At 35.6% G+C, this 72,089-nt stretch overlaps 2 protein-coding genes and 2 long non-coding RNA genes across 9 annotated transcripts; 3 read left to right on the top strand and 1 right to left on the bottom strand.

The window, feature by feature from the left end:
• Positions 1-11,477: 11,477 nt before the first annotated feature.
• Positions 11,478-16,059, bottom strand: LOC113300498. Its single transcript, XR_003335815.1, has 9 exons — positions 15,998-16,059; positions 14,785-14,858; positions 13,582-13,735; positions 13,059-13,118; positions 12,808-12,875; positions 12,549-12,730; positions 12,321-12,456; positions 12,056-12,196; positions 11,478-11,802 (listed from the first exon to the last, which is right to left on the bottom strand). It is a non-coding gene; the product is annotated as an uncharacterized LOC113300498 (long non-coding RNA).
• Positions 16,060-19,254: 3,195 nt separating this feature from the next.
• Positions 19,255-22,190, top strand: LOC113295333. 6 transcript variants are annotated; one of them, XR_003332806.1, is made up of 6 exons: positions 19,255-19,291; positions 19,421-19,699; positions 20,184-20,239; positions 20,358-21,030; positions 21,125-21,186; positions 21,813-22,190. It is a non-coding gene; the product is annotated as an uncharacterized LOC113295333 (long non-coding RNA). The 6 variants fall into 6 exon arrangements; XR_003332805.1 differs by having other exon boundaries at positions 19,421-19,870; positions 19,904-20,239; XR_003332808.1 differs by having other exon boundaries at positions 19,421-20,239; positions 20,358-20,471; positions 20,566-21,030.
• Positions 22,191-25,094: 2,904 nt separating this feature from the next.
• Positions 25,095-30,171, top strand: LOC113294047 (sodium/calcium exchanger NCL1-like). The gene is made up of 9 exons (XM_026542472.1): positions 25,095-25,161; positions 25,207-25,285; positions 27,185-27,525; positions 28,111-28,296; positions 28,455-28,636; positions 28,753-28,892; positions 29,006-29,249; positions 29,338-29,640; positions 29,740-30,171. Exons 1-9 carry the CDS (start codon positions 25,095-25,097, stop codon positions 29,986-29,988), a joined length of 1,791 nt encoding a protein of 596 aa, XP_026398257.1. The 3' UTR covers positions 29,989-30,171.
• Positions 30,172-45,553: 15,382 nt separating this feature from the next.
• Positions 45,554-54,279, top strand: LOC113294045 (F-box/kelch-repeat protein At3g06240-like). The gene is made up of 8 exons (XM_026542471.1): positions 45,554-45,660; positions 46,303-47,271; positions 52,248-52,338; positions 52,382-52,557; positions 53,020-53,154; positions 53,547-53,598; positions 53,954-54,052; positions 54,221-54,279. The coding sequence occupies exons 2-8, from the start codon at positions 46,324-46,326 to the stop codon at positions 54,277-54,279; spliced, it is 1,560 nt and encodes a 519-aa protein (XP_026398256.1). The 5' UTR covers positions 45,554-45,660; positions 46,303-46,323.
• Positions 54,280-72,089: the final 17,810 nt, after the last annotated feature.

Below are 72,089 nucleotides of genomic sequence, written 5' to 3'. Positions count from 1 at the left end.
GGGTTTATGATCAAAAACTCTTGAATGGTTTTATATCAGGAGACAAAACCTTAGAGTTGTATAATCAATCACGAAGATTGATCCAACTCGGCTTTGTGATCCCCAATACAAAGACTTTTATCTCACTCTTGTTCACGAAGAATAGAAGACATGGAAAACAACCTTATGAGCTTACACCAATTTTTCAAAGGGGATGAAAACGTGTAGCACTCACGAACTCCTTATTTATAGTGAAAGGTAGCTTGAAAGCTAAGCATAGTTATTTTCCTAATTTTGGGAGTCTTTGCTAAGTTACAACTCTTGCCAAAATAATTAAATATATAATTAATTAGCAAATATTATACTTATGTGAATAAATCACATTTTAACTTAGGCAGGAATTAAATGTTATCACAAACACTTTAATATGGTAATCAAATATGTTTGGATTAATAGCCATCTTTCCTAGATAAGGAAACATCACAAACTTGACCAAAAATGCCTTTTAGTCATGTAATTGGGCCCAAGTCCGTGAACCGTTACTAACAGTCCATGGATTGTTTCCTACTAACGAACTGTAACAGTTACAGCAACACTTATAAATGTTACTTTAGTAATTCACTCATAACTTGATCGTTATAACTCGGAATTGAGTGTTTCTTGGCTCGTTGAAGTAATATCATTCACTATAACATGAGAACCTTTCCAGGGATAAAGGTTATTGTCACAAAAGTCGTGGCTCGAATAACCTCGAGTACATATACATAAATATACATTTACCGTCATAAGAATTGTTCCATAGAGTGAGCATTTGTTTGGATAGATTAGAAAGGTAGAATTGAACAAGAATCCAAATGAAATAAATTAACTCATCCCTTTGTTTATGAAGTCCTTTTTGATGTCTTCTTGTAATTTTCAGTCTTCATCCTTCAAGAATAGCTCTTCTTAGACCTAATCTAGTCCGAAATTATCTTTAGTATACTAAATCAAGAATGATTTTTGGCAGCTAAAATTGACAACTAACTTGATATACCAATGCTAGTGGGTTCAACCGAGCAATTCTCTAACAGGTATGAATGATTTGGAAATACTAGTAGAATTGTAGTTGTTTACACTGATATGGAAAAATTTGCGGATGGTGTTTAGGAATAAGATCAAATTACTTGAGGAATATTTGAAATTAACATGTTGTTGTTATATGTTGTCAGTTTAACTTCGTTATATACATTACACGAAATGTTTTTTAGGGGCTGAAGTGAAATTTTAGTCTTGAATCTGTATTTGAGAGATTTTTTTTAAAAATTAATTTGTTGTTGTTAGACCATATCATTTTTTCATCATATACATTACCCGGCATGTTCGTAACTTAAACTTAGAGAATCATGAAAGAAGGATATGAGAGATATGTCGAAACATGAAGAAATATTTGGATACCCGTTTTACCAAATATCTCAAATGGTTGAAAATCAAAAAAGGTATCAGTTGCTAACGGTTGACATGAATATGCGTCATTCTGTTTGAATAATCATGTGTCGGTTTATTGGAATTGTACACTTATAATTTGGACTAGAGTCTCAAAATCTCTGTATATGATAATGTAAGGTTCTTTTTTGATTGGTTTGTGTTTTTACATATTCCGCTTACAGTTTCAGATGTCATAGACCACTGATATGTGTACAAATGGCAGGAATCTCAAGAGTTGTTTTACGAATCAGACATCCATTAAAGCATCTCTAAGGCAATGCTATACGTACATTAAGAAGTGAATTAAGGAGTACAGGTTGATGTTCTTGGAGAAGATTTTTAGAGTCAATCAATTGAGGTGAGAAATCTATCCACAACATTGCTCGTGCAGTTTTAGAAACTTTGCTATCTTCCTGGTGTATTTATAATGCTTTGGACTACGACTTTAGTTTTCATTAGTTTTTTGGAACAAATCATCGCTGAGCCTAAGAAGACCCATCCCTTTTTATTCTAGTTCAGTATTTTGGTTTAATAATTCATGTTTTTAAGTTGTTTCGTGCATTTAAACTATGATATGGTATTTATCATATTAAGGGAGAATGTAAATCCTCTATCTTTATGTCAATCTATGGGTGTTTTGATGTTAATATGTTGCAATACTTCAGATGTTTGTTTTTTAAGTTTTCTTATAGGCCGAAAAGAAAGACTTTGGGTTCAATTCATGAATTTACTTCCTTTAAACGAATGTAAAACATTGTTTCCTAGGATGAAATCTTCACCTTATACCCATACATAATCACAATAGTATTCAAACGATTATGATGATGTCTTATATACAAAGTTTAACGGTTAAGCAATAAACCTCGTATTGTATTCCTTAATACTATGTCTAACTAGAGTATAATCATTCATGCTTCGCAGTTATGTTTTCAATATGCATGACTTGAAAGATACGTTAGGGAATGAAACAGTTCAAGTCAAATATCACTAACCTCAAGTGGAAGGATGATGTTGTCGTTGTAGCTCCTTACTTCTTCACTTCTTCAGGTCTTCGTAATACTTATAATGTCTCATATCCTAATACTTTCAAGCTAACCTATGTGAAGTTGACTCTAGTACATAATCAAGCGAATCTTTAAATGAGTTTTGGTTCACTAAAATATGACAACTAAACTTGACATACTAACGCTTGGTGGGTTCAACCGAGCTATTCTATAATAATCTCCCCCTTTGTCAATTTTAGTGAAAAACTCTTACATCATATGGATAAACAAATTACAAGAGTTCATTACACATACGCTTGATTCTCGAATTCAACATCACAATAACTTGTATACATTCAATCCATAAATGTCGTTGTTGACATTATAATAACAAAGCTAATACTCCCCTTAAAGGTAAGATAAGTAGATTTTATCAATCCGCACGTCATTGTTATTCCTTTGTAGTCCGTATAACTACAAGTTTCATATGATATGCTACTCCCCTTTAGTCCATGCTTTACTCTTCGTTAGATAAACGTTTAAGCACCAATGTCCTTTCCCTTAGTGATACCAATCAATATAAATCAACACCAGTATCACTTTTTTACTCCATGTATTTCTCCCCCTTTTTGTCACAAAATGACAAAGGTATGTGCAAATAAAGGACAAACCGAAAGGATCTTACAAATCTCACAAGATTTGCAACCTATAGAGTTACGCAAGAGGGTTCCCCACACACCATCTTTGATAACCACTATCTAAACCGAAACTACAGAGTAATTTTGTTTTGATAAGTTACCAAGGAAACAATTGCCCGAAGCAATTTTTCCTAATAGTTTAGCAAACCAAAAATCGACTAAGCACCTTAGTTCCTTTGCTAAACCGATTGTACAAATACAATCACTTGATCGATAAGACTAAAATAAAAATAACTCTATTTTTATCATCAGGTTGTAATTATCCATACAACTTAGACCTTTTACTTTTAAACAAGGCAAGTACTAGGTTAGTTAACTAGCATTCCTTGTTAAGGCATTCGATTAGACTTCAATAACCGAAACCTTTACTTTGATAAGTCTAACTAAGATCAGAATTAACTTAGTTTCTCTTATCCAGAATCGAATTGGACTAAAAAATTCATCCCGTAAACCTTTTCTTTCTTTAATCCGTAAACAATTCATACAAACCAAATAAATCAACTTTCATAATTATTTACCTCATCTGGAAGCGATTGAAACAATATGGACATTAAAGCACCGCAATTGCACCGAAATTTTGTAAGCCTAAACAATTGATTCCAAACAATAAAGCAAGATAACGGCAGTTTTTTTTAACCGAAAACAATTGAGTCACACACACATCCATACACACATAATGGAATAAAACATCAATTGTACCGAAATTTTATTAAGCAAAAGCAATAAATATACGCAGTAAACTCAGGCTTTTCTTAAACAGGAAAACTATTAACTAACAAAGTCGTTACCTCAAATTTCGCATCCTCTTCTCCATATTCTTCCAGGGAGAATTGATATTGAAATATCATTATGTTGTCATCCTTATGCAAAAAAAAAAGAATAACAACAACCAACCTTTACCAGAGAAAGTTTGAAAACCGGTTTTTAACTATTGCAAGCAAAAGTTGAAAACCCCGAAACACATATGCTTTTATGTTAAACCAACAGATTCAACATATTGTGAATTTTTCACATATTGTTTCAATCAGAACCCCTCATGATCCTTTGATAAATCCTACCAACATGGGCTAGAATTTAATCCTGCTAAACCAAAAAGTCACCCAAACCATCAGTGTTCACAACATATGAGATCGGATATTAAGGTCAGAAAACCGAAATCAAACATCCCATACACATACATAGCAATAAGATAAAGCATTCAAGCACGGGCTATGTAATCATAAATTATCACAAGAAAAATTATAAATCAAATAATTTTATTCAGAATAGACATAATACAATCATTGAAAGAAATCAAAAATTGATGTCTATTAATCAGCATATTTTTCAAATAACATCTTCAATTTTCTAAAAATTTTCAGGATCTTCATCACAGCATCTCGACTGATATCTTGGATTCTGCACACAGTACCTTGATTATGTTCACAGGCTAAAGCATTAACCTTTCGATTAATATTTCGAGCATACTCCTTGTTACCGATTCCAAGTTTAATCATCTTTCTTGAAGGTATCACCAAGATGAACAGTTTCCTTAGAAGTCATTACACTCAAGGCTTTCAGAAGTTTTTCTTGAGATCTGGTTTGAGAATACATCCTTTAGTATAAGTTCTCAAACATTTTGAGTACATATACTTGAAATACCTTTAACACATACCAAACATATATATCAATGTTTTGAAGAGATATATAAGATTTCTCTTGCATCTTTTAGTATAATTGTTTAAAGCTGGTGTTTTGAAGTAATGATATCCACATTGCTTTCTTAGGCATGGCACTGGGGCACCACCCAAACATGATTCACCCATTACCCCCATCCCCTTTTTTTTAAAAGTGATTAATTGATATTTTTGTTTTTAGACTCTTGTATTATTGTGATTAATTAGCTTTTTTGTGTGTAAACTGTTGTTTTTTATATCCAGGTTGAATTGGCAGAGTGCTTAGAAAGGGATTGATTTTTAGGTATTTGATTTGGTTTAGTCAAACGGTATGCTTCTAGGTACCCGTAGGTCCCATGTTTGATTTCAGTAAGCTATGAACGCACTATTCAGTGCTTGAATTCCAAATTGTTTTTAGATTAGTGTGTGTAGTTTTGATTCCCCCTTAAATCTATCTTTTTATTTTTAAAGGTAGGTTGAGCAGGATTGTAAGCAGCGAAGACCTTCTCAGTTCCTCAAGTATGTCATTATTCCTATATGACTGTATATCTTTTGTAAATGTAGTCATAAATGATAAACATAGTTGTTTCCTTCCCTTTCTTTTAAGATGTCTTTAATGTTTAAACATGTATCATTGAACATATCAATATTAATAGTGAATAATTTGATTGATTGGATGAATCACAAGGTATTGGGTTTATTGGGTAGTTGCAGGATAAAATAAAAATGTGGTGAATTTTTTTGACTAGGTCATTTTTTTTGTTTGTTACAAAATATTAGCAACTGCTTATTTCTGTTGCTAATTTTTTACTGCTACTTTTTAGGTCAGTCCCCATTGACCCAGTCAAGATTTAGCAACTAACAGTAAAAATTTAGCAACTGCTAGCTCGTTGTTGCGAATTTTATTTTCGCAACAGATGAATGCAGTTGTGAAAGCAATTGCAAACCGAAATTCGCAACAGCTACATTTCCGTTGCAAAAATTCGAGTCGCCCCCCTTCGCAACAGCTGGCTGCAGTTGAGACCCCGATTTGCAACGGAGGAGTACAGTTGCAAAACTAGAGGTGGCAACGGGTCGGGTTATGGTCAACCCGTGGCGGGTTAGTCGGGTTACGGGTTGATAGTACTGAGCCCTAACCCTATAAATTTATAGAACGGGTCTAAAAAGCTCAACCCTAACCCTAGGCGGGTTGGCTCTGTCTGGTTGGCGGGTTGGCTCTGGGTTTTATGATATAGCTGAACTTCTCATGTAATACTACTAAATTACAATAAGTTTACAAATTACAATAGTTTTACAATAACAGGCATAACAAAAGAGCTCCATGATCATTGGGCAGACTCTAGCATCGAAGTATTCAAGTCCAGTCCAAGTGTTCAAGTTTAACAAAGAAAACTAAACCTCCAAAAAAAAAGATTGGAATATCATTCATCAGTGACGAGGACACCATAATAAGATAATAACCATTTCCTGCACAAAATATATCACATTGGTTAATAACTACTAAGGTTATGATTCGTAAGGAAGTAATCTTCCAACTCCAAGTGACCAAGTTCAAGTTAATGTTGATTTCTTTCATATACAAAAAAGTGAATTGTATGAAGTTACTGAACTAGTCTAAACTAGCGAACTTGGTCTTGATTCTTGAATCATAACCTAAGACTCCCTATATATATATATATATATATATATATATATATATATATATGTATATATATGTACTAGTATATATTTCTCCATCCATATCTACACAAAAATTGGAGAGACCGATAAGTTCAGATTCGTCCGAATCTTCTTTAGTGTCCAAAAAACATTCTGTTTTCCATGTCTCTTTGTGATTTAGCAGTTTATGATCACTTTAGGATTCTCCAACTATCCAATATGAATCTGTAATTTCCAGCAAAAGTGAGTTAAACAAAAGAATGAATTCAAGTCAACTACATAGAATTGCATAATTACCCGTTCTGTATTGAAGAAGTACGCATACTAATTAGATGCATAAGAACTTACTGCCTCATTGGATGAATCATATCCCATTATATCTTCATCGCACATCCCATCATCATTCGCATCATCCACATCTTCAGCTCCTACACAAAAATAAAAATAAACAACAAAGAATTTTGTTTATGATGTTGATTAAACTTGCAACATACACGACTTCTGCCACTTACTAACTCCATAGTCCCAGTCACGAGTTGTTATCAATGCCTCAGCAGTTTTGGGCGATCAGGAACTGCGAAATCGGTCAATTACCCTTCCCCCAATGCTAAATGCAGATTCTGAAGCAATGGTTGAAATAGGAACTGGATACCGCTGTTCCTGTGATTGCCAATAGCTTAAGATGTCAATCTCTTGCGACGGTGGGAGTGTTGATCACTTAAATACTGATCCAATTCTGACTTGTCAGATTGCAGACCACCACTTTCTTGTGCTGTAGCAAATTCCTGCACAAACATTGATAAATATCATCAAATAATGTAATGCTAATTGTTTTCCGAAATTATTACTAGAAAACTTGTCAAGCAAATGTTACCTGCATATGCATGGTTCTTAAATGGCTGAATTCTCACTATTTAGAGTACCTGCATCCCGAGTTCCATTGGATGTGGAAGCTCTTGAATTTGATGATTTAAAGTACTCTTTATAAAGTGTTGTCATTCTACTACGGACAAGATCAACTTCCTTCTTCAATTCACTCTCATCAGGATACAACTTTTGGTAAGTAAATTTGACAAATGCAAGTTTTAGTCGAGGATCTAAAACTACTGCCATGGACAAAAATGGACTCAACTTTTTCCAATACTTGTCAAACTTTTCTCGCATTTCTTTTACCATATTTCTAATAAACTGAATTTCATTGGTGCTCTCTTTTTCCAATAAGACTTGAATTTGACAAACTCCTTCGAAGTATAAATTAGAAGTAGGATACTTACTTCCAGAAAATAGAGTTGTCAGATCGTAAAAAGCCTTGAGAAATTTTGTAACCACCTTGATTTGAAACTATTCTTCTTCGGTAGGAGATTCCTCATAGTCTTTATCCATCAACTTCAGATGAGTAAAAACATCTTCATATGCTATGCAACTCTGCTGCATAAGATACGTAGAATTCCATCTTGTCTTAACGTCTCGGTGAAGACCCATCCTTACTGAAACTCCTAAGGTCTCAACAGTTTCAAGGAAATTATGTTTTCTTATTTGGGATGCTTTAATGTACTTAACCAACTTCCTTACCTTAATTACTGCTGGATCAATCTTTGTCAGTCCATATTTCACAATAAGAGCCAATATGTGAGCAAAACAACGTACATGAAAGTATTTTCCCTTGTTAAAAACAATCTTCTTAGCCACAAGTCGACTCTTCATAACTTTAATACACATGCCGTTTGATGCAGCATTATCAAGAATGATGTTGCATACCTTTTCTTCAATTCCCCAATATTCCAACATAACAAATAGCTTAGCAGCAAGGTCTTCACCTGAATAAAAATGTAACACCCATTAATAAATCAACTAATCAGATTAGAAGATGTTACACCCATTGATAAAAAAATAACCATTCATCTTTTAACATTAATTCAGATATACATTACGTAGTATGTAACTGTAACAAGACTTCAGAATCTACTTTTGATTTCAAATGACAGTTAGAGTTGCCTCATGACTCATACATAAATAACATATAATTTCAAGAGTTATAAATTAAAGATATATCCCAAACAAGCAACATCAGAAAGGGCTTTACCTGAATGGGGCGGTGGAAGTGGAGAAAAATTTAGAAGCAACTTCCGTAATTTCCAGTATTGATCAATGAAGTGCATAGTTAAACTTATATACCCCGTAGTGGTAACCGAGGTCCACATGTATGATGTTAGAGATATTCTACCTGGAACACATTTCAATCTCTTGCGAATAGCTTTTTTCGCATCCCATGAGCTTTAAGAATGTCGGCTTTCGAAGTATTTCTTGACAAGGTTTTAACATCATCATTTAGATAAGCACACAAGTCCCTAAATTCTGGCCATTCCACTGAACTTAATGGAAGATTTCTTGCAATGATTAATTTGGAAACAAATTCCCGGAACTTTGTCTGATCTATTTTGCGTGTTCGAGTAGACACTTGTTTTCCATTCTTTGCAGATAACAACATTTGCCCCACATTTTGCATTTGACGCCTAAGGCACTTATGCCTTTGAATAGTTGATGTACCACATTTCTTACCACCATAAACATATTTTTGGACACAATCATTGCACACCGCCTTTTCTGTACCATCATCTTGTTCTACCAATGTAAAGTCAAGCCAAACACTTGATGAAAGATTTCGTTTCCTTGTTTTTGGAACCACTGATTTAGAATTAATAGTCACACATTCGTTCACCGAATCTACTATATCAACATCCTCTTCACTCATAACATCGTCATCATTTTGTACACCGACCATTTTTTTAAGCTATAAGAAAATTGAAAGAGTTAAAATCATATTTAATTTTATCGAATGGAGACAATGGTACATAATTTATATCTTGAAAACTAGCAGCATGTTATAGCCATTACTATTAGCACAAGATACATGAGTGTAGTCATCACATCCATATAAATATTAAACCAAACTAGTTGAGTCCAATATCATAAATATTAAACCAAACTATAATTTTCACTCAGACAAAAAAACAAACGCTTTAACTACAAAAGAAATTGAAGACAAGATATATGTTTCTACTGAACTTGTACTAGTATCGATTGATTAACAACAAAATAACAACACCATTATCAGTCTAACTCCAATAGGTGTAGATATGCACACGATTATCAAGATTAACCACTAACATCATGAGTTTAAACTTCTTCGAATATATCAAAAACATTTTCCATATATTCATGAGATTAGGGTACGGCCCAAAATTACAGAAATTAACTAAGACTTACCCTTTAGCAAACCCGATGATCGAATCTCCTTTTCAACTTTTTCAATGAGAAAACACCTAAACATCAAATCAGATCAAAATATATCAAAACCAGTAACAAATTACATTAACCCCTGAAAGAAAAATGAGATGGTAAACAAATTTTAATTCTTTACCTCCTTAACATAAACCAAATCCATAACACAATAAAGCTCTGGACTCTGGAGGAATTTTATAGTTAATTTCTGTTGAATCAGCTATCAGGATTTGGTTTAGGGTAAGTTTCTGTAGAAGGAGAGGAAACTGGTTAGAAACTTGGAGTTGGACTTCTGAAGATGAGCAGGCTGAAGATAAGTCTTAGAAATACACTATGTATGACTGGTTACCTAGGTAACATGTCAAAAGTCACCCGTAACTCAGGTAAGAGGTAAAAAAATATCTCTGATTTTTATATTAATTTACTATTAACGGGTTGGCGGGTTAACTCGCGGGTTAGACGGGTTCAACCCGTTTACCAGCGGGTCCTGAAAACATTGACCCTAACCCGGCTTGTTTAATGAGCGGGCTGGAGCGGGTCGGGTTTACGCGGGTCGAGTTAGGGCTGACCCGCGGGTTTGGACCCTAATTGTCAGGTCTATGCAAAACGCTCAATATGGTGTAGTGCGGAGTAATTACACATATCAATTCCCATATGAGGAGTGTAATTCTTTGTTCCTACACATTCATGGCCTTGCGTAATATCCCAATTTCATGAATACTTTAGAGACGGTCTAATCTCATAGAAAGCGTCCTCACTTTCTTACTCATATAGGTGAGTTCTTAGAACTCCATGTTATGACAGCACCACCCAATGTGAATATCCAACATGTGTTGGATTTTGAGTTAGATTCAATGTTGTTCCAACTTGCATCACTATAACCTTCAAGTACACTGAATTCCACTTGGTAACATAAACCATAATTCATTGTCCCCTTCAAGTATCTAAGAACCCTTGAAACTGCATTCCAATGTTCTCTACCTGGATTACTAGTGAAACGACATAATAATCCTATTGCATATGCTATGTCAGGTCTTGTGCAATGCATGGCATACATTAGACTCCCAATTATACTAGCATATTTTAACTGGTCATATCCTCTACCAGTATTTCTCATCAATTTAATACTAGGATCTACGGGTGTGTTAGCAATATTACAATCTAAGTAATTGTATTTTCTTAAGATATTTTCAATATAGTGAGATTGTGTCAATGAAATTGACCCCTCTTTTCTCACTATCTTTATTCCTAATATCATATTTGCTTCACCCAGATCCTTCATATCAAATTGGATTTAAGAAACCTTTTTGTTTCTGTCACACATTCTATATTCGGTCCAAAAATTAACATATCATCTACATATAAGCAAATGAGAATACACATCCCATTCTTGTATGTAGAATAGATACATTTATCTGCTTCATTCACTTTGAACCCATTAGATAACATCACACTACGTCAAAAACATACATGGATCATTCTTAAAAGTGTGATCTAAGTACTGGCTGTCTGTGATCTTTGCCAGTATAATTTAAAGGGTGATCTATAGATAACTACTCTCCTGCAATTAAAAGTGTGATCTAACCCTATGCAAAGAACATAAAGTTTTGATAAGTTGAGATCTAAAGGCAAGGTTTTAGAAGTTGTGATCTTTCCTCCAAGTTTTCAACCCAATTTACCCTATTCAAATAGTATATTCCATTCCATTTCTGCACCTATAATTCAAATTCAAAACTGACAGACAAAATCGAAAAGGCTAATAGAAAAACTATATTCCATTGCCGTCTGAATCAAATTCATTTCTGAACAAGAAAATGAAAAAATTACACATTTCTGCAGAGTCTACTTGTTTAACTCAAATCAAGGGTACCAAAACACAGATCCTTAACATCAAAACAAGATCATTTAGACTATTCCCTGAAGCACTACAAGTAAGATGAAGCAAATAATGTCAACCACTAACACTGGAGAATGATGTTAAATCTGAAAAGTCAAAGACTTGCACAATCCATGACAACCTCGAGACTAATGGAGAGTATTTTGTACGCCTTCTTCTGCAGCAAGCCTTCACAACCCTGCAAGCTAAATAATAATCCTGGTTACCAAGAAAACAAGTTTGTACAAGTGACCGCATTCAGAATAAAATTGATAAAGACAGTAGGGACATACACGAACATCTAACGCTGGACGTATTGATGAACTGAGACAGAGAAAGACAGGCAAGTACCCTAAGCAGAATTGGCCTTTTTTTGTTTCTCGTTCTGATGGTAGATTTAAGTGTATCTAGCAACCAAGAAACAAGTATCATCTATCCGAAGGAAAATGACTAACTTACTTGGGAACAATTTCCTTCTTAGGGTCATGTCCTCTCCCAGGGATTGAGTACGTAAACATGCCCTGTACCTTGAAATCAAGGGCCAACTTCCAGAACTAATAACCTGGTACTTGTTCAATAGCTAGCATAGAATTCTGACCCCTAAACTATGCAGACAAACCAAATACACGTAAAAACAAGAATATACCATATTGACCATAAAAAGAGTGAAGAGAAGAAAAACAAGAAGCATAATAAAAATTAAAGCACAGGAGCGATGGTTTACCTTGGTCAAGGTTAAACCACTCTGTGCGGTATGGAAACTAGAACGGAACCTTCGAACTTCAGTAATGCCTCCACCAACGGAAACAAAGATCCTTGCTTCACCAAGATATAAAGATTGTCTAATTAGAAGACAGCCCCTACAATCAAAAGACACAGAAGGAAGAAACTCGAGCTCAATACAACACGAGAAAAATGTCACAAGATATCATACCATCAAAAATTGACACACCTCTCAGGAGCTTGCTGCTTAAGTATAATATCGAGCACTCCCAGAGTATCTAGACCACCTTTTTAGAGTATCTTTCAGAGCTAAAACGCTTTTATGGGATAATTATTTCCTTGTCAACCTGCTTTTAAAAGATCTTCATAGATCAGATTTCTCTTGTTCTGGGGCTATAGAACGATTTTCCCCTGAAATACACAATTAAACATAAGATACAAAAATCCCTAAATCTTATAGTAGATTGTAAACAAAATATTCCATCTACCTCTAAGCAACAACCAGAACTTCAGATGGGCCAGCAGGCATGTCAATTGAAACCATCGCTTCACTGTTCTGCATCGAGGAAAATAAGAATGTGAGAGGCACCTCTAAGCTTCAACAGGTAATAATAAGAATTGGACATGGATACAGAACATATAAAACATGAGGACAAAAAGTTTGGTATAAGAATAAAAAGCAGAACTAGAAACGGTAATGGAAGTTCTCAGTGCTTAATAGAGGAGATGACAAGAATACCTGAAAAAACATTTTTGCAGCTGTGACTTACTGATTTCCAGGTCCAAAAAATTTATCCACCTTCAAAACAAATAAGAAAGTGACGATACCGATTAGACTATTATAGAGAAACGCCACATCAAACTTTTCACTAAGAACTTGTTTGTTTGCAGCTGACTCGGCATCTGAATCTGAGTCAACCCCTGACTCGGACCGAGTCAGCAGTCAGACCGTTTGTTTTCCATTTTGAGTCAGATCTGACTCGACCTCTGACTCAGACATAACCCCTGATTCGGACTCATTTGTGTCAGGTAACAAAATACCCCTGACTCATGGGACCAAACCACTGACTCACTTATTTCCGAGTCAGATGAGTCAGATCTGACTCAAAACAAACATATCGACTCAGATCCAGATGAATCAGGTGATTTCACTCAGATCCAGATGATTCAGATCCAGACGACTCAGATGAGTCAGGAGTAAACAAACATGGTGTAAGCTAAACTCCTATAAAACAGATGAAAGTATTGAAGAACATTAGAACCTAAGGGAAAGATGAAGTCCCCCACGCCATGGCTGAAATGGCCTGTATTCATGGAAAAGCACCTCCTAAAGAGAGAGAGAACATTAAAAACCTTGCAGATGCTGCCATCTTTTCCTGGGGGAGTAGCCAGAACAACACTTTTGCATCCTGCAATCTGTGCAGGCAGGTACAGAACAAACAAAATGTTAACCCATCTGGTAACCCAAAATTCAAATTCATCACACATCATATAGGTCACCGAATATGGAATTTCTCTGTTAACGTAAACTAGGAAAATTACCAAGGCAAGCATGAGTGCTGTTGAAGGTAAAACTGCAGTTGGAATATGCCCAACATCTTCCCCATGCCAAACCCACTTAGAATATCCAAGATCAAATCGAGTATGAAATAAATGGGATCTTACTTCAGCAATGGTCAGACCCGGGGGAACATTATCACAATCAAAATATGAATCTTATAAGAATATGTTTTTTCCTACGTTTATGTGAATGCTTTTCATTGTGTTTTTCTTCGTTACGAACATCAAATCTAAGGAACTGCTCAACTCCGTTGTTATATGCATCAGATGTCCTACCTTCTATTATCCAGGACTTATCCATTACTGCGAATGAACTTGATAATCAACCATACTTGAAGAAAAAAAAAAGATAAACATATTTGGGTAGCCAGATGGCATAGAGACTGAATAAGCCTAAGGAGAATACAGGGTTCTAGTATATCATACTTTTATACAAGCAAGTCCAGGTGACTTTCCCAACAGTTGTTTCAAGCACCAACCTAGTTCATATTGCATCCTCCAATTACGGCAAGAAATGTAACTAACCTAGTAAGGGCGCTAACCATGAACAAATGATGACCCTATTCTCTGCATCATAATCATGATAATTTTCAGCATCATACAAAAAGGAAAAAGAGGAAAGTCAGCAGCATTTTCACAGTAGTTCACATGGAATCTAAAAGAGAATACAGGGGTCTAGTTATTAGTTACTCTACCTCTCTTTGAATTCTTCCAGGCATGTAATCAACCACTCAAATTCTACCTTAACCGCAGAACAAACCAAGCCGCAATTGCATAAAATATAGCTAACGGACCATAAGATTCATAGCAGCGCAATAAAAAAACAAAATAACAGAACAGCGTTGTAACATTTAAACAAGCAACACCATGGTAATTACTAACTTATACCAGATTAGCGAACCAACCTTTCGCAGTTCCACAGGTTCCGCACCAAGACTAACCTCTGTCACAGCGTTCCTAATATTGTCCTTCCCCCCAGCTTCATAAAGGAAACAAAAGGAAATTCATTTAATTGAAACTAGAAAGTAGAAAGGTACATATCATATTTAATTTCTAATCTAGTTGAAAGCTAAAAATTGTTTACAAGAAGGACAAAGAAAAAGATTAATTAACAGAAGAGACAGATTAATTAACAAAGAGTATCCAGATTATATCTGGTTAAAAACGAGGTTGTGGTTACCAGATTACATCACATGCTTTAGTAACAGGTATACACGTCTATTGACTACTGCAGTGCAGATATAAGATTACTAGTACTACCACATAGTTATAAACATCTAGACGGTCAATACATAATAATTTAAGAAAAAGAAAAGCCAAACAAGGAATCTCAATTCAAGTGCTCTTTCCCCATACACGAACCTTTGATGCCGTTTAACTTCACAAGATGAGTCAGTAGCTGATGCACATACAATGTATATTGGCACTATTTGAACAAAATGATTCTAATACGGAGTATGTATGGACCTACTTTTACTAGAACTAACCTTTCTTTTCATCTATATAGGTCCAACTGTATGCAATCTTAAATAATTAATAATAAAAGTATTTAAAATATTGGAAATCAAACACAAGCTTGCAGCTTATAAAAAGCTGTACATGATGTGAACCTGGAGGGCAGTCCCGTTAAACAGAAAGAAAATCTTTTCGTTAAGACAATGTAAAAAGAGGTATTCTGGAAGCACCTTGGCAATAATACCCAATCTGAAGGTCTAATGACGTTTTTTGTGTCATATCATATGCTCTCAAGAGCCCAACTAAACAAACTCATCCAATTGATCAAATGTAGGTCTCTTTTTTTCTTTTCATTGACGAGAGAAGTACTATTTACATATACACAAACTTTTTGTAAGCATCCAAAATAGGTTTTGACTGATAGATCTTTAAACAACATATATACAGAATCCAACCAACAGTTATGCATTCAACGCACACAAATTGAATTGATCGAAATTTTTCTCCAAACATCAAATCGATCTCTATAAACTAACCAATCTACTAATTAAATGTAAAAAAATAACTAATCTAAATCAAAACCAAACATGCAAGCAAAAATTTTACATCTAAGCAAACCTATATCAATCAGTAAACTAAAATTCAGAGTTTCAAATGTAATACCAAATCAAACTTCGCCGATCTTCCAAACAAAATCTCACTCCAGTTTTAGATCGCATACGCCTGCAGAAAAAAAAACATTGAAATCAAAAATCAAAACAACTAAAAATCAACCCTAATTTCAAATCTCAGCTTAAAATTTCGAATCAGACTCCATATATAATCCAAACAATAGAGGAACCAGTTAAATCTTACCTCTATCCAAATGAAATTAACGATTTCGATGAAAAATCGAGATCGTCACTTATTCTCTACAAATCGAAGAAAAATCGAGAGCAGCTGGAGGGAGAGAGACGGAGAGAGTTTCTGAGTACGAAAATGAGAAAAGAGAGACTGAGAAATCGAGGAGTAGGAATTTGGTTTTACTATTGGACACCCAAAAATTATGTGGGATGTCTTTTTTTTCCTCAAATGGACCTGAGGGTCACAGGTTCGAGCCACACTCACTGCAATTGTTTTCTTAAAATTTATCAAAAAGCTTAATGGACAGAGTTTTGATCACAAAATAATGTTTCAAAGTGGTCAAATGATGGTTGTAAGATCACACTTTCTAAAATGTATGAGATGTATAGGAAGGTCTCCATGTCTAAGATCACAAACACTATAATATCAATGGTCTTTTAAGTTAGAGGCCTAAAAAGACCACAAGTGTTCATAAATTGTGAACTTTAGTGTATGATCTATAACACTTTTTGTTGTAGTGATCATTTTGTTAAATTTTTCATGTCATTGCATAGGTGCTTGTTTTAATCCGTAAAGAGATTTGACAAGTTTACAATCTTTCTTCTCTTGTCTCGCTAAAACAAAACCTTCAGGTTGTTGCATATACACCTCCTCTTCTAAGTCACCATTTAGAAACGTTGTTTTTACATCCATTTGATGAACAACTAAATTGTGAATTGAAGCAAGAGACAATAACACGTGTATTGAGGACATTCTTGCTACATGAGCGTATGTATCAAAATAATCGATACCATGACATTGTGTATATCCTTTTGCGACCAACCTTGCTTTGTATTTGTTTATAGAACCATCAGCATTTAATTTTATTTTGAAAATCCACTTGCTACCTGTTGGTTTAGAACCCGGAGGTAAATCAACCAATATCCAAGTCTGATTAGACATAATTGATTTCATTTCATCGTTGATGGCTTCTTTCCAAAAGATAGCATCACGTGAAGTTATAGCATCCTTATAAGTTAAAGGATCACCATCATCACAAAGATTTATACTTGCTTTGTGTGTAATATCGTTCATATTACCTTCAACCAAATATGTTATAAAATCAGAACCAAAAGTTTTCTCAACTCTTTGTCTTTTACTTTAACGAGGTTCTACAATCAAATCTCGTTTATCTGATTCTTCATGTGTTCTTTTAGAAGTATCAGGGGCATAAACATTCTCTTTATGAGAAGATTTGTTCATATGTTCAAAGAATTCAACATCCATTGATTCAATGATATCATATGAATCTAATTTCAAAAATCTATAATCAGTACTATTCTTAGCATAACCAATAAATACACATTTATAAGACTTATTTCCTAATTTCGTCATTTCTGGATTTGTTTTTTTTACATAAGTAAGACATCCCCACACCTTCAACCGTTTAAGATTAGGTTCTCGATTGAATCACAGTTCGTATGGAGTTTTGTCAATCCTTTTAATGGGGACCCTATTAAGGATATAACATGCACTAAGAAGTGCGTCACCCCACCAACAATCGGGCAATCCAGAACTTATCAACATACAATTAACCATATTTACTAAAGTTCTATTTTTCCTTTCTGCAACACCATTTGATTCTGGTGAATATTCATGGATTATTCCATTTGACTCACAAAATTTCTCTAATTCCTATCTTTATATTCCCCCTCTATTGAAACGTAGAACTTTAATTTTACGCTTTAATTCATTTTCAACTTCTGCCTTGAATATTCGAAACTTTCTTACTGCTTCATCTTTACTTTTCATTAAGTATATATACATAAGCATATTTTGAATAATCATCGATGAATGTTACAAAGTATTTGTTTCCTCCACGTGAAACTTTACTATGTAAGTAATCTACGTCTGAATGTACAAGACCAAGAAGTTCTCCTGATGATTTGGTTATTGACTTATGTGACTTACAAGTGATCTTCCCATGAACACATATTTCACATTTGAAACTGTGTTCAATATTGCATTTAGGAATAAGACCTAATTTAAGCATAGTTTTAATAGACTTATAATTCACATGTCCTAATCTACCATGCCATAAAGGAAATGACTCAACAATATAAGCAGAAACTAATTTTATTAAATTCATCTTAAACATACCATTACATGAGTATCCCTTGCCAATAAAAACATTATTCTTGGACATTATAACATTGTCCGACTTAATACTAATCTCAACTCCACCTTTATTAAGACGGTCTCCAAAAATTAAATTTAAGGACATGTCTGGAACATGTAAGACATTAGTCAAAATTAAAAAATTTCCTGAAGTAAATTTCAGATCAACCGTTCAATATCCAGTACTTTAGAACGATTATTATTTCCCATCCTGACTTCTCTGTTGTTGCACTCTTTATAAGTCTGAAATTGAGACTTATCTTGCAAATATGAATCATGGCTCCAGTATCATACCACCATCCAGAGTCGTCGTCAATTCATATAAAATTAACTTCCTCAATAGTACAAATTATCTTTGATGAATTTTCAGATTCAATAGCAACAATATTAACTTGACTCTTCTTGTCTTTCTCGTCTTTAATACAAATCCTACAATCACTAGCATAATGACCAGGTTTTTTTACAATAAAAGCAATCACCCTTAGGCTTCTTAGAAATTTCAGTCTTATTTTCTTTGAAATTAGACTTTCTTTTCTTTTTGTTCTTGGATGATTGTCCTTGAACCATGTTAACCTTTTCAATTTCCTGGTCATCTTTCTTATCTCTCTTACGAGATTCTTCCTCAATCCGTATGTGACGAATAAAAGATTCCATAGTGTAGGTTTTTTCTTCATGCTTCAATTTCTTCTTGTAGCCATTCCAACTTGGTGGTAATTTCCACTACAACAACAGGTCTTATTTGTGAGGGTTTTATAAAGAGGGGCGTCACAAATAAGGGTTATTTGTGAGGGTTTATGACCAACCTCCACAAATACTTAAGTTAGTCAAAGTCAAAGTACAATTCTGTCGGTTCCAAGGGTCCGACAAAAATTTTCAGCCTTTTATTTCTCTTCTTATCTTCTTACGGAACAGATCTGGTTTCCTCTTCTCTTACCTCCTGTTCTTCTTCACTGAGAGGTTTGCTTCTCTTACCTTCTCTCCATCTCTTCTGTAACCATCACTACTCTTGAGCTTATTCTCATCTATTAATGGTTTTTTTTCTTTTGCTTAATATTACTTTTAATTATTTGTTTCTTTGTTTTGCAGGATTTTAAGGAGTCAATCGAAGATGATTTTCCCCCTCTTTTTCTTTTGTATCAGTTTTAATTTTCGTTTCTTTGTTTAAGAGATGGTGGAGGTGTTGTTGCTGTTTGAGTTAAGAGGAAGAAGAATCGAGAAGCCAGTGAGTTAGGGTTTTCTCCAGTTGGTTTGTTCTCTGAGTTTTGGTAGAACGAGGATGGTATCGAGTTGTAACCACTGAAGATTAAGAGGGTTGTTGATAAATTGATGAGATGAAGCAGTTCTGGTGAAGAATCACAAAATCAGGTAAATTAGGGTTCCTCAATTTGAATTTGTTTCTTGTATATTGGATTATAATTGGTGAAATCTGAGATGGGTATTGTTTGAATTGAAATTGTATTGATTAGGAAGAGTTTAAATTTATTTTCTTTGAGAATTATGGTTTTTCCCTGTTCTTCCCCAAATCAGTAAATTAAGGTTGGTTGAAAAGGTACCGAGTAAAAAAAAAAGGTTGGTTGAAAAGGGAAATGGTTCTGTGGTGAAGGAATTTGAAAATCAGGAAGGGGGTTGTTAGATTTAAGTTCTGTAGTTTAGGGTTTTGGTTGGATAGTGACATAGAAGATGGTTCTAACGGAAATTGGAAAAGATGTGGTTGTTTTTAGGTTGACTTAGAGTAGAAGTTTATGGTTAAAGAGATGGATTATCTGTAGTCATGTCTGGTTGGTTGTGTGTGATGAAGTAGAAAAAGGTACAGGTCTTGTGATATTCTCAGAAAATCTTGTGGTTGCAGAAGCGAGATTTCATTATTTGGAGGAATTGCATGAAACGAGATTTCACAATTAATGGGTAGTTACTATTTGACCTTTTCTATTTGAAGATTAGCACAGTTATTTGTGTCTTGAGTAGTTTTCGTCTAAATTGGTTCATTCTGGATATGGTTTCTGAATGCCACCGTTTTGTTCAGGTTGATGCTTGATCCATATGCAAATGTTGTCTATGACTATGTTGGAGGCATGAAAGATTCTAATGAAGCTAAAGAGTGCTTGCGTCTCTTTTGGTTTCTTCTCCCTTGAACTAGGTCGGATGTAGTTGTTTGTGCTTTTCTCATCTTAGTTATTTTGCTCTATAGGTTTCGACCGTGATACCTACAGAGTACATATGTTTCTTTTCAGGGGGATTGTGGTAACTATTGTATTCTCCTTCTTGTATTGTTCATTAACAGTGGGTTTGATGTATTTATAACCCCTGTCTCTGTTACACCATGTTTACACATCTGCCGAATGATTAGCACCTAATGACAGTATGTTGATTTCCAAAGCTTGCATTCTATAGGTAATCAGAATTGTAGCTCTCTTAGGGGTCCATCTTATGAAGGAAACATTATTTTTTTTTGAAAAAATTGTATTGCTCCATACTGAGACTTGAAAAAGTTTTCAGGACACTTTACTACCATGCTTATCCTCAAGTTTGGCTTTAGCAATGCCACACTAGGCACCTCATGGAAATGAATTACACGCTGGCGTATGGATATGCAGAAAAGCCTCTGTTAGGCTACTTTGGAAGGTTTGGCTCCTGGAGATGCTTCCTTATTTTAACACTGGGTCCATGGGTCATTTGTTAACTCAAGAGTACATAGGGTAATGTTTGATTTATTTTTTATCTGCAGTCATTATTTGCTAAGCTTTGGGCATATAATTGATATAACTGTTTGATTTATTTTTTTATCTGCAGTCATTATTTGCTAAGCTGGATTAATTTTTGGCGCCTAATAGGCCATGCCTTCAGAGCTTATGGTGAGTAATTTGACCGCTTAATTTGCACTTTCTGTACCTATATCATAGTTTCTCATGATATTTTTAAGGTTGTGGTACATACATATTTTTTGTATTTGGTAGGCTGTTAAAGTCTGTCTCTCTGATTGCTCATATAGGATTGCAATTTTAGTTTTCCACAAAGTATTAGCGGACAATCTTAAGGATCCTCTGGTAGTTGCCACGTTTACACTTGCAGTTCACAATGGTGGAAATAGCCAGAAGCAATTGGCATATCAAGGTCGATAACTAGACCGACAGTAATGTGAGTGAACTAGACTAGATACACAGGTTTGGATCCGAAGTTGCAGGCTAAAGGATTGCAGGGAAGGAGCTATATAAGATTAGAAACAAGCAGCAAACTGATTAATCCTTCATTAGCATCAGGTCTCCTGCCAAATATACTTCCAAGTCTTCTTCACTTCCAAGTCTCCTGCCAAATATACTGATATTTCTCTCCTTCCATAAAAGATAAAACCCTGCGGATAACATGTGTGCATGCATCCTTGGTTTCGTATTGATAAACTTCTGTCTGTTCTTTTTCATTAGATTTAGATGACAAGAAGATAATTTAATAGGTGCTAACATGCTACTTTTTTGCATTGCAGCCTGCTATAACAAGTATCTGGAACAGGTCCTGATGAGGAAGGGAGAAGCAAAGTCGCAAGATGATAAATGTCATCATGGAACTTAAACAAGAACCACTAGCTCCACAGATGACCCATCTTTTGTTCTTTTTTTTCTTGTTTTCATGCCATCAGGTGTGTTCTTATCATGTCTCAAACTTTCCACAGGCATTTTGGATGTTGATAATCTTAGTTACCAGGTTTTTTAACTATCTGGGTGCTGTTCTGTTGCCCAGATTTATGATTTTTAAACAGTTAAACATCTTACTGCCGGATATGTAAGTTTTTATGGTGTAACAATGTAAAAATTTGTTATGAATGGTATAAGTTTTTGGTTCAGTGGGAATAAAAGCTTCTTAATTTGTGTGTGAATGGCTTAAGATTTTTGAAAATTTCGTAATTCTGAGAATCTAAAATCCGGCACCGGAGAAAGTAACCGTTGACCGGCGGCAACTAAACGATTTATGACGGCTTGACAAGACGTCGCAAATAGAATAAGTATTCGTGACGGTTGGCTAAACGTCACGAATGATCTCAAACCGTCACAAAGGTTTTTGTGACCCCAGTAATAAAGACGGATTCTCGCCAGTCCCAAATGTGTTTTTGTGACGGTCTTTGCTTCTTGTGACGGTTTAAAAACCGTCACTAAAGACCCTCTGTTTTGTCGTGTTCCCAGTTATAACACCAACTTGAAATGCTTCAGGAAGTACAATTGTAGCATCTTTGAGTTTAATGACTAGGTCAATCCCATGTGCAGAATAGAAGATGAATCATTCATTTTAAAGTCAATATAATTGCTAATTAAGAATATTTGGTTACTTGCCTCTTCTTGGCGATACTTTTTGTCCAGAGCATCCCACAAAGCTTTTGCGCCTTCAACGGTACGATGAGCACTATAAACAACATCTGAAAGTGCATTCAGAAAATATGTCCTCGACTGACAAAATCTTCGTTTTTGCGCTTTTGCCTCAATTCCTTCAATTCCTTCTTGCGAGCCTCGTTATCACCTTCCTTGTCTTCTTCCTTTGCAGCATTCACACTTGTTTGCCGCCTATAAAGAAAACTCTAGATTAAAAACGGATATTGCTCTCTCATCAAACCCCAAATGGACATGGGCATTTGGGCCATAAATCCAACACTCTTTGCTTGGTTGGTTTTGATCCTGAGGTTGGTGCCGATGTGTGGCAGATGAAGCAAAATGGAGCTGAAAAATCATGGACCAAGCTATTCACCATTGACTTGCAAAAACATTTTGGTGGGCTGGTTACGGATTTTATGCCGTTATGGTCTTTGAAGGATGGAAATATTATGTTAGGATTGGACATGGAATCCAGGTTCCATATTGTTCTGTACATCTAAAACGCGATAGAAGTAGAATTCTTATCAAACTTAATGTCCAAAATTTAAGGGCTGGCTCTTTTCAAACTTCTGTCTTTGGGGAAAACCAAGTTTCACTCAATACCCAAACTTACCTAGGGGAAGTATACTTGGAAAAATCAGATGCAGAAGATGACGTTGACGTCAATGACTATGATTATGATTATATGGCCTCATTCATCACGATGGTGCTAGTGATGCAGAAGGTAATGAAGAAGAAGATCTCCAGTATAATAAGAAGAAAAGCAAGAAAATGTGAGAGTCTTAAACATACTTACTGTCCTGGTGAATAAAGTCGGTTGATAATTATCAAACCATCTTCTGGACTGGGTTGTTTTCCCAGTGAAAAAAAATATGTCAGTTGGCGCTTTTCTTAATTCTTAGTTATTTGTTTTGGTACTGTGGAATAATTCTATACTGTACGGTTAGAATGTGAACATTTTGATGTGTATGGTATGTGCTTCCGCACATATCAACAACTCTTGTCAACCATGTCCATAAACATCATTGCTAGAAGTAGTTCTTCATTCTCGTGTATCTTTTAGAGCAGGCTATGTTACTTTATTTGCTTTCTTATTTTTCCCTCTTGATCATCTGTTTTGTATTTTCTTAACATTAGTTTAGATGTCTCGTGTCTGGGTGTGAAGCAGGAGAATCTTGTTTCTCTCTTTTACTATGATGCATGGCATATTTATTCATCTTTTGAAAAGGGGGGGTTAGGATGCATGGCAGTTTAGGAAAATGATAAACATGCTGCTGGTTATGTTGAACTATTGTTTTATCTGGGAAGGTGGGTGTGGGTTGGTATTGTCGCGAATATTCAGGTGCACCTGAAGCTATATTGCCGTTAAAAATTGTTATGCTCGTGTTCTTTCTTTTCTTTTTTTTTGTAATTGTGCTTCTGCTCTCTGAACAAACATTTATGCTCAAATCCACTAAAAATTACAGGAACAAAAAAAAGAATATCATAAAACAGAGTACGTGGATATTCCATACAACAATTGGAAAGAAAAAAAGAGTAATATGCAATCTCAGCAAAAAACATAGTAATCTCCTTCAACGTGTAGTCGTGTACGTGAATAAAAACAGTTCAAATCCACCATTGCAATCTCAGCTCAAATCACCACCATTGCATGCCTGTAAAACCCTTAATTTCACATCTTCTTAGCAACATCAGACCCCCGAGCTTAAATTTTCTCAACCAAACACCAATTCAAACCAAACCCAATAAATCCATGAACATATTCTCCTCCAACAACCATTATCAACCTCAAACATAAATATGAAATATAAACAAATTTGGTATAGGATGAAATCAGTTGCATCCTAGTTTAAAATGGGTGAAAGCAAATACAACCCAATTTAGTATAGGATGAAACCAATTGCATCCTAGTTTAAAATGGGTGAAACCAAATTCAACCCAATTTAGTATATGATGAAACTGGTTTCATCCTTCTTTAAAATGAGTGATACCTAATTCAAAAATCATCGATTCATCCTACCTATAGATGAAACCGGTTTCATCCTAGTTTAAAATGGGTGAAAGCAAATTCAACCCAATTTAGTATAGGATGAAACCAATTGCATCCTAGTTTAAAATGGGTGAAACCAAATTCAACCCGATTTAGTATAGGATGAAACCAGTTTCTCCATGTCTGTTCAACTCAATCTAGCACAGGATAAAACTGGTTTCATCTAATTAAGATGAACAAATTTGAAATCAATTGCAATCAAAACACGATTAAGGTTAAGAAATTTACCAATTTGAGCATAGTCTTCATTTCTTATCTTCTGAAATCGAATTAACATAAAACCCTAATTTGAGAAATTTAATTAAATTACACACACAGAAAACCCATTTTGATGGTGGTGTTGCTGGTACCTATGATGGTGTTGTTCGATAAAGTTGATGATGTCGATGGTGGTGTTGGTGATTGTGGAGGAGATAGAGATGGTAGAGCAATATGATGTTACTGGTTTGATATTGGAAACGGTGCAGAAAGAAGACGAAGAAGATGGTACTTGCTGTTAAGTAATGGAGAAGATGAGGTGCAGAAGCTGATGGAAAACGAGAGATTGTAATGTTTTTTTTAGACTCTGTGGAGGCGACGGAGAAGACGGGAAGAAATTTTGAGAAATGATATTAAGTAGCGTGATAGAAAGGGTAGTTCAGTCTCTTTAAAATAAAAAAGAGTACTGTCCATTTGACCCAAATAGAATGTTTACCCGTCCATATGACCGTGGAAAAATACCCTTTTGACTAAATAGCCCATTTTCTGTTTAGTTTTCCGACTCTTTTCTGAGTTTGCATTCGTATTATATATATATATATGTATATATATATATATATATATCCTAAAAGACGATTTCATTTTCTGAGTTAGTTGTATGTGGTTTAGGATTCATGTTGCTTATCAAAGTTTGGAAATGCTTAGCTGATTCTTCTTCTTCTTTATTCATACAAATTAGTTCAGGCTTGGTGCTTCAAATTATTGGCTCTAAAATGAAGAAGCAGATTAGCCTTCATTTTCAAGTTCTTGTTAGGTCCCAGTTCTTGTACTCAAATGTGACAGTAGTTGTCAATTTCTTGTATGATTATCATAACGTGGTTTACTGAATTCTTCTTTGCATGGAACTACTTCAAGGCGACTGGTAGTACTGTATATGCTGCTACGAAATCCTCTTCCAATTCTCCATTAGAGCATACTTGGGACGGCTGACAAGTACTTAGATTTGCTCTTCTTCTTAGTCTTAATAATAGTGCCGTGGCGATGAGACTACTCTTTGACTTGAGATAGAAAGGGAGACCAGTTACTCATATATAGGAGTCGATAAGCAACTTAGGATTTATTTTGGAAGATAAACGCCAAAGCTAAACCTACACATTGAACAACTGAAAATGTCATAAGACCCTCTCGAAAAACCTACTAATAATTAACCAAAAATTCTAGATGAACCATCCAAATGGTAAACAGTACTTCTAGACGAACCGTCCAAATGGTTTCATCTAAAAGAACCGTCCAAATGATTACCACGATGAGTAGCTGTGCCTATTACAACCGGTTCTCTCAGCTTTTCTAGATAAAGCTAATGGTTGATGGCATTCATAAAGGACCCATCCCTCCAAATCTAGTGGTGGAGGTCATTAGCCAGCATTTGGGTACTAGTCCACCCCAAGGAGGGTTGAATTTAGATTCAGTTGTTCTACAGCACATCACCGTGGTGTTGATTCAATCTTTGAACGCTAATAAATAAAGATATCCTAGTATATGATCAGAATCTTCTCCTAACTACAAATCTTCTTTTCATTCGTATTCAACTCAAAATAAATATGTAATGACCATTTCCTTTTATTTTTTATTATTTTTTGAAGCAATCGTGTGGGAATCCTTCCTTATTCCTGGTGAGTTAGCAGAGCGTCAGCATACTATGCTGGCACCAAAGACGTGGTAAGAATCCGTTTTCTAGTTTGCTTATTCCTTGCTCGACCTTGTTTTTCTTTGATGGATGAAGAAAAATATAATGTTAATATGCTAATGTTCTCCATATTGTTCCGATTTTATTCAGATAATATTCTCCCAGGGAGTCATAAGTGTCAATATGCTTATCTTAAAAGGTAATCGAGAACCGGTGTGGAGGATAATAGCTGGTAAAAAATGATAACAGAAACTTTCAAGCTTCAACTGAGTAAACTGTAACCACCTTTCACAATAATATATTTTTGTTCGCCGGCCCTTTTACAAATCGAGGTATCACGACGTATACTACTATTATTCAAAGTCGGACACTTTCAAGTTTGAATTCCTTTGTTATTGACTGTTAAGATATCATATTCTCTGAAATCTCTTTGATATCATATTCCTTTCTTCAATAGCTTCTCTATCCTCTCAAAGTAGCTAGATAGGTGAAGCAATTATGAAGAAAATATTTACGAGTTTGCTCTTGTTTCTAGCACTAATCATTTATGTTGAGAGCAGATTCATTACGTTACATGGTTCAGATCATACTGATGATAATCTGATTTCAGATGGAATCAGTAGTATTGATAATGTTGAGAAATCAACAACAGCATCATTTCTACGACAATCTTATTACTTACCTGAAGGAGTTTGTGAAGAAACTTATGGATTTTTACCATGTACAAAAACGGCGTTTGGAAATCTATTTCTGATCATCATCTATGGAGGACTTATGCTTGTTGCTGCTAGATTGTTGTCTACAGGTAGTGAACTTCTTTTAGAGATCCTTGGTCCCGGCATTGTTGGTGGTCTTTTTCTCCCTATGCTTGGTGCTCTTCCCGATGCTTTACTCATTCTTGGTATCTATTCTCTTTTCTCTTCCTATAATTTAATATTTGTTCCCTATATATTTCTTCTTTTGGATTTTTCATTGTTCCAACTTTCTTGTAAAATTGGTTTATTTGGTGTCAGTGAGTCTAGAGTCTAGACTGATCGCAAAAAAAGAAACTCCTCAAAAGCAGATTTCAAAAACTACAAACTAATTGGGGAACGGTGAACCATTTTTTTCACTTTTTTAGATTTCATTATAGATTTACTGTTTTCTTGGCATTATTTTTTCCTTCTCTTATGCATAGCCATAGACCAAGTTATGAGTGTAATACATTCTTACGTGTAAAAATACATTAAGGGCAAAAAAAACATTGGTCAAGACTACACATACTCAAGTAAAACTAAGCAAGGTTTTGATTTTGTAAATAATAGGGTTCTCAGATATCTTAGTGCATTTTGTCTAATAGTATTACTCGTTCCGTCCCATTTTACACCATTTTGACTATTAGGAGTCCCTCGCAATGAGCTGATTTATTCACAGCCCCTCGCAAATATGTTGGTTACTACTTACTGTTATTCACGGTCTTACATGTTGCATTACATGTTTTGTACAGTATCTGGAATATCCGGAACTAAAGAAGTTGCTCAAGAACAGGTCCTAGTTGGAATGGGTTTGCTAGCTGGATCCACAGTCATGCTTTTGACTCTACTATGGGGATCTTGTATTGTTCTCGGAAAGTGCGATATTGAGGATTCAACTGCAGTAGATTTAAAAGATACCAAGAGATTAAGCTTATTGGGTATGCTCTTCTATATGTCCCATTTCTCCAACATTCCAAGTTCATATCAGTCAGTAGTGGCACGTCCACGCTGACCGAGCCATTAAACAAACATCTCACTTAATAAGAAATTTAGTTGTTTACATAACATATGATCCACAATGCTTTCCTTTGTGAAGGTTCTGGTGTGACCGTGGATATTTGGACTAAATATGCTTCATGGATAATGATCATATCTGTTGTTCCGTTTATTATTGTTCAACTACCACAAATACTCCACATAAATTCCGGAAGGCACTTAGTAGTTTTGATTTCACTCATCCTTTCAGTTACATTATTGATCGCTTATTGTCTCTATCAGGTATGCTGTTTGTGAAATGAATTTCGTAGTTATTACTTATGAATGTGCTTGATATATATTTAATACTGAACTCTGACACGCGTCTGTTTTGTTTTTTGTTTTTTTTTTTGTTGCAGGTGTTTCAACCTTGGATTCAAAGGAGAAAGCTTGCATATGCTAAGCATAGTCATATAATGTCGGGAGTTTTAAGACATCTGGACCTTGTTGATAGGCTCATGACAGATGATGATTCTCCAAATATAGCTGCAATTAAAAAGTGAATCTTTGTTATTGTTATGCTTCTAGTTCTTGTCATTATTTTCATTATGGTTGTTATTATATCTCTAACACGCACGTCTTATTCATTATCTCTATTTCTGATAATAACAGGATATTTAGATCGTTGGATTTAAATGATGATGAAACTTTATCAATTCATGAGTTACGAGCATTAGTTATAGGAATTCACTTTGCTGAGGAAGTGGCACTTGATAAGGATGAAGATGTGCATAAAATGCTTTTAGATTTTGATACATCTCGTGATGGTTGTGTTGATGAGACCGAGTTTGTCAAAGGAATCTCAATATGGCTTAATAAGGCGAGGCCGCACAAAAAGATTCATAAATTTTACCAGGTATGTTATCTAATGGGTGTGAAGTCTCTTGCATTTCCTGTTATGTTTTGCATCATTTGACGTGACATCTTCATATAAATATGTATAGCACACAAGGAAAGAACATGATCAACTGCTGGATAAGAGTGATGAGGTCGTAGAGAGTGTTGAGAATCCCAAATGGATTTCCGTTAAAGCTGGATTACTATTATTGCTGGGAGCCGGTATTGCAGCTGCATTCGCAGATCCTCTAGTGGATACTGTAAACAATTTCTCTGATGCCACGAGTATACCGCCTTTCTTCATCTCATTCATTGTTCTGCCTTTGGCAACTAATTCCAGTGAAGCAGTTTCAGCACTCATTTTTGCTAGCCGGAAGAAGAAAAGAACCGCTTCTTTGACATATTCTGAGGTCTGTCTGTTTTTCTGTCTCTCATAAGCAACTCATAAAAGTAAATGATATATTCGAAAACTAAACCTTTGACGGATGAGTACGTAATTGTTTGTGCAGATTTATGGAGCAGTGACTATGAACAACATCCTTTGCCTTTCTGTGTTCTTAGCTCTAGTTTATGTGAGGGGGCTGTCCTGGGACTTCTCAGCTGAAGTACTAGTTATACTTATCGTGTGCGTTGTTATGGGTCTCTTCACAAGCTTCCACACTACTTTTCCTCTTTGGACATGTTCGGTTTCATATGTGCTGTACCCTTTCTCGCTCTTGCTGGTTTACGTTCTGGACTATAAGTTAGGATGGACTTAGACTTTGTTCAGTCCACCATAACTAAGATGAGAAAAGGTCAAGTGATCAGACTTAACCTTCGATCGTGTATTTGTATTACTAATTGTGAGCTTTTGGGTGAACATTGTCTTGCTATTAAACAAGAACTTGTGTAGGGTAAATGCTCATGAAAGATAGACTTTTGTGGCAGAGCCCTTTTAAGTGGTGGAAACTAAGATTTAATATTGAGTGAGGCTAAACGATTCTTTTGTATAAACATGTGTATTTTTATTTTATGAAATTTATTTGTGAATTAAACGATCTTTTGATATGGTTCTCAGACTTTTACAATATTTGGGCCAAAAATAATATTCGGATTTTTAAAAAGTACAAATTTAAAAAGTATAAATTTAAAAAGTTTAGTTGAAATTATTTTGAAACGTGTCAGACAATAGAAAATTTTAGCTTTTATTTCCGGGTCCGGATCCTGGGACTCATAAATTTGACGCATAGGTTAGACAAAAGTATCCAGCCGTCCACTAACTTTCATCTAATGGCTATCCAGTTTGATGAGGTGGCATATCTTTTAGCCTAAATCCTTTTTTACGGCTCCATCCAAGCCAAAATGCAATCCAATTTTAAGGGAAGCAAAATAGATCTTATTCCGCATACTGTTCTTCGGTTTTGATAAAAAGAAAAATTTCTTCATCTTCTTTGTAAAAGAAAATTTCTTCAGAGTTTGCAACTTCTTCCATTTTGCACAATCTATTTGGGAGTAGTATCTTCTTTTCTCCTTGGCATAAAGCTTCTACGTCCAAAATTATACTTAATTTCGTCTGTTATATAAATATCAACAACAAATGCTGCCTGAAAAGTCAGAAACACTTAGAATTACGTTCCATATTTACGTTGTCAAAATGCTAGAGTAATCACTTAGTTTGTTGATCGGATTCCCTTCGCTTCTTCACCAGTATCAAATTGCATTCCATTGTATGGTGTATGTATATCGTAAGAATTTCTCTTTGAAGGAGGATTATCATTGGCATCATTCTCTTTCTTCCGGAAGGGCATTCACATCATCGGTTCCACCATTCAACGCTTGATTTTCTGTAATTCAGTATCTTATTCCCTTGTCAAACACTATCCATGGTTAACTAATCCTAGATCCAAATCAACAAATTAAGTTAGTATGTATAACTTCCCCAAAAACGAAAGATACTATCAAAAAATAAATTTATACTCCGGATGATAATCGATTAACAATAAATCTATATGATATACTCCCTCCGTTCCTAATTAGACGAGCTATTTGGTTTTTAGTTTTGTCCAACAATAGATGAGCTATTTCACTAATCAAGGGGTGTTTGTAAAACTATCCTTTTAATTGATTATTGTTACTATATCAAATATGTATAATTTGATAGTCATGTTTATATTCGTTGCGTAGGTGTTTTAAAATGCTTTTCAACGATATAAAGTTTATAAAACCCATGGTATAGTTTAAGAGATAAATCGTTTCTAAATTTTACTAATTATTGTCCATAAGGATATAATTGTAAAAAATACTTAAATATACTCCATTTTCTTCCTTGCCTTAAAATTTGTGCAAACTACAAATAGCTCATCTAATTAGGGACGGAGGAAGTAATTAATTAACGCATCATAGTATAAGCCTTCTTAGCAAATAACTAACACGATGTAGCTTTGAATGCAGTTTGGCGAAAACGGTGATGGGGAAGTGGGAAGATGACAAATATTCATCCAGAAAACGTGGTTGATATACTCGGAATAAATTTTTTTCCTATATTGGTGTCGGCTCGGCTTTGACTGGAGCCATATAATTTATATAGGCTAAATTTATGCCACCTCATCAAACTGGATAACCATTAGATGAAATGAAGTGGACGGCTAAATAATTTTGTTTAATTCATGCGTCAAACCTATGAGTCCCGTGATCCGGACCCTTTATTTCTTATTGAAACACTGTATTATGTTTCAAGTTAAGACTATAAACCCTTTATTTCCTATTGAAACTTTGGTTTAGTTTGTTTTGTCTTGTAAGCCAAGTTAAGACTAAATTCCCGTAACAAGCCAGTCATGTAACTCACGCATATATAAAAACATATTTTTACCTTTAGTTTTCTCATTTTGAGAAACCTATCAAAACTTAAAGTCTATCTTGGTATCAGACAGGTTGATTCCTACACGACATGTTTAGCATTTTTTAGTTTTACCATCTTCTCAACCTTCTTAATTTTCATCTCTTTGACATGGATACCTCATCGTCTCAATCTTCTCAAACTTCTTCAATTTCTTCGAATACTTCGTTTATGTCTACCTTCTCTGCTACATCTTCTATCTCTGTAGATCGGCACCCTTTGAACGTGTTCATGGTGCTATTTCAGAAAAGTTAACATGTCATAACTATTTTTTATGGAAAGCTCAGTTCACTCCTTATTACCAAGACTATGATTTGGAAAAATATGTTGATGGTTCTCTTGAAACTCCACCTGTTCTTTTCAATGGACTCCCTAATCCATTATTTTTTGTCTTGGAGGCGTACTGATAAACTTCTTCTAGGTTGGATTATGTCTTCACTTACTTTTCCGGTGTTAGCCAAGGTTAAAGCATGCGATTCTTCTTTTGCGATATGGTCCAAACTTGAATCCGTGTTTGCTTCTAAAACCGATGCTCATCTCATCCACCTTAAAGAGTCACTTTAATTAATCAAAAAAGGAAACTCAACTTTGTCTGATTATATTCCATCAGTTAAGAATATGGTGGATTCTCTTCATGCTAGTGGTGTTGAAGTTTCTGATAAAGAGTTCCGTCATTATGTTGTAAAGGGTCTTGATTCATAATATGAATCAATATATTGTTAGCTCTTTAATCACTACCATGGGTGTTATTACTGCTGATGATTTTGAATCCATGTTGCTGTCTTATGATCTTCGTGTCACTACGCAGAATCAGGTTTCTCATGCTCACCCACTTGCTAATATTGCCTCTATGACTAGACCTGCGAATAATCCTGCAGATGTTCCTCTTACAAGAGATGGTAAACCCGTTGTTTTTTGTAAGATATACTTTAAACCTTTTCACAATGCTAGGGATTGTCGCAAAAGATTAGATACTATGACCTATCCTCCTTGTGACAAACGTTCACCATATATGCGTAATTCTACTAGAGGAAGAAGACCTTCTTCTAATGTCCCTGCTTGATATACTGCCTGTCACAACAATGTTTATGCATATGAATGGCTTCCTGATAGTGGTGCGATAAATCACATGACTAATGGTCTTAGCAATTTACACTCTCATCGTGAATATACAACAGACCTGATCATATTCAAACTGTCGGAGGTTCATCCTTGCCGATTTTTAATACTGGTGATGGTATTCTTTCTACTCCTGCTCGTAAGTTTCTTTTTCCCAATGTTCTGCATGTTCTACATATTTCTACGAATCTATTATCTTTCTCTAAATTGTGCCTTGATAATAATGTCTTTTTTGAATTCTATGATTCTTTTTTCCTTGTGAAGGGTTGTCAAACTGGAGAGATAGTACTTCGAGGAATGCTTAATAAGGAGGGTCTTTGCACTCTATCTCCCGTTTCACCTGTATCTTCTCTTGTTGGTGAGCGTACTTCTTTACAAACATGGTACTCTCGTTTAGGGAATCCAATGCTAAAAACTGTTAAAGCCATTGTCTCGAAGTATAGCATACCTGTTTCTGCTTTCAAATTTTTTATGTTTCAATCTTGTCTAGCAATTAAAAGTCATAAACTTAGTTTTGCAGCTAGTTCTACAGTTTATGAACATCCTTTGGATCTTATTGTTTCAGATGTTTGGGGCCTGCTCCACTTTTATCTAATGAAAGTTTCCGGTACTATATTATTTTTGTTGATGCTTTCAGTCGTTTTACTTGGATTTACCCAATGCATACAAAATTTGATGTTATTGGCATCTTTGATGTATTTTATCACCAAGTACAAACTTTCTTTGGTCGTAAAATTGAAATATTTCAGACTGATAATGATACAGAATATAAGAAACTTAATAAAATTTTGCTACAAAATGGTACCCAACATCGCCTTACTCGTCCTCATACATCTGCTCAAAATGGTCTTGTTGAAAGACGACATCGTCATATAGGTGAAACTTGATTAACACTCATGTCCATGGCTTCTATTCCGCCTAGTTTTTGGTATGATGCTTTTTCTACAACCATTTATCTTATGAATCGTGTTCCCTCAGTTCCCACGGGTGTTAAATCTCCGTATGAACTGCTGTTTCATAAAGTCCCATATTTTCAATAACTTCGGAATTGTGGGTGCTTATGCTTTCCTCACCTTCAAGATTACCGGTCTACTGAACTCGAATCGCGGTCATCTCCATGTGTTTTTCTTGGATATTGTTCTACTCGTAAGGGTTATAAGTGTTTACACATTCCATCCGGTCAGATTTATTGGTTGCGTCATGTTGTTTTAGACGAATTATCTTTTCCTTTTGCAGATTCTCCAGCCTCGGTACTACCATCTCCCCTGGATCCATCACAGGTAACTCCTCATTCCTCTCAATTTCCAAGTTCTGCTGCCATGTCCTTCCCTCTTATTTTCGCTGCTTCTTTGGTCCCTTCTGCCAATATCTCCAGCTCATATTTTTGTGTTTGTAGTTCTAACAATGCTTCGCAGTTTATTCCTGCTGTTAGTTTTCCAGAATATTGTATTCTGTTTATAATTTTGGTTTAGTTTGTTTTGTCTTGTAATCCAAGTTAAGACTATATACCCGTAACAAACCAATCATGTACCTCACACATATATAAAAACATATTTTTACCTTTGGTTTTCTCACTTTGAAAAACCTATCAAAACTTAAAGTCTGTCTAAGCACGACTTTATAATGATTATAAAATTTTATTCAAAATCAACTTAAGAGTAAGTTGTCCTTTGTATTTAGCCATGTCTCTACAATACGGAGGAACGCAATCATCACGATGTCAAATTTCTCTACATTCCAGTAGACATGGAAGCCTTGACAGGAAGATTATCCAGTCTAGATATTAATCGCCTAAATAATATTTTCGTCCTATTTGTTGGGTTTAGAAGTCAATTAATTCTGAAAGCCATAAACAATGATAGATTTGCTTCACAATTTTATTTTTTTTTTTATGTTAGAAGTACATCTCAAATTTTGTTACCAACCTAACTTACCTAAATCTAAATATTTAGTTGCCTCCGCTCAACATTTTTTTTAGCCTTCCAACAACAACTGTGAATTGTGTCTTGCGGGTTATATTGCAAGACACAACCCCTGGGCACCTCTTGTGGGTTTGTAGGGATGGATTTTGAGAGGATGTCTGATGCGGAACCAACTCAACGTAGGATTGGAGTTTTCGACGTTGCGGCGTCAGTTTAACCCGATTAGGTAAATAAAGAAGTTTAGCCAAGAAAAATGGAGTGAACCACATGTATACACGTGTAAAGTTTTGGTCAAAGTGTCTCATCCACGTGTCCACCATCTTTTCGCTTTTGGGTTCTCAATCCTCCCCACTTCCCACTGCTCTGCCCCCACGACGCACATTCTTAAATCTAATCTCAGAGTTCCGTAAAACCCTAAGCAGTTTTTCCTCCACCTTTCCAGAACTCGATTGTAGAGAGTCCAGAAATCAGGGATTCGTACCTCCCAACACCTCCATTTTCCTCTGGTACTATCTCTCACTAGCATCTTCCAATGTGCTTTATCTTAATTGTTTTGCTGTTCTTCTTTTTTAATCGGTTGTTTTGCTCTTTTTTCGTTATTTAAAACAGCTATGAACTGATAAACCATGTTCTGATCTTCGTTTCGGTTGAAATCAAAGAAGCATAACTTATAAATCATGGGTTCTTTCAGTTTCTCATGATTTCTCACTGTATTGTAAGATTATTGTTTGTTTCATGATCATGCATCAATTACTTGTAAGATTGACAAGAACGTATCTATGTATTGTTGTTGTTTTTCTATGTTTTCTTTATATATGGTAATATTAGCTGAGTATGTTTGTTTGTTAGATCATCCCCACTCCCCAGTAAGTACTATTAATAAGAGATATTTTGTAAATGATCATATATTTTTTTTGGGTCATATTAGGTCCGGATTGTAAAACATGCCGTTGATGTAATAGAGTCGTGGACTTAACCGAAGACCGTTAAATAAATCGTTAATTGACTTTTCTATTTCGCTAAACACCTTGACCATGGATGACTAACATTGACGGTTAAAATTCTGTCAAAATATTTTACCTTACGGTCCTTTTCCATCTCCTTCCATCCGGTTTAAAAGTTTGTTCCTACCAGTTTTGTTTTTGCGGTTCAGGCAATTTTACGAACATTTCATGAGCACATCCTGATGGTGTTGCTGTGCATTAAGAAATCCTTTTCTCTAGATGTTTAATTCCTGCAGATCACATTCATACACAACCCATCTATCTGTCCATTAGGAACTCAAAAACATTCAGAATCTCTTCAAATTATGCCGACCTTTTATCATGTTTGTATCTTTTGATTATTTTAGCTTACTCCACTTGCTTACATGACAGGGATCCAAATTAAGCATACTAAGATTCTCTAGTGGAGATACTTAGCAAAGTGATGGAGGTCGGAACAAACTAAACAATACGTAAGTGTTTAGTCTATGACCAACGTACAAACTTGACAAATGCAGGTCCCGGAATTGGGTTCTGGTAAAATCACCCTTTTGTTAACTATATCATTCACTAATGCAGTCCTCTTCCTGTGTGTAAAACTGTTTAAATTTTACTATGATTACCAAGAATCTGCGAAGCATCAATTCTTCCCTGTCTTCTTGAACTGCATTCTCCAGTTAAGTATTTATGCGGATAGATAAGGGTATTTTAGTGAACATAACAAACGGTCGAAGCTAGTTGTAGGACCATCACGGACCGCCGCACCCTCTCCAGACACGGCCACATAGCATCGATATTGTCCCCACTTGACCACCATGAGGTTAGAGGTGTGGTTTTCATCCAAAGGCCTCAAGCTCCAACAATCTCCACCTTCGCGAGAATACACACCACCTCGCCACCTCCGTCAGCTACCAATCGGACAATGATTACTGCCACCGCCACCCCACGCCCTTGGAACACTACTCAACACCTGAGCTTCCCGGCTCCACCTGCGCCCTTAACCGAGTGACATTCCATAACCACTCTTCATCCCAACTACCGGGAGCTCCACCTTGTTCTGATACCATTTTGTAGGACCATCCACGGACCGCCGCACCTTCTCCGGGCACGTCCACATAGCACCGATACTGTCCCACTTGACCACCTTGAGGTTAGGTGTGGGGTTTTCATCCAAAAGGCCTCGGTGTTATGTAGGGAGATTGCCTTGCTTATATATCACCATATGGAACATGTTTTCCTCCATGTGGGACTATCCTTAAGCTACCCCATGTGTGACTCACATGTGTGTATTGAGCCACACAACTCCAACAGTAATCTACGATCCTATTGCATCAACGGCATGTTCTACGACCCGTAACCTAATATGGCAAAAAACATACGACCCTTTTACAAAATATATCTATTAATAATACTGTTTACACTGTATACCAGCCCTTGAATTCTGAAGTTACAGTGATATTTTATATGCTATTCTTATGATTTAGGTGCTCGAACAAGCAACTGAAATGGATGAAAATATTGGTCTCATGATTCATAATCACAATGATGTTTATACCTTAAGTTACGACCCATCCTCGTCTACATGTACTGACATTGGCCATGTGAAGCACCCCGTTAAATCTTTCCATTATGGAATTGAGTTTTTTGGATGTTGTAATGGTTTGGTTTTCTTAAGGCATGTTGATGAGTGTCACTCGAATGTTCTTATCCTTTGGAATCCAACTACTAACGAGGGTAAGAAAGTACCATTTCCAAAATTTGAAGAAACAGAACAATGTTTGGAATCTGTAGAGTATGGAATTGGTTATAGTTCTTGGGCGAAAGATTTTAATGTGGTAGCTATTGGGGATTTTGAAGGTACTTACGAGGTTAAGGTGTATTCAGTAAAAAAGAACAAGTGGAAAGGAGTTGAGGAACTCTGTATTGATAATCTTGTTCATAGAAAAATACCTGATATGGCTCGGCTGCCCGTCAACGAGCTCTTCATTGGATAGCAGATATCGAATCTAGGACTCTACCACCTGAAGACTCGGAAGTTATTCTTCGTTTTGATATCGAGACAGAGAAATTCGATGAGATGCCATTGCCTGACCTGTTTGGTGAGAATTCTGAAACAAGTTTGTGTGTCTTAGGAAGATCTCTTTGCTTGCTAGGTTTTGATCCTAAGGTTGGTGCTGATGTGTGGGAGATGAAGCGGGGATGGAGCTGAGAAGTCATGGACCGAGCTATTCACCATTGACCTGCAAAAACATTTTGGTGGGTTGGTTAAGAATTTGATGCTGTTGCAGTCTTTAAAGGATGAAAATTTTCTGTTAGGATTAGACATGGATACTGGTTTTCAAATTGTTTCTTACGACTCAAAACACGATACGACTACAATTGTTAAGGTCCGTGAAGGTTTAAAGAATGGCTGTTTACATATTTCTGTGTTTGGGGAAAGCCAGGTTTCATTCGATACTGGTACTTATCTCGGAAAAGAACGCTTTGCAAACTCAAATAAACGACGACGTCAATGATGATTACCACTATGGCTGCAGCGACTATGATGACGACGTCGATGGTGCTATTGATGGTCATGAAGAAGAAGATTTCCAACGTATTAAGAAGTAAAACTGGTAAATTTAAGTCTTACATATATGCACTTTGTTTTACGGTATATTTGTTTATGTCTCAGTGAATAGTCAGTAGATGACCATGAAAACTATCAACTGGAGTGTTCTTCCAGTGGATTTGTTTTTACAATTCTTAGCTTATTTAATTTTTTTGATAGTTTGGAAGAGTTTAATTGAGTGGCATATGGTTGGAAGGTGAACATCGTAACGTTTACTTTATGTGCTTGCTTCCGTGTAAGTCATATAAACTCTTGACAACTATGTGCATGAACATCCGTATTTTAGATCCCTAAGTTGATGAATTGTCCTTTCAACTATGTGGCTTATACTCCCTCCGTTCCATTTTAAGTGATGGTTTATGTTTCTTATAGTAGAACATTATTATTAGACAACAATATTGCTTGTTTGGTTGGCTTAAATATAACATGGAAGATAGCTCTGGTTGGTATTGCCACGGATGCTGTGGTTGATATTGTGGTGAATTTTCAAGTGCACTTATTGCGCGGCAGCTATATCGCTGTTATATATTGCTACTGTCATTCTTTTGCAGGTTACTGCTTAGCTTTCCGACTGTTTTTCTAAGCTTTCCATTCATGTCATCCTAAAACACCATATGATTTTGTGTATTAGTTGTATATAATCTAGGATTCATGTCCCCAATTGGTATTGTTGGCAAATGCTTTGTTGATTCTTCTTCTGTTTTATCCGTTTGATTCGGTTCACGCCCGATGCCTTAAGTCAATGGCTCTATACAGAGATGCAGTATATGACAAAGGGCAGTCAATTTCTTGTGAGATTATAATAACATGGTTTACTTACTTTTCGGTCCATGGTGAATCTATAACATGTTAAAACCGCTGTTAAGTAATTTCCGGCCGGCCACACCACGATGGATAAGAACACCTGCAAAAAGTCGGTTGCAATGCTATTGCTGCTTGAAATTAATACACAAATTGCAGAGGACACCCTAGTGGCTATCGTGTGGCGTCGTCATGTGTTTTTGACACTTTCTTTGCTCAGCAATATGCATCTAGCCAGAATTTACCCAACTGGGTTTTTCACTCAAGGTGTCCACATTTTGCATTGCACCAAAATAAAGCTTAGCTTTTTTTTTTTTGGCACACATGCTTAGTTGATAAATTTATTTCCTTTTTCTGTTTACTTTTTGAAGATATAATTCTTCTTCTTTCAGAATCATTTGATTTAGTTCATGCTTGGCTCTATTATAATGATGTTTGAAGCAGCAAATTAGCCTTTCATTTTGAAGCTCTATTACTCAACTGTGACCAAGGAATGCCAATTTCTTATGAGATTAACATGGTTTCTGACTACCGTTCTTAGATTTTCGATAACAGTTGACAAGACAATACAGGGAGTCTTGCACGCCATTGTTTAATAAGCACACGACAAGCACATATGTGACATTTGTTTGACTACTAGTGAAACTATGAGACCTAGCTAGCTACTATTTGCAGTTTGACAAGACAAGTGAGGTAGTGGCTCTGTGCTTGCTAGTTATAAGACAAAGCAAGAGCATAAGGATTACTCCTTGAACCTTCAAGGGCAAAACAATTAGTCCTTGGAACATTTAAAATTTTCTAGTTTATGATCTTCGGGGATTTAAAAAAAAATACTTTCATATTCAACAACTTTTTTTTTATCGATCATGTTCAACAATTAAGATGTTCTAGTAATCATTCTTAGTGCTGTTTCTGTTCTTTTATCTATCTTGAACACGTTTAATCTCTTACGCTCAGGTGTTTGACTGAAGAAGAAGAAAAGTAATGTCTTACCTCTTACCATATATACTTTGCTTCTGTCGTAATTTGTATTTTTATTTAGCTTTGAAGGTTTCGTATTTTGTTTCTCTTAGTTTTTTCTAAGTTAATGGTTGATTTGGATCAGGGAGAAGAGAATACAGACAGGTGCTTTTAGTTGGAGTCATAATGGTTGATTTGGATCTGGTAGAAGAGAATACAAATGGGTGCTTTTATATGGAGTTTTAATGGTTTGTATGGGACTCCGGTGGAGGAATGAAGGAACTCTCGTAAATCTTTCAATAGCATTATGGTATTTCCTCCCTCACGAAATACAAACTCCATCTCAGGGGTAGTCTCTCCGAACCTTCTCCATAACTGGAATCCATTGCAAACCCTTCTTTCAGGCACATCCCGACTCCCCATCATTTATGGTATAATTATAATGTTCATTGTAGAAGTAATTCCATCTGCATCGTAGTGAGCAGGATCAACTCCTGAAGACTTTTAGCAGAAATAATTTTTCATTCATTTCAAAATCAAGTATTTCGCGTAGAATTGGACGATTAAAGCTATCTAAACGCATGGAGAAATTTGAAGAGCTCATCCATCAGCATTGGGACCATCTGCGTTTTCTTGCCTATTCAGTTTTTTTTTTCTGTTTTCTTGCCTCGATCTATCATTTCTGCCTTAATTTCTACTACTGGAAATATACTAATTAATTAATTAATGATATGAAAGCTTGAGAGACAAATCAAGAAAATCATGATCAGTAATAGATTGGATAAGGTTCTGATGAGCCTTTATAGTACTAATCTATTCATTTTTCTTTTTTTTTTTTGTTCTACGAAACACATATTTCTCACTCTCGATACATGGGTTTAGATACGCTTTCTTTTTGGGTGTTTTTTTATAAACCCCTTAAAAACACTATTGATACCCCTTGTTAGTTGAAAAATTAGTTAAATTTGGGTTAGTAAAATATTTAATAAAAATATTGAATTTCTTTATTCATCTACCCCCTCCTAGACTACCGTGAGAATACAACTCTTTCTTAGTTTCTTTTCGTTTGTTCTTTTAGTGTTTCATGATCATCTTCTACGTTTTGGTTCATTTAAAACTAAAACAAATAAAGACCCATTTCTGCAATTGCTCTTCCATACCTTCAATTGTTACAAAACTTGCAAAACTCATGCTTAAAAAAAGTGCAAAACCCCTTTATCTCTAAGAAAAAGAAAAACAGGAATTTTAAACTTCTACGGATTAAAATCTATTGAATTAGATTGCAAACTGGTTTGTGGTTGATTGATTGGCTAGGTTTTAATAGATTGGATATTTATTCAAAAGTCTTGAAGTTCTTCTTAGCAAGAAGAATAAGAAGATGTTTCCTTTTGTTGTGATCCGGACTTCCAAAGGGAGACGGAGACAAGCGGAAGAAGAGAAGGAGAGAGACGACGGGTTTGTGTAGTTCGATTTTGGATAGAAGAAGAAGATAATGGATAAATCAAAATGGAATAAGTATATTATGGGTAAATCAAAATGGAAAGTAGAAGCTAGGGTTTATGGGATAACACAGGAGTTTGAAAAATTAACTAGGGTTTTTTAGTTTCTGAGATTTTCAGTCCAGATCTGTGAAGAGAGGACAGAAGAAGAAGATAACATTTTTTTTTCGCTCTTTCATAAATTTTTGTTTCTCTTTTTCCATATGCGGGGGTATACAGTTTTGATGGGTAGGTAGATAAGTTTGATGGGTACGTAGATAAAGGGTACCATTACTATTTCTAGGGGTATATAAAAATAACCTATTTTCTTTTTGTTCCACGAAGAGTGTCATTATGCTAGGAAAGATCTAGCCAGTCATTTCTATCAACTAATGTCTTTAATTTCCTACACCTACGGCCTCTCTAATACCAATACTGCACTGTTATCAATTTCTTGAGTAAATGACAAGGAAAGAGATTGAGTATTTATTTTCCTGGTAAAATTAGGGCCTATACCACTTAATTGTTGTTTATCAAATTTTACTTCCCACACCACCAAATTACTATAGGCACCCAAACTTTTAAAAACACTAGTTTACCCCCACATTAATTCCTAAAACTCTCTCATATAAATTCTAATCTTTTTATTTTCAGTAAATCCAAAAACAAAAAAAACCTAAACCTAATTTTTTTTTCTATTTCCATCCTAATCTTTCCAAATTCTCAAAATCCTAATTTTCATTTTCTTCTCCGACGAATCTTCGATGCACACAAGAAAAAGATAAATCTCCAATAACCCAATCTATGATTCTTCATATCTTGTTGATTTACATGTTTAAATCTTCAATTTTGGAAAATCAAAATTCTGATTACAACCAGAATCGGTTTTTATTGACCTATCGAATAAACCGATTCTGGGTTTTGTTTTCGTCCATGAAGAGCATGCACAGTAATCGATTTACATGATGATTAGCATAACTGGATTCTGGGGTAGAAATGAAATATGAAAATACATCACCAGAATCGGTTTATACATGTAATATGTATAATCCGATTACTATAGTCTTTTCGTTTTCCTTTCCACAATGGGGTTTTATACATGTACCACATAATCCGATTGTTGTAGTCTCTTCAGAATCGGATTACTTACGTTTCTATATGTACCGATTCTTACTTGATCTTTTGTTTTTTGTGTAGAATGGACTTCACACACCTAGAATTTTACAATCGAGAGGTAACCTTGGAGGATGTTCTGAGGAAACCACAAAGAGTGCCAGAGAGAAGACTATATAAATTTACTTTCGGAGATGAGACTCATCTTGAACAAGCCCTCGCATTGATTAATATGCTTGCACTGGAAAAGCTTGTTGAGGTCATGCGGTTCGTTAAGATGAGGAGAAACATTATTTCAGCTGAGAGGGATCGCCATGGACGATGCAGAAGTTGCTGCTCTTGATGATGTTGCTGCTTGTGGTGCTGCAGCTGCTCCTGATGCTTGTGCTGCTGGTGGTGGTGCTGCTCCTGATGCTGTTGCTGCTGCAAATGCTCCTGGTGCTCCTTAAGTTTTTAAGTTTAACTTTTAAACATTAAAACTTTAATTTTATAAGACTTGTGGTTGTTTTAAGTCTTTTGGGATGGTTGATGTTTATATTTTGGATGATCTTTGTGTGGTTGATATTTGTATTTTGGATGATCTTTGTGTTGAACTTAATACACTTAATGTTCAAATTGATTCTAGCCTCACATGCCAACAATCGGTCTACTCGATATGTCAAAATAAACCGATTGTGCAAGCAAATTTCCTGGATGTTTTTCAAGATAGCTAGAATCGGATCACATGTGAAAATATATGAACCGATTGGTGTCGGTGAAAATTCAAATTTAACATGTCTTTAATCGTTTTACGTTGGTCGCAGGAACAACCAATTGCTTGTGGCATATCACCACAATCGGGTTTTACAGATCTTTTAAAAGACCGATAATAACAAATTATTTCACGTTTTTCAAAAAAAATAGTCGCTAGGGTCTTTCTCTATAAATAGAGACCTCACCCCTGGACCCCATTTGTCCCAAAATTGATCATTTTATTCCCCCTCACTCCATATACTCCACAACTACTGGTTTCATACATATACATACAAGAAATGACATCGTTTGACTCCGTGGAAGATTTGGCAATCACCAAAGCATGATATGCGGAAAATCGACTTAGACGTCAATCCTCCGAAAGGGAGGATTCCACAACCTTTTGGGCTAGGGTACACAACACATTTAGGCAAGAGTATGGGAATCCTAATGCAAGAAGTGTCCAACAAGTCCATGATACGCACCTAGTCATCGAAAATGCGATACTTGCTTTTTTAGCTCTCCAACCTCGAATTTTTAACACTTGTCCCTTCACCTTGTCCATTGCAGAATTTGTAAGTAATTTTGTGTTTTTTACGTAACCCATGTTGTTTTATCTTCCAATAAAACACCACTAACAAATGTAAGTGTTTTTTGTTTTTTTGTAGCACAAAGTCGTGAAAGCGCGCTATTTGGGGGAAAAGGGAGAACCAATCGCATTCGATGCAAGCTATCACTTCTTGGCAGAAAGAATCCCGGAGGATAACCCGGACTACTTGGATGTTGTATCGTCTTCAGAGGAGGAAGATTGATGGCTTTAGAAGTTTTTGTATAGGTTTTGTGGGTAGACCTCTATGTAAACCCTCACGAGACTATAACCCGTCCACTAGGGTCGCCTAGGGGTTTAAAGACTTGATGCATGTGCTAAATGCATCCTACAATAATAATAGAATGAATGAAAATTGGTAATGAAAGGAAACAATCGATTTATATGTGTCATAAGTAAAACCCGATTTCCAAAATCGGATTATAGACATGTCAAACCGATTATAGATGTCCTCTGTTAATTTAAAAACACCAATCCTTAGTCGGTTTACAAGTGAATGAACGTAAACCGATTCTGAGTACTGTTTACGATAAAAATCAAAATGTTTGATGTTTGAACTCTCTAACATCAGTTAATCTCACATCCAAAACAGAATTAACCCCTAATACGATTAATTAGTACTAATTATTCAGGGGTAAAATAAGTAGTTAGGTAATTATTTTGATAAGGGGTGATGTGTAGGTGATTTTTAATGATTTTTTTTATCATCTAGCTATAGACACCAATTAATTGGTATAGGCCCTAATTTAACTAGATTTATTATGGGTTAGTAACTTTAGTTCATAAAAAAATACTCTCACCTTGTAATTCTGTGTACAGTCCAATTTAAATTTTTTAATTTTATTCGATACCCACGCTAAAACAAGCAATACGGTGCTCAAACTTCAAATTTGACCATGTCTACGGGATGCAGAGAAAATGTAACTTCTGTGCCTTCCAGTTTCCCTGCCTTGGCTATCCTACTTTGCTCTATCAAGGTTAACCCCCGTAAAATGCAACCACATGTATACGCGTGTAAAGTTTAGTCAAAGTCTTTCAACAGAGTCTCATCCACGAGTCCACCACCTTTAACTTCTCAATCCTCTCCACTTGCCCACTTCTCTGCCCCCCACGACACACGCTCTCAATGTTTCATAAAACCCTAAAGCAGGTTTTTGTCCACCATTCCAAACTCTTCTCCAGAATCCAGATATCAGGGATTCATACTCTGAACACCTCCATTCTTGCGGGTACTATCTCTCACTAGCCTCTTCCAATGTGCTTTATCTTTGTTTTGATTTTTCTTTTCCTTTTTGATAACAAAAAAATTAATTTTCTTATATGATCTTCTTTTTGATTTTATTGATTGCAATCAAAGCAAACCAACATAATAAATCATGGGTTCTTTTTATTTATCTCAGTGTATTGTAAGATTAGCTCAATTTGATGTTCGATTGTCAAAAATGAGCAGTATAATACTGCTTACAATTGTGTATAGTGACATTTCATTTGGTATTTTTCATGATTGAGGTGTGTGAACAAGTGAACTAAGAACTGAAAAACCATGTGGTAGTTTTCATTTATGATCGTCATTTTGATTGAAATCAAAGAAACCTAACTTATAAATCATGGGTTCTTTTTGTTTCTCCTGTTTTCTTAATGTATTGCAAGGTTCGCTCAATTTGTTTTGTTTTGATTGTCAATAATTAGTAGAAAGATTGACAAGGATGAATCAATGTATTGTTCATGGTTCTTATGTTTCCTCTATGTATTGTAAGATTAGCTCAGTATGTTTGCTTCTTTGATCAAGCCCAATGAGTGATAATCCTGTTTACATTGTGTAATTGTACAGTGTATGTCAAAGATTGTGATATTTTATTTGATTTTTGTAGGTTGTTGAACAAGTGTCTAAAATGGATGAAAATATTGGTCTCGTGCTTCATAATCGCAATGATGTTTATACCTTAAGTTATGATCTATCCTCATCTACATGTACTGATGTTCGCCGTGTGAAACACCCTGTTAAATCTTACCATATGTACCATGATGGAATTGAGTTTTTTGGTTGCTGTAATGGTTTGGTTCTCTTGAGGCATGTTGATGAATTTTACTCTCATGTTCTTATCCTTTGGAATCCAACAACTAACGAGGGTAAGAAAGTACCATTTCCAAAATTTGAAGAAACGGAACAATGTTTGGACTATGTAGAGTATGGAATTGGTTATAATTCTCGGGCGAAAGATTTTAGAGTGGTAGCTATTGGGAATTTTGAAGGTGAATTTGAGGTTATGGTGTATTCATTAAAAAAGAACAGATGGAAAGCAGCTGAGGAACTCCATCTGGATAATCTTGCTCATAGGAAGATACCTGATATGGCTCGGATGCCTGTTAACGGAGCTCTTCATTGGATAGCAGATATGGAGTCTATGACTTTACCATCTGAAGACTCGGAAGTTATTCTTTCTTTTGATATCGAGAGTGAGCAGTTTGACCATCTGAAACTGCCTGACCTGTTCAATGAAAATGCTGAAACAAGTTTGTGTGTATTAGGAGGATCTCTTTGCTTGCTTGGTTTTGATCCTAAGGTTGGTGCGGATGTGTGGGAGATGAACCAGGATGGATCTGAAAAATCATGGACCAAGCTATTCAACATTGACCTGCAAAAACATTTTGGTGGGTTGGTTAAGAATTTGATGCCGTTGCAGTGTGTGAAGGATGGAAATTTTCTGTTAGGATTAGACATGGATACTGGTTTTCATATTATTTTGTACGATCCAAAACACGATACAACTAGTATTGTCAAGGTCCATGAAGGTTTGAAGAATGGCTGTTTACACATTTCTGTCTTTGGGGAAAGTCAGGTTTCACTCAATACTCAAACTTATCTCGGAAAAGAACGCTTTGCAAACTCAAACAAACGACGACGTCAATGATGATTACCATTATTGCTTCAGCAACTATGATGACGACGTCGATGGTGCTAGTGCAGGTGATGGTGATGAAGAAGAAGATCTCCATTATTAAGAAGTAAAGTAAGAAAATGTAAGTCTTATGTATATGCACTTTGTTTTTATGGTATATTTGTTTGTGTCCTAGTGGATAGTCTGTCATTAGATGATAATCAAACTATCAACTGGAGGGTTCTTTTAGTTAGAATATGTTTGTTGCATTTTTTTTTCTTTTCTATTCTTAGTTATTTCATTTGGTACATTAGAAAAGGTTGATTGAGTAGCAAATGGTTGGAATGTGAACATGGTGACGTTTATGTTATGAACATCAGTATTGTAGATCTCAAAGTTAATTTTTGTTGAACTATGTTTCATTAGACTGTAATATTGCTTGTTTGGTTGGTTAAATGTATCATGGAAGATGGCTGTGAATACCAATGGGTGCTATGGTCTATGTTGTAAAAGGCGCCCAAGGCGCAAAAATAAAGCCTACTTCTGAATTTTCTAAATCTTAGGCGCTAGGCGCTGGGCGAGGCGACTTTTACAACATAGGCTATGGTTGGTATTGTTGCGAATATTCAGGAGCAGCTATTGAGCTTGAGCGGCAGCTATATTGCTGTTAAAAATTGTTACTCTTGTTCTTTTGCAGGTTTCTGTGATTCTGTCCGACTGTTTTTTACTTTCGTTGTAAGCTTTCCATTCATATCATCCTAAGACCCCATATCATTGTATATGGTCTAGGATTCATGTCGCCTATTGGTATGTTTGGACAATGCTTAGTTGATTCTTTTCTGTTTAGTTCATGCCTGATGCTTTGAATTACTGGCTCTATACAGAGATACAGTAGATGAGCCTTCATTTTCATGCTTTTGTACTCAGATATGACCAACCGCAGTCAATTTCTTATGAGATTAGAATAGTATGGTTTAGCAGCTTCTATTGTTTCAAGTGATCATTAACCATGGCCTTTTACAAAGTTACTGCAATGCCTTGAATTGATGCATGCTCAAATATGCATCAGTTTGTAGTTATTATTTATCCACGAAGTTCTATGGTAGTATTTGTTTCATAAACTGGGCGTTGAGTAGTCCATGGTTGGAATGTGAATATGGTCATATGCCTTCACACCAATCTTATAAACTCTCGCCAACCTCCTGTACTCGAATGTAGCCAAGGGATGTCAATTTTTTTTGACATTATATATGATGAAATTGCTAAATAAGTTTTTGCCTGCAAGGCAATATTAAGATGGATAAAAGTTTTCTAAGAAAAAAGAAATTTCATGATCTAAGAATTACGAAAATCAAATAAAAGGATGGATATGGATGTTTCTTAAGAAGTGAAAAGGGGAAATTAGGGGGACACCCAAAAAAAAAATATTCTCATTCTCAGGTCCATAATTAATTTTAGGTACCGTGACACCCATAATTATATGAAATTATTAAAAATGTATGCATTACGGATTATGCATCCGCATGACGGGTTATGCATCAGGGGTATAATTGGCAACGCAACTTGGATATAACATATCTAAAAATCCGCGCCTTGGAATTTTACAAATTTTATATCGTTGGAAATCTTTTTAAGAGAGCTACCCAACGAGTACAAATAACAATATTAAATTTTTGTTTTTCACGAAAAAATCGGAGGTGATCATCATTTTAGACAAAATTTCGAAAACTGACTACATAACTATTATGCAGCCACCAAAAAAGATGCATAACACATTCTGCAGACGCATAACGAATTATGCAACCATTTTCTCGACTGCATAACAAATTATGCATCTGCATAACAAAGTTATGCATCTATAACAAGTTATGTAGCCATTGTTTTGGTTGATTTTAGTGCGTACATAAAAAATTGATGCATAATGCATTATGCAAACATATTTTCGGATGCATAACAGGTTACGCATCTATTTTCTCGATGCATAAAAGATTGTGCAACAAATTTCTCGATGCATAATGCATTATGCAGCCATATTTTCGGATGCATAACAGGTTATGCATCAATTTTCAGGACTGCATAACATGTTATGAAGATATTATTGTAGGTGCATGACAAGTTGTGCAGTCTTTGTTTTTGTTGGTTTCAATAGTGACGAAAAAGTTGATGCATAACGTGCTATGCAACCGTTTTCTGGACTGCATAACAAGTTATGCAACAAATTTTGTAGATGGATAACAGGTTATGCATCCATTTCCATAACTGCATAACAACTGAAAACAACACCCAACAGACTATAAACCAAATCTGATCTTGACATATTATGCAGTCATAACAAACTCTATCCGATGCTGAAACAAATTGGTACCCAAGTTAGCTCACCCTACTGGCTTCTAATTAACGCCACATCCGCTGCAAACAACCCTTGTACTCATCCCACAAAACGCACATCAAACTAGCAAGGAAACGGTGCGGTCAAGCAGCTGCAACTGGTTATGTTCTTGTTGTTTAGCCTTGACCAAATCTTCCACAGCACTAACCAAATTTGCGAATCACTCTGCACCCTTTTCTTCCTTCTTTTCTCGCTGCCAGAACTGTACCAAACCCTCACCATAGACAACATGTATCCTTCGATATCTTTCTGGTTTCAAACCCACGGCAACAACACACAACACCCACACAAGCATCTGCAACAGCATTTATTTCTTCTCCTCGTCTTGCACGACCCAGATAATCAACAATGCCCATAGCAGCAACCATTGTAACAGCTGCGAACTAGGTGGTAATAAGATAGTGGTTCAGCTTTTCTGTCGAACAGTTGATATACGCTACCTGATGGTGTTGTTGTATGTTGAGAAACCATCTCCTTCAGCTCTCCAATTCCTGTAATTTCACATTCAACACAGCCCAATAACTCCACTTCTTCCAGGAATTATAAACTAGACTCATTCATCATCAATTACTGTCACAATCAACCACAACAACAACATCTCTTGGACAGAGAAAAGAGGGGATGTAAGAAATTCTTCTTTCCTGGCTCTCTTGAGTTAAAATACAACCCAAACTTCTACATCATCTCGAGCTCCCGATTCTTCGAACACAACCACCAAAACCCTTTTAATCAATTAGTCCCAGATCCCCATTTCTTTGTTGATTTCATTTTTGCAACTTCACCAAATTCCTTATCTGATCTTCTAAAACTTCATTCATAATCAATTACATCAACAGATCAAACCCTAACTTCTTCCTCTCAAACATTACCTCAACTGTAGATGATTCGAATCACAAACGAACCCTTGAATACACCCAATCCAGTTGACAAACGGACCCAACTTGGTTGCTGCAATTTCTAATCTCAATCGAGATTTTGGACTCCGTCGATAGATAGGAAAGAAAGTTGTAGGGAGATACGAATCTGAGAAGAAGAAGAATAAGAAGAAGAAGAACAAAAAAAAAGACCGAAACATAATTTCAGAAATTATGGGTTTGAGAATAATATTCTTCCAGAAAATGGGTGCGCGCCTGTGTTTTTCTGAGCGTGGGTTTCATAGTAGAAAAGTTTGGGAGAATGGGTCTCTCTATAGTTTTCACAAGTGAAAATACTAGAACAACCCTACTATATGGGTTCAACATATAGAATACCCATTAAATGGATCATACATTGTCAACTCCATACTTTCAGAAAATGATATTGGTAGGCCCAAAATATCAAATTTTCTTGTGATCTGGCCCATAATTAATTATTACGAATTTTAATAATGACAACACTACCCTATAGTATATATATACAAGAGGAATATCAAAGTATATTTTCATTTTTATATTTTCTTTCTCTCTCTTATCTTTATCTCTCTCTGCTATAGAAAAATAGTTTCTAGGGTTTCTGAGATTCATTTTTCGTCGTTTTCATCGAAATCTTCAACTGCAACAACAAAGACAGATTACATCTTCTCCTTCTATTCCTCTGTAATTTCAGTTTCATTTTATTTTTCATTTTTAATTTCACTTTCTCTCTCTGCTAGTGAAACACACAGAGAAATACAGTTTCTAATGGAATTTTTTTGCGGAAAGATTATCTCAAAACGTAGTTCTGAGATCTACGAAACAAAGATCGGTTGATCTGAAGATCTCAAAACCTAATTTTAACATCAACGTCACTTGTTATTGAAGATTCAATGGAAAAAATGGAAAAGGTCGAGAATCAGCAAATAAATCTAAAGATTCACCTCGAAAGTTTAATTGAACAGATAAGTTTCATCATCTTTAATATTTCAATTCAATAAGTAAATTTAATTCTTCGATTTGAATTTTTACATTTGAAAGTTTGATTTCGGTTCGAGTCTCTTATTTGAACTCATAATCATTGGATCTGTTATAATCTCACTCTAATTCGTGTATCGTTGAAGATTTCTGGAGATTTGATGGAAAGAGTTGATGAGAATCATCATCGATTAATGAATCTGAAGAATTTGTAATGAAATGGAACTGAAAGATAAGTCTAACCTCTCTTTTTTGCTTTAATTCGATCACAGTTGTTAACTTCTCTTACTCAATTTTAGATTTCTGAAAAATGGAATCGATTTATAAAACCTAAAATTGTTATTCAGTTCAAAATTATGATCCGATTTGCAATCAGAGTTCAGATTTGGGTTCATCTAATCTTTATCCCTGTTTTGAACTCAAAATTTAGGATAAATTCTACCAAATATATGTAAGATCTTTTTTCTGAAATCTGAACCGAGAATCTCTCTACCTTTAATCTCAATTAGAAATCTAAGTTCGGATTTGAAATTTGTGTACCTAAATATGCATTACCTTTCAACTCGTTTGCAATTTGATCAACTTTTATTTTCTGGCCTAACTTGAACTGATGTGAACTTGTATTTTTGTTCTTGTAGAATCCATTAAATGATAACTAAATTGCATCTATTTCTTTTTAGTATGTTTCAGTTCTTAAGGATTCTCAAGTTGTTGTTTATTACATTAAGCCTGGAAATCTTACATTTAATGATTGCAGTGAGGATGCTACAGGTTAATGATTTTTTCATGTCTAACGTTTCAAAAATTTCTATAGTAGAAGAGCGACTGTGGAGCATAGTCACGTCCAACTCATCAGACTTCAATGCTTTGGATGCACTAATTGAAGATACGAAGAAGGTGGCATGTTTATTATTAAGTCAGACTCTAGAAATTAGCATGTGTAACTCTGAGTTACACAATTTAGATGCATGTGTAGCTGCAAGTTACACGGTATGGATGTGTAGCTTCAAGTTACAAATGCTAAATGAATGTGTAGCTCATAGTTACACATTCTAATTTACACATGATACACTAATTGAAATCAAGTAAATTAGCTATTAATATTGATTAGAATTAGTATTTGCTAATTACACAAGGGGAAAAGAAAAATTATCTCTTAGTTTTGTGGGTTCACTTTGTTTTGTGGGTTTAGGTAGGAAACTATCTCTTAGTTTTGTGGAATATCAAATTTAGGTAGGAAATTATCTCTTAGTTTTGTGGAATATATTTGTTTTGTGGGTTTATTTTTCCTTATTTTGGATAAGACAAGACTATTTATCTCTTAGTTTCATTAAATCTTATAGATGTTTCCTAATAGACATTCTGATGTATCCAGAAGGTCATTTTTCAACAAGTTTATCAATTTTTCCAGTAGTTATATATATCCAGTCATTATACATTGTCGTTTAACAGGGGAAAAGAAAAATTATCGGTAGTCAGAAATCTTTCTATGAAGGAAAGCTGAGAAATGAAAATTGTGTTGATTCTGACCAGGGGAAGAAAGTTGAGATTGTCGGTGATGAGATGAAAAGTTTACATGATTCAAATGTCAGTAATGCTGGTGATATGGCCGTTGGGTAATGGATTACTGTCTAAATTATTTGGTTTTCTGTATATTTTGGTAAAATGTGTATCATACATGTCGGAGAGTTCCATAGTTTGAAGATTAAGTTTCATGGACCTATAATTTTTAGAATTTGATAGTTTCCTACCTAAAGATTTTATCTAGTGCCACATGGAACTTGTCTGGAAGGAACTAGTTCGATATCTTAATATCAACACACAAGAATTTTATGTGCTATATTCATCCTTGGCATTCAACTTTGTATTTTCCATCAGTTTTGGTACTGGTAAGACCAACAGATCATCCTTCTAATGTTTGAGTATAACATCACCATGCTTATAACATTAAATAGTTTCTATTTGATCTCTTATTTCAGGATATTATAGCAGTTTATGCCTGGATAAATAAAGATGTTGGCTACTGTCAAGGTGAGCAGTGATGATCCTTTGCTTTTTATAGTTGAAAATGTATGCTTAGGCATTTGTTAGTCTAATGTGAAACTAGCATTGGTAGACTATGGATGTGTAATTAGTAATTACACATGTTAATTAAATGTGTAACTTTTAGGTACACAAGCTAAATGGATGTGTATCTACTAGTTAGACATGCTAATTAGATGTGTAACTTATAGTTACACATGCTAGTTTTATGGGATATGCATATGCATGTGTATCTCCTACTTATACAAGTCACATGCATTTGAAAGTGATTATGCATTGTTTTGTATGATGTTCTTTGAATCTCATAAAATATGATTGTTTGTTGTTATTCTTCATATTGCAGATGACTTCATAAAAGCTGGTGGCTTATTTGTAGTGGTGGGGGTGCAGGTTTTGGAGGAGGATGAGAAGGCAGTGGTGGTGGCCAGCAGCCTAGATGCATGTTAGGATAAACACGTACAAGGTTGCCAATGTGTGTTTCTGTTGCAGTGGATTTGACAGGAAGGATGCTGGTAGAGAATGATCGATGATACGAGCCATGGTGGTAGTTGTAGCTGGTATGATAAATGTTGTTGAAGGTGTGCACATTTCTGTTAGATATGATGTGCAGTTACAGGTGCTCATAGTGGTCCTGGTGAAGTGAAGATGCAGTTGGAGTCGCTGGTTTAGATGCATGTTTAGGACAGGAAAGTGCAATAGAAGGTACTTGTGGTTCTTAGTTTGCAGCTGGTTGGTTGTACTGGTGCTGGGAAGATACACATGTGGTGGATGTGGTAGGATGTGCAGGTGATGGTGTTTAGAGAGTGATGGCTGGTGATATATTGTAGAACCGTTGCAGCTACTGGACTGCCTACCACAACCACCACACCTGATATGACATGTTTAACTGTTGATTACACATTTTCATATGTATGTGTAACTCCATATTACACATTTCATATGCATGTGTAACTCCAAATTACACATGCAGTTTTATGTGTACTAGATGAAATTCTTTGTATTTTACTTTTAGATGCATATGTAACTCCCAATTGAACTAGACAGATGCGTGTGTAACTTTTAGTTACACATGCTAAGAAATTATTATAAATAAATCTTACAGTGTAATACATGTATTTTTTATGTCTATTTTTTTGATGTGTAACTTCTCATTACACATGCCATATGGATGTGTAATCTCTGGATACACATGTCATATGCATGTGTAACTTCTGCTTATACATGTCATACGCATGTGTAACCCTTTCATGCCATACCCATGTGTAACTTCTGGACACACATGCTCGTTGCATGTGTAACTTCAGATTACACATCCATATATTATTGGTAGGAGGCGGTGGTTGGTGGTGGTGGCCGGCGGCGGCGGTTGGTGGTCGTCGGAGGTGGTTGTTGGTGGTGGTTGTGGTTAGTGGGGGTGGCGGTGGTGGTCGGAGGTGGTTTGACGGTGGTGGTTGTTGGTGGTGGTGGTCGGAGATGGTGGTTTGACGGTGGTTGGTGGTCGGAGGTGATTGACTATATTTTAATAATTTTGGACCTAAATTTAAATTTTATTTAATTATGGGCGTGACAATATATAAAAGAGTATGGATGTCTTTTAATAATTCCGGGCCTAGATTTAAACTTCTTTTAATTAAGGGGCTCATATTATGGATAACTCATGGATGGGGTCTTAGCCTAATTTCCCCTTGGTGAATTTATCGCAATAGATTGCTTGTCCAGGCTAATATAGACTGGATATACTGGTGCCAATTCCTCCCAATAAATTACTTCTCGGAAATTAGGTCAATTTTCCAAATATTTTTAAAACATGATTCTAATAGACAAGTAAAAAAATTAGTACGGACGAAATGGACACCATAAAAATAGCAAGGATAATTCTGGATTCATCATTGCTTAAACTTAGAAAATAGCGAGGATAAAACTGGACGCATCCTGCCTATTACTCCATTCTCGTCCATTTAAACAGTATCAAATTTTACATGTTTTTTTCACCCAAAAATTATCATTATTGGATTAATTGACGAATTTTGTGATTACTTCTCACTCAATTAATTGGAAGCCAAATACCGAGAACAGTTTTGTTGTTTTTTGACACACCATAGATGGGAGTCGGAGCAGGATTTACTTTCACCACTAGATGCATGCACCCTGTGAAGGTTAGCTAGCACTTCCTTTCCAAAGACAATGTAGTTAACAGAGCAATATTGCCAGCTTGTGCATTGTCAAATCTAAAATATGGAACTTTTGAATAAAAATCTCCCAGGTAACTTTTTAATTTCCTCTTATCTCTTGATGGCCGATGAGGACCCATCTGACTGGGTTGCACAGACGCGAAAGCGTAGACGCGGATAGGACACGATCCAGACACAGACACTAAAAAATTCTCAAAAAATAGGACGCGGACGCATATATACATATTTTATTTATATATTACTAGTGTCTTACCCGTGCATTGCACGGGATCAAATTATTTAAAAGTAATGGGTTACAATTGAGAATACTTTCCTCTATTCCATTTAGATCAATTTTTAGCTAAACAAACCCTCGAGTGGAATATTAAATCAGTTTGGGGTTTGACATGATTCGAAACTCAACAAAAGTCAGACTGAATCAAGATTAATATCCCATTCATCAATTTACTTAGCGCTTAGTAGTGTAAAGATGCACTGGCTTTTTCTTTGTAGGGTGTCTCAAGATTGTTAAAGCATATTTGGTACAATCATTCAAGCAGTACCTTTTGAGTGTGTCTACTTGTAAGGTCAAAATGTTCCATAACTCAATGGGAAGCCAAAGGTTATGCTTGCTTCTTCAGATTATAATTGCAAACCATAACTGCACCTGTTTATCGAATTGGAAAATATTAAGAACAAATGTTATAAACAGGGCATTGTAATAAATTATACCTACATTCCTTTTTGACATTGGTTCTCAGTAGTAGCTGCATAAGTAACTTCAGAAAGGTTGCCACTTAGGAGTACTTTAGTTCCTTGGGGAAATTAGTGCCACTGCTAAACGATCAGGTTTGGGTCATCAACTTTACTTGGGTTGAAAGACCTGGACTGACCTTAGCACCTGCTTCCTCAGCTGTTATAGCTTTCTTAATTAAGCTATTTGATTTTATCTTTTTTCCAAGGCATTAAATATGTAAGTGAAATGTACAAAATTAATATCAACTGAAACTTAATTTCTTAAAGTAAATTTTGATGATGCACTCGATTTTTACTTGGAAAGTATATCTTGGCATGCCGAAATTTGCATTTTGAGATCATTAAACAGATGCCTCTACACAGTAAAACTTGTCTCACAAATCCAACTTAACAACATAACACCCATACGGGGTTGGCCAAAACACCCACAAATACCATTTTAGGGCATACATACTGGATATTATAGAAGCAATGGCTAGACGAAGATGATAGATTAATATGCATTATGCCTTTCCATATACAGTATGTACCTCTGAATGATCCCCGAAGATGCAAGATTGCTTACAAACAGTGGTCCTGCGACAAAACATATTCCTATTAAATGAAAAAGAGTAAATAAATCATACACGTGGCAGACAGTAAGAGCCCAAAGAAAAATTGAGACGCATCTGAAGTTCATCTATGATATACAATATAAAGTACATTAAACAATCACAAATTTGAGCACATTAAGCTACCTTGGCCGCAATTTACGGTTGATAGCTATGATATCCGAGTGCCCATTCAGCAAGGACAAAGGAAAAAGCCATTCTCACATAACTATATTATATATTAGCGAATAAACATAAGAAAATTGGATCATTTATCATCCCAAAGAAGTAAATTTTATCTTTAGTAATTACATGGAATTGTAAATAAAATTAAGACTCGGTCAAATATGTTGCTCGTGTGCCCTAATGTTTATAAGATATGAATCCTTATTCCTCCATCTAATGTGTCTATATTTTTTTTTATCTTCACGTTGATCAGTAAAGAAAGCAATAGATTGATCAAAAAACATAGTACAACCACCAAAACAGAAAAGAGGAGATGGGAAATGTAATGTTGATGACATGCTATAAACATTGATAAAAACGACTACAACTTAAGATGGTTCAAAGTATGCAAATTAAAACATAATCGCCCAAGAAAATACCAGCAATCCAAAGACTTAAAAGTATGGCTGCATGGAGGAGATTCCAAATATATTCCTATTGCCTTTAGATATATCTTTATTCATGTTCATTATATACAAAACCCAGCCTCTAGCAACAGTCTTGAATCAAATCAGTACTCGTCGGCTCCCACTACCGCAACCATAGCACATCGACTCCACATCCCAATTATTATTTGCACTCCCATTGCGGCAGCCGTTAGTATAAATTGATACACTTCCAACTGCAAAGGGCGCGTGCAAACCAAACAACAAATATTGAAACGACAAGGTAGAGAAGATGAAGATTTTGTATTATCAAAAGCTTGAGATTACAATATGTTTCTCTAAGACTAAATAGAGAGAAAATACAAAAATGAATTTACACCAAAAATATTATCTTTCCTAACATATCTCCTAACCATATATAGGATGTATGTACAAATATGCATATCTCCTAATACTCCCCCTCAAGTTGGAGCATGGAGATCACGAATGCCCAATTTGCGAAGAAACATCTCAAACTGAGGACATCCAAGAGCTTTAGTGAAAATGTCTGCAAGCTGAGCGGTTGTGCGAACATGAGAAGTGACAATAGTGCCGAATTGAACTTGATCGCGTACATAATGACAATCAATCTCAATATGTTTGGTGCGTTCATGAAAAACAGGATTAACGGCAATATGAAGTGCAGATTGACTATCACAGTAAAGGCGCATACGCTGAGAGTGAAACACACCTAGAGATTTTAATAATGCTTTTAGCCACGTGAGCTCTCTACAAGTATGAGCCATGGAATGGTACTCTTCCTCAGCAGAAGAACGAGATACGGTGTGTTGCTTCTTTGTCTTCCAAGATATAGGTGAGCCTCCCAAAAAAATAAAGTAACCAGTAAGCGAACGACGACTAAGAGGGCAAGAGTCCCAATCAGAGTCACAATAAGCAGTAAGTTGAAGAGCATTATCCTTGCGTAAAACAATCTCTTGACCAGGATGTCCCTTAAGATAAAAAAGAACTCGGAGAGTAGCTTCCCAATGAGACACTCGAGGAGTCTGCATAAATTGAGCCAATACATGCACCGAGTAGCACAATTCAGGACGCGTAATGGTCAAATAAATCAAGCGTCCAATCAACCGACGGTACTGAGATGAATCAGAATACAAAGGTCCATCATCAAGAGCCAAACGATGATGTTGATCGATGGGTGAAGTAGCTGGTTTGGCTCCAAGAAGTCCAGTCTCAGACAGAATATCCAATGTGTATTTTCGTTGAGATAAAAATAGTCCATCAGCTCCTCGAGACATTTCAACGCCAAGAAAATACTTGAGATTTCCCAAAGCTTTCATATGAAAAAAACGGCTTAAATATGCTTTAGAAGCAGTAATAGCAGCGGAATTGTTCCCAACAATAATTAAATCATCCACATAGACAAGTACATTAATAGAATTCTCTCCTCGTCGTAGGGTAAATAGAGAATAATCAGCATAAGAATGTACAAACCCAAAAGTCTTAAGAGCACCTGCAAGCTTAGCAAACCAATTACGAGAAGCTTGACGAAGACCATATAGAGATTTATGGAGTCGACACACTTTACCAGGAGAACTAGTCGAATAACCTGGAGGAAGTTTCATATATACTTCTTCATCAAGATCCCCATGTAGAAAAGCATAGTAAACATCCATTTGATGTAATTCCAATCACGAGCAACTGCGACCGCTAAAAATGTTCTAACCAATGATTATTTGCTCTCTCCAATGCAAAAGAAACAATCTCTTATGTTTATTTATTGGTATTTATCATTTCCGATACCAATGATTGGTTGTTATCTTGTGTATGGGTGCACAAGATAACAAAAGCCAAGATAAATCAGAAGTCTATTGTAATACTTTTAAGCGTTGTTCACAGACCTTCTTTTGGTCTCAACTTACCAAGTGTTTGCTGAAGAAGAAAACAGGTCTCATATCATCCTTTATATACAGTAATGTTTATTCTCTTCAATTTTTTATTTTTTTTTATTTCACTTGTAACTTCTTCCTCTCAATCTTTTTGATCGATAATTCCTCTCCGTATTTAATTTTCTTGTATTACATCTGTCGAAGTCTTGTATAACATGTGTCGAAGTATTCTAATTTACCGTGCGAAGCGTTTGCTTCCTTTCCACGTGATCAACAGATGGTGGCATGATCATCTGTAAATGCAAACACCATTATTAACCACACAGACTTTTTAAATACAAGTACACAGCGCTTGTTGCCTTTAAGTCTTGAACTTATGAAGCTTCCTTTTCCCTTCTCTATCACGTGTCGTCTTTTACACTTTATCCAGTATTTGTTTGATTAAAAGTCGATAAATACAGCAACAGGCTTTATCTTGCTTGCCTTAGGAAACCAGTGATCACCATTTCTAGTGTCCCAGGATTCCTTCTTCTGCGTTCTTTGCTGCATGCTGCTGCTGGTTCTCTCTCTCTCTTATAAATGTTTTGTAGTTTGATTTTTTTTGAAATTAAGGACTGCTTATATTTGAAGATACTGCATGAGTTAGCATTTCTATGTTTTTGTGTTTCTTTCTGTCAATTTCTTTTTTAATGGTTGATTTGTATTATGTAGTATAGAGAACACAGATGGATTATCGATGGAATTCTGGGTTTGCATGGAAACCTGGTGGAACCACAGTCATCTTGTTTGGGTCAGCAGCATTATGGTATATCCTATTATGGTATATCCTCTCAAAAGTAAGTATTATTTTGATTATTTTATTGACAATATATATTAATCTTAATTAATTAATAGTTGTTTCATGAAAAAAAAAGTATCTGTCTGTCCCTGGCTCTAAATTATTCTAGTAATGTATTTTGGTCTATTTTTAACAACCTTGTTGCTGGAAGGTTCACTAGTATAGAGGATGGACGGATTGGTACTTGGTAGTATTCTGTCTTGAATACATTCAAGAGCTCTGCAAATTTTTTGTAAATAATATGCAGAGTCTTTTCCTTTTTCTGATATCACGGCAATGTTCCAGTTTTAAAGTTTTATTGTAAAATTTAGATTGTAGATAAACTTTAATATTGGAGCTAGATCGTCCAAGCTGTTCCATAACGATTAAAAGACAAAATTAAGTTTGATGCTTACCAGAAAACAAAACACGCTAATTAGAGTATACGTATTCAATACAATAAGAAAAGTGCATGCATTAAAACATACTATCGCTCTTGTCAAAAATATCATTCTTCTTCAATTTGTATGTCATTGAGTATATTTAGGTATTCATTTTTTCTATTTTGTTTAGCTACTCTCTTTCCAAAATATCAAAATTTCCAAATTTTATCGTATCTACACTGCTCTAGCACTATGTACATTCATTAGAATGACAAAAGTGAAAAATAGCTTCCTGTTTATCTACTGAACTAACATGGTTTATTGAAACCTTGCAGCGAATTTCATGTCGACAAGGAACCGTGACCCTGACAGCCTCCTATTTACATGTTTATTTATATGTTTATTTATGAAAAGGTATTTAAAGGGCAAACCTATTAAAATGAGTAATGAAAAAGAAATTTGCCATGAAATGAGGCATAGAATGGCAGCAAAAGTGTTGGGACATTTTGAAAATTCCTCTGTGTGGACTGATGCTAATAATGGTTATCCTTAAAACTGGATGTAAGAGAACAATTTAGAGTTGTGAAGTTCTTTGTTTTGTTGAATTATGGAGATAAAATTATCTTTTGATTATCACCCTCATTCTCCCTCTCTTGCTTTATTTTCACGCCTACTCAGAACCCTTGTTAATAATTCGCCTACTATATTTTCACGCCTATAATTCGCGTATGATTCTAACCCCGATGTTTGTACGCGATTATTATTGTTTACTAATGAATATTCTTCCTATATAAAAATATTAACTTATAAAATTCATTTATTACCTTTAATATTTCTGTTAAACAGTTATGTTTCCATATTAGAATCCATACATATACAAAAATTAATGTCTTAAGATTATAAGAACTTACTAATTTATTATACGTGTAAACCGAATTTTTTATGCCGAACTCGGATTATTTCATATCGAAGTCCCATTAATAAATCAGATTATATACACAGTATATTGTACCGTATAACTGTCAAATCACGTATAAATCGGATTATACACGCTATGTGTTGTACCGTATAATTGCCAAATCACGAATCGTTGACCGTTTGACTTAATTAAATTTTTTCCATTAAATTGTAGGTCTTATGTTTTCTGTTATGATAGATACTTTATTGTATGTAAACATGGTTGTGGTAGTTTGATCTGTATGGGCCTGCACAAGTTGGTCATGTCATGATATCTAATTGGGGAAATTAGGCTAAGAATCCAAAATAATAATATTCTTATTAGCAAGTCCAAGATTAATTTTAGTTTCTATGACACCCATAATTATACGAAATTTTGAAAAATGTTTGCATAATGGGTTATGCGTCCTAATTTTTTAGGGGTATAATTGACAACGTAACTTGGATATAACATATCTAAAAAACCGCGCCTTAGAATTTTGTAAATTTTATATCGTTGGAAATCTTTTAAAGAGAGCTACACAACGAGTACAAACAACAATATCAGATTTTTGTTTTTCACAAAAAAACCTGAGGTGATCTTCATTCTAGGCAAAATTTCGAAAACTTGATACATAATCATTATGCAGCCACCAAAAAAAAATGCATAACACATTATGCAGACACAACAAAAGACGCATAAAACGTTATGCAACTATATTTTGGTTCATGCATTTACAAATTTAGTTATGTAACCACTAAAACGATATATACGCCTAAAAAAATAACATCACGAAAAAAAAAATATGCATAACGGATTATGCAATAATTTTCTCGACTACATAACCAGTTATGCATCCATTGTTTTGGTTAATTTCAGTGCTAACAGAAAAAGTTGATGCATAATGCATTATGCAGCCATATTTTTTGATGCATATCAAGTTATGCATCAAATTTTTTTTATTTCAGTGCTTACAAAAAAGTGATTGTATAATGCTTTATGCATTCATTTTCACCTGATATTATTGTAGGTACATGTCAAGCTATGCAGTCTTTTTTTTGTTGGTTTCAATACTAACAAAAGAGTTGTTGCATAACGTGTTATGCCACCATTTTCCGAACTGCATAACAAGTTATGCAACAACTTTTATATATGCATAACAGGTTATGCAACCATTTTCATAACTGCACAATCAATAATGCATCCATTTTGACAACTACACGTGTAGTTATGTAAACATTTTAAAAACAGAAAATGGTGGAGAAAAAGGAAAATGAACAACGAAAAAAATCTTACAATTACGTTAATAGTATAAGTTCTTCAGTTTGTTCATGAGAGATGGTAATTAAAAACAAGAAGAAAAGAAAGCTAAAGCTTCGGATGAGAAGACCAAACAGAACCCTCACGCATTTTTAACTAGCCCGAAAGGCATATGTACTTTCCGTGACAATGGTCAGTTGTGCACAAACTAACTAAGATAGTAGCCTCTAAATTGTTGATTCAAAATTGTCAAATCACATTTTGATAACAATAAAGATACTGGTTAGTGGTTACAAACATTATGCAGGCATTAGCTAGTGATGAACACCGCCATTGTATTTGCAACGATCAAATGCCAGTACCCACACATCGGTTGATTACCTAATAATGTCTCTGGAGGTTAAGCAATTTTAAGGTTTTCCTTTGACATGATGTCAATGAACCAACATTCATAGTTCCCATGGTGCCACCATTTCTTCAGTTTGTTTTACATTAACCTAGTGACGAAAGACCAAGCAGCAACTACTCCATGACATAGTTTCTTCAGTAACAAAACAAGCACATAACTAAAAACCTTAAAAATTAAAGAGAGGCAGCAAGTGAACAAAAAGGGGAAAGACAGAGTACATACCACTGATACGTGTTCATCTCTTCAAATTAGACATTTAATAATATTAGATTCAGTTCACCTTTGAATCTCAGCATCACCCTGTTTTATTGCAAAATTAATGGCAACACATCAATTTTCTACCGAATCCAAAATAAATTGATACACTATTTCTGATTCCATCTCGTCTTCAATTCCATGTCCAGCAAATACATAACCTTCCCGTCCTTCTTGAATTCACTCTAACAATTTTGACAGCAGCCACCGGAATCCATTAATTGAATCGGCATCAGAAAAAAACAAAACCTGGATTTTACAAGAACTCCATTGTTATAATTTGCTTCTGCTGCCAACCCTCTTGTAATTTATTGATCCCCTCTTCAACTCTTTGAATATCTCGCCTCTCTTTCTCTAACAGAAGGAAAATGGGGTTTAAAGGAGAAAAAAAAATGCGATAGAACCTAATTTCATAAATTAAGGGTGTACGAGAAATTTTCACCCAAATAATGGGTGCGCGCCTGAGGTTTCACGCCCGTGGGTTTGAGGATGGGAAAAAACTATAAAATGGGTGTGGTGATAGTTTTCACTATCTAATTTTCTAATTAAGTTTTGTGGTAACAATAATTCCAATGGCAGTTTTTGTTTACATGTAATTTACAAATCAAGGCATCATATTATGCAAAACTGGATTCAACTTCGTGTATCCGTCATTCCCGACGCTCTTCAATTAAGTTCCACAAGTCTTGCAAAACAATTCCCAATGTAGCAAATTTCTGGTGGATTTGAAATTAGATTTTGAATGGCAACCCAAACAAATTCACAAATATATTTCATGAACATTGGATGAAATAGTGTATGCGCTCTGAGAGTAGTAGAAGTAAGTTGTTTTAATTATTTAAAATAGGTACGTTTTGAAAATTTCTTCTAAAAATATCATACAAATAAATTAATATACAAATATAGGACTTTCAGACTATTATAGGCAAATGTTGATAAGTATTTACTATAATACCAATAAGGTCTACACTTTTCAGTTAAAATACGATTGGCTTTGTCTTAGTCAGCTGCAAACTCAGCTGCCTCGCTGGATTCTTATTATATTAGTATTGTTATTTATTTTATTTTTAATCGATGACTTGTAAATCCAAGAAAAGATAACAAATGGGTTTGCGTGTTGAGCGCTGTTGTCTGTTGATATTCTTTGGCTATTCTCTCCTCCGACGTCAAGGGTGCTGATGTTTTGAACCAAAGATGTGAAAACCCCAAAGTTACGAAAACCCTTACTGTGTATTCTAGATTATCAAACAAAAATATTCATCAAGTTCAGGTATGATTTAAGGTTTATAAGTTATTGTTGTTTTTTAGGGTGCTTGCCTAGTTGCCGAAATAAAAGATATTTTTGTTTTCGTCTTTGGCAGATAACATAAGAAAGTTGTTTTTCAGGAGTTAGAATTTTTAGTTTTATCATAATGGATCTAGGGTTTCTGTTTTTTTGCCATGAAAAAGAAATACGTTTTCTGTGATTCGGGTTTCGGGAACATGTGAAAGAAGATTAGAGCTATGTGAAGGTATAAATGAGTTTTCGTTAGTTTTTTGCTTTGATTTTACTTGTTTGTTGGTAATCAAAGTGATTATAGAAGAAACTTAGAAAAATAAACATAAGAATTTGACTTAGATTGAGATTGGGTGGAACATGTATTGGATTTATATCCAGAAGACAGTGTTTATGGTTTTCACAACTGTGAATATCTTGTTTATTCTTATTGATATATATAGTGAAGTTACAACAAAATAGGTTACAACAAATAGAGATATTCTAGGAAAGAACTATATTTACGTAATACTAAGTTTAGGAAAGACCTAGTAAACTGGGAAACCTAATAGACTAAGGAAACATGAGTAACAAGAATATATTTTCTCTAACACCCCCCCTCAAGTTGGAGGTGTCGAGCCAGATCGAATACCCAACTTTCTAACCAAATGCTGACATTGCTTGACACCTAAAGGTTTTGTAAATAAATCTGCAAGCTGTTCAGAAGACGGTAGATGTTGTGGTTTAATTAAGCCGTTGAGCAGTTTCTCCCGTACGAAATAACAATCAATTTCGATGTGCTTCGTCCTCTCGTGAAATATTGGATTTTGAGCAATGTGAATAGCTGCCTGACTGTCACAGGAAACAACTATTGGAAGAATACAAGGAATTCTTAAATCCTGAAACAAATAACGAAGCCATTGTAGTTCTGCAGTTAAATGTGCAAGAGCACGATATTCAGCCTCAACCGAAGAACGAGCAACCGTGGGTTTCTTTTTAGATTTCCAGGAAACTGGGCTGTTACCTATAGTAACAAGGTATCCAGTAGTGGATCGGCGGGTCATTGGGCAGCCTGCCCAATCAGAGTCGGTATATCCTTTGAGTATCAAAGGAGTGGAAGAGGCCGGAAAAATTCCATGACCAATAGTACCTTTAAGGTATCGTAAAACATGATTAGCAGCATCCATATGTGAAGAATGAGGACGCTGCATAAATTGGCTTAAATAATTCACTGCATAAGTGATATCTGGTCGTGTGACTATAAGGTATAAAAGACAACCAATTAAGCGCCGATAAATACTAGGATCTGGCAAAGGTGTACCAGCCTCGGATGTCAGTTTTAGATGCGCATCCATAGGAAAAGAAGAGGTGCGCGTTCCAGTGAGTCCAGAATCCTTTAGGATATCCAGAATGTACTTCCTTTGACAAAGAAAAATACCTTTGGAAGAACGAGAAACTTCGATGCCCAAGAAGTATTGTAATTTTCCCAAATCTTTGATTGAGAAATAGGACGCAAGTCTGGATTTGAGAGATTTGATGAAAATATTATCAGTACCGGTGATAATGATATCATCAACATAAATGAGGAAAAAAATGGATTTATTTCCTTTATGATATGTGAAGAGAGAATTATCACATAATGATTTTTGGAAACCTTCAGCAAGTAATACCGAAGAAAATTTGGCAAAACATTGCCTTGAAGCTTGTTTCAGCCCATATAAAGATTTTTTTAATCTTAGAACTTTGGAGGGACCCTCAGAACCTAAACCAGGGGGTAATTTCATGTATATTTCTTCATCAAGATCGCCTTGAAGGAATGCATTATTGACATCAAGTTGATGAAGGGACCATCCTCGAATGGCGGCAATGGATAATAGCACACACATAGTGACGAGTTTAGCAACCAGAGCAAAAGTATCATAAAAATCAATTCCTTCTTGTTGAGTATATCCTTTTGCCACTAGGCGAGCCTTATATCGTTCCACTGTACCATCGGCATGAAATTTAATTTTAAACACCCATTTACAGCCTATTGCCACCTTACCCGGTGGAAGATCAACCTGAATCCAAGTGTCGTTGGCTTGCAGAGCGAGAATTTCTTTGGCCATAGCTGCTCTCCATTTAGGGCATAGTTTGGCCTGGGAGTATGTTTTGGGTTCCTCCGTAAGAAGCACCTGAGTTAGGAAAGCTTTATGAGCTGGAGAAAATTTATCAAACGATAAATATTCAGTCATTGGATAAACTGAAGTGGAATTGCATTTCGGAAGATTGCAGTGATAATCTTTCAAGTATGAAGGTGCGGACTTTGTACGAATTGGCCGTGAGGATGATATATCCGGCACAGGAGAAGCTGGTGATGAGGATGGAGTAGAAGAATGATGTGCAGTGTGCGAATTAGAGGAATTGGTTTGCATCACAGAATTATCTTGCGATGGCATTTCGGCGGAAGAGAAGTGATGTTGAGAATTTATAAGGGAGTCCTGCGCCACTGGGGCCGGGGATGTTTGTGAAATAGTAGAGTGTTGAGTAGAGTTATCTCCATGTGGAAGTAGAATGGAGTCATAGAACGCAAGATCAGAGTCGCGTGCATGATTGGCGATAGTTGAATGCGGAAGAGAGCCAATATCATGAAAGGGAAAAATTGTTTCATGAAACACAACATCTCTGGATATGTAAATTGTCTTGGAATCAAGGTCATATATTTTGTATCCTTTCTGGTTGTAAGGATAGCCAACAAAAATGCCCGGTCTAGCACGAGCATCGAATTTGTGAGACGGACGTGGATTGCGGCCAAAACAAAGGCAACCAAAAACCCGTAAATGAGAATAAGACGGTAATGTGGACAATAGCATTTCATGAGGAGATTTGTGAGATAAGACTGGGGTCGGCATTTTGTTGATTAAATATGCCGCAGTCAATATGCATTCACCCCAAAATTGTAAAGGAACATTAGACTGAAAACGTAAAGCACGAGCTACATTAAGGAGATGTCTATGTTTACGTTCGACAATTCCATTTTGTTGAGGTGTGTATACACAACTTGTTTGATGTAAAATACCATTCTGATGAAACCAAGACTGGATTTCTTTAGATTTAAATTCAGAACCATTATCAGAACGAAAAGTTTGAAGTTGAGGAATGAATGTAGTATGAGCACCAGAAGTTATGGTAGCAATTTTGTGACCATATTGTCGAATCCCAAATTGGAAAAAATTTTGTAAACATATTAGAGTTTCTGATTTGGCAACCATGAGATAAACCCAAGTGAATCTAGTATAATCATCAACTAAAGTGAGAAAATATCTGGCACCCGTAGAGGATGCCACGGAAAATGGTCCCCAAAGATCAGCATGAATTAGCTGGAAAGCATAAGAAGAAGAAGAAGTACTTTTATTAAATGGTAACCTTGTTTGTTTAGCCAAGGGACACACAATACAAGAGTGAATATTCTTTGAGTCAATGCAATTAAAAGTGCGAGATAAGAAACGAAAACAATCCTCACTGGGATGGCCTAAACGGCAATGCCACATATCCATTGGCCTCTTATTTGCAATAAAAGAAAAAACAGAAGGACGGAAGCTAAAATGATATAGGCCTGCAATGCGCCTACTCCATCCAATCTCCTTGTTCTTTTGAAGGTCCTAGAAGACACACGAATCATGAGAGAATTTAATACAACAATTGGTTGTTTTTGTTAATTGACTGACCGATATGAGATTGAACTTAAAACTGGGAACATGAAGAACGTTTAGTAATTTGATTTGAGGTGATAAATCAATATTACCAACATGACTCACAGAGGTAAACGATCCATCTGGCAATTGAACTTCAATTGGTTTATCAACCAACGCATAAGTAGTGACATACGATAAAGAAGAGCATATATGGTGTGTAGCACCACTGTCGACAATCCAAGTAGATAAAGAACAAGCAAATATTCTTGGCAAAGAAGAAATAGACGGTAAAGTGGAGGCACAGCTGCAAATTGTAGCAATATGTGGAAATAATGAAGCATAGTCACCAGAGAAATTGGCAGAGAACAAAGAAGGAATTTTGGCAGAGAACTCACCCGCGAAATTGGCTGCTGGAGAGGAGATATCGCTGCTGTTTGGAGGGGCTAGCAGGTTGATAAGTTGCTGATACTGTTCGGAAGTGATGGTGGGTGCAGCTGGGAGCGTGTCAGAGACGTTGCAGTGCTGTCCAGGAGGAGCGACAGCAGCCAGGGCGTGACTGGCAGCAACAACAGCAGCTTTGGAGGGTTCGTTAACGCTGCTGTTAGGGTAACCATGAAGCTTCCAGCACACCGGACGTGTATGGCCATGCCGATTACAATGATCGCAAAAGGGTCGTGGACGTTTGTTGCCGTTGGAGTGGCTGTGAACAGAGCGAAACTGGGATGAAGTGTGATAGCTCCCATTGTTTGTGTGAGCAGCAGACAAGGCCACAGAGTCAAGAAGAGGAACATCAGCAGAGTTGAGGCCCTGTTGCTCTTCCTCTTGCCTGACGAGATTGTAAAGTTTCGCTGCTGACGGCAATGGCTCGATGACCAGAAGTTGACTGCGCAAGGCAGAGAAGCGCTCCTGAAGACCTTGTAAAAACTCCATAGCACGATCTTGGTTATGGTGTTCAAGGATGGACTTACCAGCATTACAGATGCAAGCAGTGGGAGGCCGAAAAGAATCCAATTGATCCCAAAGAGTTTTGAGTTGTGTGTAATATTGAGCAACAGTTTGGTGTTCTTGTTTCAAGGTTGAAATGGACTGTTTGATGGCATATAACTTTGTTGCATTGGACTAAGCAAAACGGCTCTGCAAATCCATCCACATCTCATGAGTAGTTTCGAAAGACATCACACTACGACCAATTGCTGGTTCACAAGAATTGCAAACCCAACTGCCAACAAGATCATCGCAGCGTTGCCAGTACGGTATATCGGCTGAAATTTCTGGCTTAACAATTGTGCCATCGATGTAGCCAAGCTTGGCCTTGGCACTTAAGGCCTTACGAAAACCACGAACCCAAGTGGCATAGTTTTCACTTGTGAGAACGGGTTGATAAAGAATAGTTGTAGGATTGTCTGCTCGATGAACATAATAAGGACTAGAAGGATGAAGGTGAAGATTAGAATCAATATCAGTGTTGTTTTTGCTTGTCGATGAATCATTGTTGTCTCCCATTGATGCTGTTGGGAGAAGAACGAAGGTGCTCGGTAAAGAAGAAAGAAAAAAAAATAACGTCTGGGAAGAAGAAAAAAAAAGTTTTTTTTTTTTTTTTTGGATTTGATAAAACCTAGCACGAAGATACCATATTGGATTTATATCCAGAAGACAGTGTTTATGGTTTTCACAACTGTGAATATCTTGTTTATTCTTATTGATATATATAGTGAAGTTACAACAAAATAGGTTACAACAAATAGAGATATTCTAGGAAAGAACTATATTTACGTAAGACTAAGTTTAGGAAAGACCTAGTAAACTGGGAAACCTAATAGACTAAGGAAACATGAGTAACAAGAATATATTTTCTCTAACAACATGTGAAAGAAAATTAGAGCTATGTAAAAGTATATATGTGTTTTCGTTAGTGTTTTACTTTGATCTATCTTGTTTGTTTGTTGGTAATTGAAGTGATCATAAAAGAAATTTAGAAAAATAAACATAAGAATTTGACTTAGATTGAGACTGGGTGGACTAAATTTTAGTTTTACAACGTAGTGGAGTCGAACTAGGTGGACTAAATGGCAAAAATTGCTTTGGTAATAGGTAATTTAGCTTTAGTGGTGAAGCTTTCTAAAAATTTGGGGGGGACTACAGCCAGATTTAACCAACTTGTGGCTCCTCCCATGGTCCTATGACTCGCACCTATTGTACATTAAAATCATTTTCAGCATCTTCATGAGTTCATGAATTCATTTACCAGCTTTAGTCATTTTATAAACTGAAACATGAGGTGAAATCTTTGAAATCTCAGTTGTGTAGCTAGAAACACTAGCCAAACATAAAGCAACTATGTCAGTGATGAAGGAAAAGTAAATAGTTGTCAGTTGGCAAGTAAGACTAGACTCACTTTGCATTGCTATAGTATGTGCTTCAGTCCGGAACATAATTCAGGTAATTTGTATGGTTGTATCAACTATTATCAGTTCATAAACTTACCAGCCACTGTGGAGATTTATAATATTTTTTCTCATCTAAAAATAGATGAATACAGTAAAAGAATTCCCAGTGCCGACGACTACTTTAACCCAATAATTCAATGAGTAATTATATCTGTAATTGCGGAAAGAGATCCATTTGATTGGATCATTACAGATAAAATTGAGCTAAGCAACATCCTATTATCTTTAAGAAGGTTTAAAATTGATGCTATCGTCTTCTGTGGTAGTATTTATTGTTAATATAGGTGATTGTTTAAGGGTGGTGTACGCGTGCAAAAGGTCCTCTTTTTATAGCTATGTCCTTTTTTTTTGTCAGTCTCGGTTTCATGTTATTTTGCCATGCTTTTCATTTAGGAAGATAGCCCTTTGCTATAATCATCTCATCCATACCACCATCAAATTTATCCCATTTATGCAAAAAAATGCTCAGCCCAGTTGGTTTATGTCTCTCTTAATGTTGCATCTGCATAGCTTAAACGTGGTGCTTGATTCTCTTTGGTTTGTGTTGCTATTTGCGTCAAGGTGGGGCGTTTGAATTTTTTGGTTTCTCCTTGTTTTTAACTTGTGACAACTCATTAATTATGATAAAAGTATGTTGATTTATGTGTGATCGTTCTTGCTGATGTAATATGTGAGCTAATGAATTGTGATTAATCTCCAACGTTTACATTTTATTTCCCTGAAAATTTAGTAAGGTCTGAAACCATCCAAGTTCTGATTTTTATCTTAAATCAAGTGTTATAATTTGTTTAATTTTGTGGCCTTCAGAGTTATATATAACTTTTTTAAGTATGGACACTCGAATGAAATCCGAAAACTACCCATGTTGTGATAATCACGATGTACTTACTTAATGTGTTTTAGTGACCACTTACGGATTTTACAATCTCACTAGTCATGTTCATTTATCTTAGTATGCTTATTCTCGCTATGACATTTTCAGACGCAAGAAATTATGAGAATTTTCATAGAAATAAGATTTTTTAGGT

Source organism: Papaver somniferum, chromosome 7 (genome assembly GCF_003573695.1).
Source record: "Papaver somniferum cultivar HN1 chromosome 7, ASM357369v1, whole genome shotgun sequence".
Taxonomy (NCBI): domain Eukaryota; kingdom Viridiplantae; phylum Streptophyta; class Magnoliopsida; order Ranunculales; family Papaveraceae; genus Papaver; species Papaver somniferum.
This window is presented reverse-complemented; position numbering and strand designations above follow the sequence as displayed.

Excerpts from the sequence above, each read along its gene's own strand:
- LOC113294047 (XM_026542472.1), top strand. The coding sequence starts at position 25,095 with ATGGTGTTGTTCGATAAAGTTGATGATGTCGATGGTGGTGTTGGTGAT. Across the intron at positions 25,286-27,184 it reads CTGATGGAAAACGAGAGATT|ATTCATTACGTTACATGGTT; the intron begins GTAATGTTTTTT and ends TGTTGAGAGCAG. Across the intron at positions 28,297-28,454 it reads CAAGAGATTAAGCTTATTGG|GTTCTGGTGTGACCGTGGAT; the intron begins GTATGCTCTTCT and ends TCCTTTGTGAAG.
- LOC113294045 (XM_026542471.1), top strand. The coding sequence starts at position 46,324 with ATGGATGAAAATATTGGTCTCGTGCTTCATAATCGCAATGATGTTTAT. Across the intron at positions 52,558-53,019 it reads GTGTAGCTGCAAGTTACACG|GGGAAAAGAAAAATTATCGG; the intron begins GTATGGATGTGT and ends GTCGTTTAACAG. Across the intron at positions 53,599-53,953 it reads AGATGTTGGCTACTGTCAAG|ATGACTTCATAAAAGCTGGT; the intron begins GTGAGCAGTGAT and ends TTCATATTGCAG.